Consider the following 72089-nt stretch of genomic DNA (forward strand, 5'->3'; position numbering starts at 1 on the left):
TAGAGATTTGGCAGGCCCAAATGGTGAGGGGTTGTAGAAAGATTAATTTCTCCCCTGAATCTCAGGCAAGATAATTTAAAAGGGCCAGTGCACCCAGGAATGGTAGGAAGAAAAAATATCCTAAAACAAAAGAATAAGTACAACATACAACCTGCCCAAATTAAGAGAAGAGGAAATAAAATCTCTAAATAAACTTATTTTAGAGAAAGAAATTAAACAAATCATAAATGAGCTTCCTAAGAAAAATTTTCAAAACTAGTTGGATTGACAAGTGAATTTCCCAAACATCTAAAGATCAAATAATTCCAATATTGAATAAATTATTTTGTATAATTGATAAAGAAGTGTTAAACTGAAAAAACACAGAACTATTAAAATAGGTGGAAAACCACTTTTTAATTCAGGAAAAGGGGTGCATACATTAAAAGGCCTTCCACTCAGAGCTGTGCACCTCAAACCCTCACAGAGTTCCTCTCCCCTCCCACCTGACTCTGCTTGCTCTGGTCATGGAACCCTGGGAGAGCCAACCACATGAGATTGACAACTCTGAGGAATAAAAGAATTTGAGGGACCTATATACCATATGGGGGACCCAGGGGCAGGGAAAGATGATGGACATGACCATAACTACAAGGAAATGGGAGTGCTCAAACTATACTGACAGAATGCAATCAAGCTTGGGAAAGGAAACCTAGCCAGAGGCTAGGGAGTAAGGGAAGGGGCTACCTACAATGAATACTAAAAGGATGGTCCCTGCCAAGGTGGGGGTCTTCTTGGGAAAGAGTCTCTGATACATAGGGGAGACTACTTAAGAAAAAAAAAAGAATACTTAACATTTGCTTAGCCCCACCTAGCTGGGATTGTCATTTATCTTAGGGTAAATTATTCATTCTCATGGGAACAGGGAATAAGGATGAGATTTGGGGTCTTCAATTTACAAGCTAATCCTAAAACTTGAAATTCATCAGATCTTACTAGGCTATAAGTTTCAGGGTTTCTAGATTCCATGTAGACAAAACCTAAGTTTTGTCTACCTAAGTAACCTCAGAGGTCCCTTTTATATTTGAGTGTGATGCTAAGATCTTGTCCAAAGAGTAAGGAAAAAAATAGAAGAGGTGAGGTGGGGGCACAGAGTTTCCTAGAGTCCCCCAAACAAATAGATGGATCCCAAACCATAAAAAGCACATGAATCCTCTGAGCTTAGGATCTCAGGAATGTGGCCTGGTCAGAGAAGACCCTCCCTGATGGCCACTTATAATGGGATGAAGATGGTGTTAGTGTTCACTACTTTTGAGATGTGCATATCTCATTAATAGACAATATCCCCCCCCAACTTCAGTCACCTGCCCATGAATGCCACAATGTAAAACTCAGATCCCCCCAAATATCACCTGCCCTTGATGTCACATGCCAACCCTAGATTCATTCCCGAAGTCATTGAAGTCATGTGCCCTCCCCTTTGTTTTCTATCACATACTCATCCAGGGAAACCAATAAAACTACACTTTTTGTTACTTTAGGGAGGCAGACCTTCACTTGGAAGCTGTATCCCAACCATCAGTCTTATTATATAATCTTGTTAATAAATCTCTTTAACTGTATTGGGGAGCTTGTAGTTCTTTAAGTGGGAAATCCTTGCAAATTGGGACAGCTCTCCCCTTATCAGGGGGATTTTGTGAGCATTTTACATACTATGAGAGGTCTTCAGAATAAATTACATTGAATCTTCAGTATGAGATCTGGTTTACTTTGTGCCTGGTGCAGGGAAGTGGGGAAATATCAAGGCCATCAGTTAGGCTATCGAGGAACTTGCCATCATTGAAGGGTGTTTTTTTTTTATCTTTTCATCAGAAGAGGGATTTTTTTCATTAGGCATCATCTTTGAAGGTCATTTACTGAATGTAGGACACAGAGAACTCTTTCCTAGAAGGGCACTTCTGTGCTATAGCGTCTGTTGGGAACCAGTGAAAGATGCAAAACATATGTGCACATGTTTTTCCCTTGAATGCAGAAACTCAGCTGGAAATGCCCCAGACAATCTGGTCCCCAAAGTTCTTCAGGGACCAAGACTTCTCTGAGGAATCTGGAGTAGGAGGAGTGATATCTAATAATAAAGTGCTGTGAGGAAGAGTTTATCTGGGGAAACTATATAAAATCCATTCATCTTGCATCATTAATGTCCCATTGTGTTTTCTCAGCTGTGGCAGGCAATCGAGAACCTGGGAAAATTATAGGACAAGTCAATTTCTAATGCTGAACAGTTCCTCGTCTCTATAATTAAGGCAACTGACTGTATTCCAGTCTGAGTGCCAAGTTGGTTTCCCCAGGCTTGGAACTTTGGGAAATTGCCAGGGAAATGTTGCCTTATATTCAGAAAAATAATTCTCAACTATTTTCTCCTTTAGTTATATCTCTGATGCTGCAGCTTCCAGGTTATGGATCCAGGACAGAGAAGCCCCATTGCTTCTACCAGTTTAACCCCATTGTCTCCCAAAATGGGGACCTGCAGATTGGGATCTTTTTAAATTTATTGTCAGTTGAAGTGAACAGGTTAACAGGAGCACAATTGTTTAAAAGTCTTCCTAACAAAGCTTGTAAACCTTATCAGTAAGTGCATCTCTGTGTGGATTCCTTTTCACTGTGATGATTTAAAAAGATTTATTTATAGAAAAAGAAGGACAAGCCAATGTAGCCCAAGACAAAAGGTGCTCTCCCCCTCCTCTTGCACCTGAATTATTTTTTTCTTGTCCATTTTCACAATGTCTGGTTGACTTGGAAAATTGAACAGATATAATCTCTCTTCTTCTTACCCACTTCACTCCAAAAGACCCAGTTGTTGATGTTATCATTTTACATCCCCTTTTCTAAATTTATGTTTATACTTAAGCAGTGGAGCTAATGAAAATCCTTAAACCCCAGGATCCCTGAAATTAGGTTAAGACTTTTAAGACACAGAACTTATTGAGATTTGTGCCATTTTGCCACTGTTGGGCAGAATTAATGCTCTCAAGTGTCAACATTTTTTGTCAAGGAGAATATCTGACACTCCAGAGATCACCTTTCTATATGGGATAGGATATGAGGAGCTAAAATGTGCTGTGCTTCATTCCCAAACCAGTGTGAGACTGTATCATCTTTTCAACCTTGAAATTACCTTCTTCCTAAATACCCTTATATCAAAATCATCCTCACATTCGGTGGGCCATGATACCCTCCATGAAGCCTTCCCTTATTTTTTCTAGGGGGATAAGTAGCCTTTATGCTCATCTTTCTTCAGTCTCAGTGCCATTCATCTTTAATATATCCCCTGCCACCTTGAATTTCAGTTATTGGTGTATTTATGATACCACTGGTCTTATATCCAGATCATCCAGATCCTCTAAAGAATCTAGTACATAATGGAAGCTTAATATCTATTTGGGGAATGAATGAGTGACTCAGTAGGCAGAGTCACATAATAAATTAGTCATAGTCTTCTTCATCTCAGGAATCATAATGAGGTAAGAATATAAAAAACAAGTCACATGTGGGAAGCTATTTTTAATACAAATCAAATGAGCTGATTGGAGTTCTTAGTTTTTACTCATGTGGCTGGAGAATTCTTCATTCCAGAAAGTATTCTTTTTGAAGGTTTTGTTAATGTTCTATGACACTTGCCCCCCACAGGTGGCTGCATAAAAACTACCAACAGGTCCTTGCTGTAATGTTTGCTGTAGAGGAGATTAACAAAGATCCCAATCTGTTACCCAACATTTCCCTGGGATTCCACCTCTACAATACCTACCACAGTGATGAGAAAACATTGGAGAGCTCTCTTCAATGGCTCTCTGGGCAGGGCCAACTCATCCCTAACTACAGCTGCAGGGAACAGGGAAAATCTGTGGCTGTAATTGGTGGAGCCACATCAGCTCTGTCTCTCCAGATGGGGACTCTGCTTGATCTCTACAGGTTTCCACAGGTGAGTGATATTGAATTTGACATATTCTATGCCTTTATCAAACAAAACAATACAACTAGTAATAGAATAGAAACAGCTTTTTTCATCATTATCCTTTTAGCACAAGATATCATGTCCTTGGATGTACCTTTGAATCATTGTCTTGATTATAATAACTAATCATTTACAATTAATCATCATTACATTTTTGTTACCTTTTATAATGTTTTTTTGGTTCTGCTCACTTCACTTTGTATCAATTTCCATGTGTTCCCAAGTTTTTCTGAACTTATCCTGCTCATCATTAAATATAGCACAATAGTATTCCATCATGATCATAAACCATAATTCATTTAGCCATTCCCCCATGAATTTGCATCCCCTTGATTTCCAGTTTTCTGCAACTACAAGAAAATCTGCTATAAATATGTTTTTGCACATATAGGTCCTTTTCATGGTTTTTTTTTTATTTCTTTGGTATACAATACAGAAATAGCAGTGGTTTTTCTGGGTTAAATATTATGCATAGTTTCATAATTCTTTAGCCATAGTTCTAAATTGCTCTCCAGAATGGTTGGACCAGTTCACAACTCTACAGGCAGTGAATTAGTGTCTCTATATTTTAATTTCCCCTATAATATTTATTATTTTCTTTTTTCATAATGGTAGACAATCTAATTGGTATAAAGGGATAACTTAAGAGTTGCTTTAATTTGTATTTATCTAATAATCTATGGCACTTTAGAAATTTTTTATATAACTATAGATTATTTTGATATCTTCTTCTGAAAATGCACTTTTCATGTCTTTTGCCCATTCATCATTTGGGAAATAGCTTTTATTATTAGAAATCTAATACTACATCATATATTAGAGATTCATTTCCATACCCTCTATCTATGCAAAATCCTACTCACTGCTCTAATAAAAATAAAGTGTTTAGAAATTACTTATTTAATCTTCCCATATAGAAATGTTAACAGTTTAACCTTATTGGTTTCCTAATGATTCCTCTTTCGTGTTTATCTTGTTATGCTTCACTTGAGTCTAATAGTGGAAAGTCATATTTTCTATTCAGCTATAGTATTTTCATTAGGAATACTTGAAATAGTATTCTATTTAATTAAATATTTATTTTTCACTTGAAGGATTACAGTAATTTTTGCTGCACAGATTATTCTTTGTTGTTATCCTATCTTTTTGTTTTGTTTTGTTTTCTTGAATATCATAGTTCAAGTCACCTGATGAATCTCATATGATACTGCTTTGGCACCACAATACTTGTATGGTTTCTTTCCTACTGCTTATAATGTATAGGAAATGAGGGAATTTGGGGAGTGATTAATGGATTCTTTCAATTTCTAGTTTCCACGTTGGTTCTAGGATCTAAGAGTTATTCTCCAATCATAATTTCTTGAAAAATAATATCCAGGTCCTTCTTTTGATTGTGGATTTCATACAGTCCAATAATTCTATCACCTTTCATCAACTTAATTTTCCAGGACACTTGTTTTTCTGATAAGATATTTCACTTTTATTCTATTTTTTTTACTTTATTTTCTTCACTTGGTATCATTCATTTACCTAATTTTCCCTTTAATACTTTATTTGATTTTGGTGAGAATTTTATTTTAGTTTTTCCATGAGATCATTGAGATGTATTTCAATTCACAATTTTTTTCTTTTGAGTCTTTGCTTTTAGCATTTTGATTTAATTATCTTTTTCTGAGTTTATTCTTTAATCTTCCATGTTATTATAGTAGATTTTTATGAGTTTTTTGTAAGAGATGGAACTGTTAACAAGAAAGGCAAATGCCCCAAGGAATGATGATGTCTGTTTTCAGTATATAAAAGTTCTGTCATATGAAGGAGCATGTTCTGTGTGATCTTGGAAAATAGAATTAATATAAATTGTTGCTTGTTATCCCCCCCCAAAGACAATTTCTAGTAAATGAAAGATTTTTTGTTTTTGTCTTCTAACAATAATAGCCATATCAATTGTGAGTGAATAATAGTCAGACTTTACAGTAAGGTCATTTCTATTGGAAGTCTTAAATCATAGATTGGATACCTATTACTCCTCTAAATTATACTGGGAATTCCTTTGTTTATTTAGTGATTTAGATTTTACTAAGATCTTTTTCACTTTCAGATCCTATTTTTAAACAGCAAAAAATCCATATTCCAGAATCAAGAAGAAAATAATTGGATTTTAAAATCTGAAATACAGAAAAATAAAAACACACACCATATTATCCATGTATTTTTAAATTTTTATTTAATAAAGAAAAGCATTGTCCCATCCTCAATTAAAGGTGATAGATTTTATCTGAAAATTTACTATAAAGCAAACTGATCCATGTTTCTTTTTCATTCAGATAAGCTATGGTCCCTTTGATCCAATTCTTAATGACAAGGACCAGTTCCCTTTCCTTTATCAGATGGCCCCCAAAGACACTTCTCTGTACCAAGGTGTTATTCACTTACTGGTATATTTTGAATGGAACTGGATAGGTCTGGTTGCAACAGATGATATGAGAGGTGAGGAATTCCTCTGGAAAATGAGAGGGGAAATGGTAAAGAATGGTGTTTGTGCATCCTTCACAGAAAAGATCCCAGTCAGTGAGAGACGACATATGGAATCACATGAGATTTTCATGCCCAGGATCATGACATCATCAACAAAAGTGATTGTCATCCATGGTGACACAGATTCATTAATGATTCTGAGATACTCACAAGTTCCTTTATTCCCAGTACCAAAGGTATGGATTGCCACGTCTCACTGGGATATAACCATGAGACCTCTCTATGGTGATGGTGCTCCTTTCCATGGGGCTCTCACATTTTCATATTTGATGAGTGAAATTCGTGGGTTCAAAACTTTTCTTAAGGAAGTTGTGCCTTCTAAATACCCAGATGACGTTTTGCTTAGGGAATTCTGGCTCTCAGCTTTTAGTTGCCCACATCAATCAGAAAACCCAAAGCAAGAGATATGTTCACTAAATGCCTCCTTGGAGAGTTTGCCTCTGTGCTCCTTTGATATGACCATGTCTGGATTGAGTTACACTATCTATAATACTATCTATGCTGTGGCTTGGGGTCTACATGAATTTTTTATGAGAAAATCAGAGAAAGGATCCATGGAAGATAAAAGATATTTTTTTCATTCTTGGCAGGTAATATTGAATGAATAACCACTTTTTAGTTATGGTGTCATGATGTATTTTGGGGATGTGAGACAAGATGAATAATTAAGTGCCTTCCAGTTCTCAAAATTTCTGATCATATGTTCCCTTAAGATTATATTGTTAATATGGAAGTATGTTTTGCATGATAACACATGAATAACCTATATCAAATTGTTTTTCATCTCCAGGAAGGGAAAGGGAAGGAATGAAGATAATATGAATCTTACAATCTAAAACATATATTGAAAATTATTATTCATATAATTGGGAAAATAAAATATCTTAATAAATAATAATAATAATAATAAAGATTATATTATTACTTGCAAATACACATTAGTCTGCATGTAAACCCACAATAACTCTTTCTTTAACAGAATTTTGGAGTTGAAAAAATCATCAGTCTAATAGTCATACATCTAATTGGACAGGAACTCCATTTGAAACAACTTTCCTAGTATACTTGCTGGCATTTTCCTAAAATATCTATCATGTATGTGGTAACTTATTACATCCCAAAGCATCTTTTTCCATTTTGTGGCAGATGTTGATTTTGAAAAATGATTCCTCACTATCCTATTGCATGAGATAAAATACTTTCATCTCAAGGTACAGAGTAATATCAAATCTAATGAACTGGAGTCCCCTGATCTCTGTGAGATCTGTGAGATGAGCCTGCAACATCTGCCACAGAGGGAGGAGCTAGTGGGGTTTATAAGGCAATTGCAGGAAAGAGAGATGACTTGAATAGATTGACTCCCTGGGCTGATGCTTGGCAAGCAGCAGCCAACATGGAGGGGACCACACTAAAACCTTAAATTAGTAAGGCTGAAACTTCTCTCTCTCTCTCTCTCTCTCTCTCTCTCTCTCTCCTCTCTCTCTCTCTCTCTCTCTCTCTCTCTCTCTCTCTCTCTCTCTCTCTCTCTCTCTCTCTCTCTCTCTCTCTCCCTCTCTCTCATATATTTTCATTAATAAACACATAACTCTGGTCAAAACCCCCTTTTATTTGTAACAATATATAGGTCTAGATATGTTATAAAATATCCTTGCTGGTTGAGAATAAAGCCATTGACCAATCTTTATAACTTCTCTACCAGTTAGAAAGTAATTTCCTCATTAATTTTCATTCTGAGTCCTAAAATAATCAGTTTTGTTATATTTTCTCATAAATTTTTAGTGATGAACATTAATAATTAATAACAATGGACCTCATCCCAGTTTTCAAATGAACTGAAGGCATTCCTTTCCCTCTGAGATTTTAATGCTAACACTTTCTTTTTTATTTATTTATTTGAAAATTTTTATTTAATTGATTGATTTAGAATATTTTTTTCATGGTTACATTATTCCTGTTCTTTGCCTCCCCTCCTCCCACCTGCCTCTCATATCCAATAAGCAATTCCCCTGGGTTTTACATGTGTCATTCATCAAGACCTATTTCCATATTAATAATATTTACACTAGAGTGATCCCTTGGAGTCTACATCCCCAATCATATCCCCATCAATCCATGTGATCAAACAGTTGTTTTTCTTCTGTGTTTCTACTACTACATTTCTTTCTTTGGATGATGAAAGGGAGAAATAAATACATTTGGAGAAGGTGTAAATTGGTAAAGGAAAGATGCAGGAGTTTGCTGACTTGCAAAGGATTAGAATGTGCATGAGAGACTGTGGGAATTCTGAGAGAGTTCTGGAGCAGTTAACTGGCAGCCAGTGAGAGAGCAGTGAGACTGATACAGAGATGGGACTTAGCTCTCTCTAATCCAGATCTCAAACTTCCTACTTTGGTCCTGTTGTTCCTGGAAGCTTCAGCCAGCATTTCCTTCATCTCAGAGACATCTTTGAACTCCTATGATTGTACTTATCATCTTAACCACTTCAGTCTGTTACTTTACCTCTGTTAATAGCAACCTCGAACAACTTGATGTTCCTCCTTCAATAGAGGAAGTCCAAAAAGCCATTAAACAAATGAGTACAGGCAAGGCACTTGGTAAAGACGGGATCCCAACCGAGGTGTACAAGGCCTTAAATGGAAAGGTGCTTCAGGCATTCCATATAGTACTGACCAGCATATGGGAAGAGGAAGACATGCCCCCAGAACTCAGAGATGCCTCCATCAAAGCCCTGTACAAGAACAAAGGCTCATGAGCAGTCTGTGACAACTACAGAGGCATCTCACTACTCTCCACTGCTGGAAAGATCCTCACCCGTGTTATACTCAACAGACTCCTGTCATCTCTCTCAGAGCAGAACCTGCCTGAATCACAATGTGGCTTCCAACTAGATCGCAGCACCATCAACATGGTCTTCATGGTGAGGCAAATGCAGGAAAAATGCCTTGAGCAGAACCCGAGTCTCTACATTGTCTTCATAGACCTGACGAAGGCATTCGACACAGTGAACAGGGATGCATTGTGGGTGATCCTTAGCAAGCTCAGCAAAATTTTGCCCAGCAAAATTCATCAAACTGATCCAGCTCTTTCATGTCAATATGACAGGGGAAGTCCTATCTGGTGAAGAGACTTCCTATCGCTTCAACATCTCCAATGGCGTGAAACAAGGCTGCGTCCTTGCTCCGGTGCTATTCAACCTATTTTTCACCCAAGTATTATGACATGCTGTGATGGATCTAGACCTAGGCGACTACATCAAATACCGACTGGATGGCTCACTATTCGACCTTCGCCACCTGACCGCAAAAACAAAGACAACAGAGAGACTCATCCTGGAAGCTCTCTTCACAGATGACTGTACTCTCATGGCCCACCAAGAAAATCATCTTCAAACCATTGTGGACGGGTTCTCTACTGAAACAAAATTGTTTGGCCTGACTATCAGCCTCAGCAAAACAGAGGTGCTGTTTCAACCTACACCAGGGAGGCCAACTAACCAGCCGTGCATTACAATCGATGGCACGCAGCTTTCCAATGTCAACACTTTCAAGTACCTGGGCAGCACTATCACCTACGATGGGTCCCTAGACCATGAGATCAATGCCAGGATTCAAAAGGTCAGCCAGGAACTCAGGCAGCTGTGCTCCAAAGTCCTCCAGCACAGCAGTATACGCATTGCAATGAAGCTCAAAGTGTATAATGCAGTGGTCCTCAGCTTGCTCCTATATGGTTGGGAGACATGGACACTGTATCGGAAGCACATGAAGCAGCTGGAGCAATTCCACCAATGCTCCCTCCGGTCAATCATGAGGATCCAGTGGCAGGACAGGAAGTCCTGGACAGAGCCAACTCTACCAGCATCGAAGTCATGGTCCTCCAAACTTAGCTACGATGGTCTGGACACGTCATCCGCATGGACCCACAGCAAATACCAAGACAGGTATTCTATGGTGAACTGTCAGCTGGACTCAGGAAACAAGGCCAACCAAAGAAAAGATACAAGGATCAGCTAAAGTCAAACTTGAAGTGGGCAGGCATTACACCAAAGCAACTAGAACTTGCTGCCTCTGTCAGAAGCAGCTGGCATACCCACATTAACCATGCCGCCACCTCCTTTGAAGATAAGCAACGTCGATGTCTTGCCACTGCGTGTGAACGCCAACACCAAGCCACAACTGCACCTCCCGTAACAACTGGCATTCCATGCCCCATGTGCCACAAACTTTGCGCCTCAGTCTTTGGACTTCAAAGCCATCTGAGGGTATACCGTAGATGAAAACGCACAAAGACAATTGTCATTCTCGGTCACCGGGAGACTACTACTAAATCTTTGGTGACCTAATCAGTCTGGTCACTAGTTTTTCTTATACAACTACTAGATTTATCCTTCATCAAAGACTTCTTATTGGTGGGTACAGACTAGGCATTTATATAGGACTGGTGGAAAAGAGAGAGAGAAAGAGATAGCATAGCTCCAGCTCTGCTAGAAACTGAATAACCCCTCATAGGTCAGAGGGATCTGAGACAGATAGATTTTAAAAGGTTAGGGAAAATACTAGCCCACCATCCTTACCCAAAATCCTAGTTATCAACTTTTATAAACAAATTGTTGTTAAGAGGAGTCAGATCAAATTTGTGAGAGCCCTAGGCCTGAGGGTAGTCACCTTGCCCTTAGGCCAGGGAGAAGCAGATACAACAAGCTGCTACTTTACAAACCTTTTATAAGGGTAAAAAACACCATATTACAATGTGGATAGTGTTCTTTCTCATAAGCCATTCAGAATTGTATTGGAGCATTACATTGCTGCTAGTAGAGAAATTCATTACATTCTATTGTACTACAACATATCAGTCTCTGTGTACAACATTCTTCTGGTTCTGCTCCTTTCACTTTGCATCAATTCCTAGAGGTTGCTCCAGTTCACATGGAATTCCTCCACTTTATTTTTCCTTTTAGCACAATCTTATTCCATCACCAACAGATACCACAATTTGTTCAATCATTCCCCAATCAAAGGGCATCCTCTCATTTTCCAATTTTTGTCACCACAAAGAGTGCAGCTATAAATATTTTGTACATGTCTTTTTCCTTTGGGGTATAATCCCAGCAGTTGTATTGCTGGATCAAAGAGCAGGCAGCCTTTTAGCACCCTTTGGGCATAGTTCCAAATTGCCATCCAGAAGGGTTGGATCAATTCACAACTCCACCAGCAATGTATTAATGTCCCAATTTTGCCACATCCCCTCCAATATTTATTACTTTCCTTTGCTGTCATGTTAGCTAATTTGCTAGGTGTGAGGTAGTACCTCAGAGTTCTTTTGATTTGCATTTCTCTGATTATAAGAGATTTAGAATACTTTTTCATGTGCTTATTGATAGTTTTGATTTCTTTATTCAAAAATTTCCTATTCATGTCCATTCCTAACTCTAATTTTTTCAAGATTTAATTCACATCTCTTACCTCTTTTTCATTTTTCTTTAGTTTGATTTATCTATATCTGATAGAGGAAGGTTCAGGTCTCCCACTAGTATAGTTTTACTATCTATTTTCTCCTCAAGCTCCAATAGTTTCTCTGTTAAAAATTTGAATGCTATACCATTTGGTGCATACATGTTGAGCAGTGATATTTCCTCATTGTCTATACTGCTTTTTATCAGGATATAATTACCTTCCCTATCTCTTTTAATCAGATCTATTTTTACCTTGCTTTTGTCAGATATCATGATTGTAGCCCCTGCCTTCTTTTTCTCAGTTGATGCCCAATAGATTTTGCTCCAGTCTTTTATCTTTACCCTATGTTTTCTACCTGCCTCATGTGTTTTTCTTTTTTTAAACCCTTACCATCTGTCTTAGAATCAATACTGTGTATTGGTTTTAAGGCAGATGAGTGGGAAGGACTAGGCAATGGGGGTCTAGTGACTTTTCCAGGGTCACACAGCTAGGAAGTGTCTGAGGCCACATTTGAAGCCAGCATCTCCCATCTCTGGGCCTGGATCTCAATCCACTGAGCCACCCAGTTGTCCCCCGTATGTGTGTTTCTTCTTGTAGACAACATATGGTAGGATTTTAGTATCTAATCCACTCTGCTATTTTCTTCCAGTTTATGGGTGACTTCATCCCATTCACATTCAGAGTTATGACCGCCACCTGTGTATTCCCCAACATTTTGATTTCATCTCTTAGTCCTGCCCTTTCTCCTTTCACTATTTCCTTCTACATAAGTGTTTTGCTTTTCATCAGTCCCCCTAATCCTTATCCTTATTTTACTTCCCTTTCTCCCCCTCCCTTCTTATTCCCCTCTTATTTTTCATTAGGGTCCTTTTAAACTTCCTCCCACACTCTCCCTTCCTTGTATTGTTTCTCTCCCCAGCAGTATATTTGTTACCCTTCAACTTCTCTATAGGGCAAAAATCAATTCTCTGCTCCAATGAATCTGACTTTTCTTCTCTCTTTGAGTCAATTTCAAGGTACATAAGAATTAAGTATTTCTTGTTTCCAGCTGCTTTCACCCTTCCATTGTATTGGTCTTCTCCCCCACTAAGTCCATGCACTTCTTTATGAAATATAAGTTTACCCAATTTTGTCTCTTTTCCAATTTCTCGTAGTATTATCCTCTCTTTTACCTCTAGTTTTATATATATATATATATATATATATATATTTATTTATACATACATATATATTTTTGACATTTCATCCTATACAGTTTGTCATTGTTGCCTCTACATATTCTTCTTCTAGATACCCTGATGATAATAACAATTTTTAAGATTTACAAAAAACATCTTTCCTTATAGGAATACAAATCATTTGGACTTATTTAGTCCCTTAAAAAGTTTTGGTTTTTCTCTCCTTTTTCTTAATTACCTTTTGGTGATTCTCTTGAGTCCAGTTTGGGCATCAAATTTTCTGTTTAAGTCCAGTCTTTTCTTTATGAATGCTTGGAAGTCTTCTATTTTATTAAATTACCATACTTTCCCCTGCAAGAATATTGTCAGTTTTGCTGGATAGTTTATTCTTGGTTGTAGATACAGTTCCCTTGGTTTCCAGAATATCATATTCAATGCATTTTGGTCCTTCAGTGTAGATGCAGCCAGATCCTGTGTTATCCTAACTGTAGTTCCATGGTATCTGAATGACTTCTTCTTAGCAGCATGTAATATTCTTTCCTTGGTGTGGTAGTTCTTGAATTTGGCTATAATGTTCTGGGATGCTGACAGTTGGAAATTAAATGCAGGAGGTTATCTGTGGATTCTTTCACTCTAGTTTTCCTTCTTGCTCGAGAATGTCAGGGAAGTTTTCTTGGATAGTTTACTGTAGAATGATTTCCAGCCTTTTTCTTTTGTCAGGATCTTCTGGTAGTCCAATAATTCTTAAATTATCTCTCCTTGATCTGTTTTCATAGTCTGTAGTTTTGTCAATGACGTGTTTCATATTTTCCCCAATTTTTTCATTCTTCTGATTTTGTTTTATAGATTCATGTTGCCTTATGAAGTCATTTACTTCTAGTTGTTGGATTCTAGTTTTTAAAGACTGAACTTCATCCCTGGCTTTTTGGTCATCCTTCTCCCTTCTCCTTCTGGTCTGATTTTCTTTGTAGGTCATCTTTCACCTTCTTTGACTGGCTAATTTTGGCTTTCAAACACTATTTTCTTGTTTTAGTTCATGTGCCTCTGTTTCCAGATAAATTATTTTGCTTTTTAAGTTCTTTTTCCAGTTGTCTTCAGTATCTCTTAATAATTTTTTGAATTGTAGTTTTAGTTCTTCCAACACCTGTGTCCAATTCACTGAAGTTTCTGTGTTTTTCCTTGGTATTCCTTGGTCCTCCTCTGTTCCATTTGCTCTTTGTTCACTACCGGGATAGAAGCTGTCAATTGTAATTTCTTTTTTTCTTTTTTCTATTGTTTACTCATATTTTTTCCTTCTTCCCCCCCCCCACCGTAATTACCTATAATCTTGCCATTTTTATTATTTACTGGATCTGAGGGTTTGGGCAATTCTGTCCTGAAGGGGATTCTTCTCTGCTCTGCGGATTGATTAGGTTAGGCTGATGGTATTAATGAAACTTAAGGTCAGATCTTCCCCAGCTGGCAGCAGAAGCTGAAGGTGTAGGTGACTTTCACCCTGTTATCGGGGTATTCTGTAATGGTTAAAGCCTTTTCCCTGGGATCAGAGTCAGCTGGATTCTTACAGCTACTCTCAGAGCAATCTATGGGGGATGGGTATTGGAGATTTAGCTTCCCTGCCCTCTGAAGGCTTCTTATCTGCCCTATTGATAATATTAAGCCAGGGAGGAGTTGATCTGCAAAGTTGCATGTTCCCTGAGGCCAAAACCTTGAGAAGGATGGGACAAGATGGAGTGTTTTGGCTGCAACTAGGCTGCCCTCTCTGCACTTCTCCTCCAGCTGCCTCCCTGCCACCTGTGTTCAACACCCTGAGCCTGGCACAGCTGTGCCAGCAAGGCACTCCCTCTAGACTAGATAACTTGCCCATCCAGATACTGCAGCCATTGCTGGAGACTCAGCAATGTAGATGGGGAAGGGACCTTGGACCTTCCTTCTTCCTTTCCCTTGAACTAGAGAATTCAAGAATTCTGGGATTTGGGGCATAAATTTGAAGGTGAATCCAGCAGGAGGGTCCTCCAGCTCTGTTCTGTCGTTTGATTTAGTTTTCTGTCCCCTGTAATCACTTTGTTTTTATTGGTATGGAAGGGTTTTAGAGAGGTCTGGACTTTTTCTGTATCTGAGCTGCCATCTTGACTCTGCCCAGATATCTTTCATCTATATCTAGAAACATAGTTTTATACAAGCATGAATTCTATTGACTATATAATTTATTAAAAGAGTAACAAATATACAAAAACTTAGTTAAACAATATATCTGTAATGATAGAGATTCTGGAGAAAAATCTTCCTCATCCATTTATGGAAATTTGATTTTTTTCATAATTATGGGAAAATTCAAGCATTCAACTCCTTCTGAATAGAAAAGCTTCTCAAATGTTCTCCTCAAGACTTCTTCAAAGGCTGGTGTAAATTCTTTTCTCAAAATGCCCTTTAAACTTTCTCATGGCAATTATGTTACTCAGTCTCTCAGGAAATAAACTCTCAGTCTTTTCCATTCCCCACACAATCACCCTCACATAGAGAATATATTTTTCCACATGACAACTAAAATGACTCTTTCTGATGCAATTCCCTCTTACTGTACAATAATAGCTTCCTTAATCTCTATGGAGAAGTTAGTCTTTCATCTTTACAAAAATAAAACTAGATTCTCTTTTACATTTAATTTTTTTACAAAACTATTTCTTACTATAACCAGGAGTAATTACTCATAAACTTGGTCCCAATACTGACCACAATGGAACATTTATCCTAATATCTTTCTCTGATATGAGCTGTTTGCCATTAGTTAATCTAGCAACCATTTGCTCTTATGGATTACTCATACCTTTGACAGAATTTGTTCAGAAACCCTGTGTTGAGTCAGAAGCCCTGAAATTAGTAGTCCACCAACACCAGCCTCCATAAAAGCAGAAATTATAAACATGTGCCATAATGCCCAGCAGCAGTTTCTCTTTAATTTTCAGCCATTTGTCCTAGGGGGGATGAGATGGAGACAATTTCAGCTGTGGATCACAAAACAATATTCCTAGAGATGAAAGATGAATTATTTTGTTAGAGGAAAAGCAAAAAGGCCAATATTCACTGGATTAGAGGATGTAAAGGGGTCCAAAAATGTGAGAAGACTGATCAAGTAGGAATATTTTCTTTAGGGTTTTGAATGCCCCAAAGTAATTTTGTATTTCATCCTTGAGGTGATAAGGAGCCACCATATTTTGTTGAGTAGAAGTAATGGCATGTTTACATGTGTGCTTTTAGAAAATTCATATTTGCTTAATAGAGGGTGGATTATAGATTTCAGTGACTTAAGGAAAACAAATCTTCTAGCAATCTATTATAATATTACAACTGTGAGGCAATGAGGGCCAGCACCAAGGTGTTGGCTATGTTAGGGAAGAAATCTGAGAATGAAAGAGATCCAGGTAAAGAGACTTTAAGACCTTATAAGATCTGGGATAACTAGGTTTGGTTAAAAAAATGCTCAAAGTAGAGGTCTGTGTTTTTTTTTGTTGTTGTTGTTGTTCAAGAACATGGAAGATTTTTATGTGAAAGAGAGGTTCAATTTATTCTATTTTTCTTAGGCGGGGAAAAACATTAACTGAGAATGGAATATGTAAAGAAGTATATGATGTCAGGACAAACATGCATCCAATTGTATTTGTCCATAAGTATAATAACACATCAGTAATAAACTCCATATTATGGAAATTTTTCCAGTATGGTGCTTAGTATTTGATAGCTTATGTTATTTTTGTTCAGTAGTTTCTGTCATATGTGACTCTCCTTGTCACCATTTGGGGTTTTTTATTTATTTATTTAAATTAATTTATTTAGTCAATTTAGAACATTATTCCTTGGTTACAATAATCACATTATTTCCCAATTTGTCGTTGTTTTATTTTTCTTTTTCTCCTCTTTTTAAATTACCTTTTTATGATTCTCTTGAGTTCTGTGCTTGAGCATCAAATTTTCTGTTCAGGTCTGGTCTTTTCTTTACAAATGCTTAGAATTCTTCTATTTTGTTGAATGACCATACTTTCCCCTGTAGGAATACTGTCAGTTTTTCTGGGTAGTTGATTCTTGGTTGTAGACCTAGTTCCCTTGCTTTCCAGAATATCATATTCCATGCCTTTCTGTCCTTCAGTGTAAATGCAGCCAGATCCTGTGTTATCCTCACAGTGCTTCCATGGTATCTGAATGACTTCTTCTTGGCAGCTTGTAATATTTTTCCTTGGTCTGATAGTTCTTGAATTTGGCTATAACATTCCTGGGTGTCTTCAGTTGGGGATTAAGTACAGGAGGTGATCTGTGGATTCTTTAAGTCTCCACTTTTCCCTTTTGTTCTAGGATATTGGGGCAGTTTTCTTGGATAATTTCCTGTAGGATGATGTCCAGTCTTTTTCTTTTGTTATGGTTTTCTGGTATATCAATGATTCTTAAGTTGTCTCTCCTGGAACTATTTTATAAATCTTCTGTTTTCTGAATGAGATGCTTTATATTTTCCTCAATTTTTTCATTCTTTTTATTTTGTTTTATAGTGTCCTTCTGCCTTGTGAGGTCACTTAATTCTAGTTGTTGTACTCTGGTTCTTAAAGACTGGATTTCATCTCTGGCTTTTTGGTCATCCTTCTCCTTCTGGTCTGATATTCTTTGGAGGTCATCTTTCATTCTCTTTACTTTATATTTCATCTCCTTTGCCTCATTTTCAAGCTGGTTGATTTTGACTTTCAAGACACTATTTTCTGTTTCCAGATGATTTATCTTAGTTTTTATGTTCTTTTCCCAATTGTCTTCAGCCTCTCTTAATTGTGTTTTGAATTGCATTTTGAGTTCTTCCAAAGCCTGGGTCCAATTTGCTGGGTTTTCTGTTTTATTACTTGATTTTCCCTGCTCCTTCTCTGTTCTGTTTGCTCTTTGTTCATTGCCTGTATAGAAGCTGTCAATTGTACTTTCTTTATTCTTTTCCTGTTGTTTGCTCATATTTGCCCCTTCTTTACTCCCTGCAATTGTCCATGCTCTTGCACCTCTCATTTTTTTTTTGGTTTTGGAGTTTTCTGTCAGTGTCCCCTGTTGGAGCTTTGTCAGGAGATCTCTCAGTGCATTCTGTGTGGGAGGTGTGTTGGATCTTGAGCTTCACTGTCCATTGGAGGCTCTGATTGGAATAAAGTCCAGCAGTCTATGAGGGAGGGGTGTTGGAGCTTGAGCTTCCCTGACCTCTGAAGACTTTTGATGGGATTAAGTCCAGCTGGGTTGGGCTGGATGTGCCCTGAGGCCAAAACCTCCTGGAAGGTGGAGCAATATGGAGGGTCTCTGCTGCTGTGACCAGGCTGCCTTCTCTGTGATCCCTCCCCAGGTCCTTCCCCACTGCCTGTGTTCAATGCTCTGAGACTGGCACAGCCCTCCCCACAAGATACTCCCTCCAGATCAGCGCCTTTGCCCACCCAGAGGTTCCTGCCGCCACTGGAAACTTAGAGCTCTAGGTAGGGGAAGGGTCCTGGGACCTTCATTCTTCCTTCCCCTTAAACCCCAGTGTTCTGGAATTCTGGCCTTTGGGGGGGGGAATACCTTTTGAATTGAGTCCAACAGGAGGGTTCCTTGGCTCTGTCTTGTTGTTAGGTTTGATTTTCAGTCCCCTACGAGCATTTAGTTTGTAATTGGTAAGGAAGGGTTTTCAGAGATCTGAACTTTTGCTTCCTCTACACCACCATCTTGGCTGCAACCCCATTTGGGTTTTTTGTGAAGATACTGGAGTGGTTTGTCCTTTTATGTTCCAGGTTATTTAACAGATGTGGACACTGAGGCAAATAGTGTTAGGTGCTCAGCATCACAAGCTAGTAAGTGTCTGACACCAATTTTGGATTTAGTTATTATTGACTGCAGGACCAGCACTCTATTCACTGTATCACCACATAGCTGGTCTCTGTTGTATGGAGTAGGTGCTTAAAAAAGTTTGATTGATTCAGGCAGAGGTGAGTTGATAATTTTAAAAGTATTTTGCAAAAGTGGTTACTTTAGATAGGGGTTAGAAAAGGAATTCAATGAGAAAATTTTATATTTTATCCTGGAAATGACAGATTGCCACTAGAGTCCACCAAGTATGGGAGTGATAGGATTAGAATTGTTCTTTGGAAAAAGTACTTTGGTAGATGAATGGAGGATGGCCTAGAATGAAAATAGACCAGTGGTAGACTGACCCAGTGGTAGGCTGCTGCAGGAGGCAGTATAAAAGGAGATGAGAGGGGCATATGTGAAATACATTGTGTGAAGATAGGATTAACTTTCCTCTTATCTATTTTTAGCTAATCAAATCAAGAACTTAAAGTACCCCTATTTGACACAAAATAAGAGAGTTTGCAAGACACTTGCTAGAGTGGGTGACAACTACAAACGCCACTGACCTGCCCCTGGAAAGTGCTAGGAAAATTGAAAGACTACAATTGGTTCTTGTTAAGTGGGGAAGGGACAGGAAGGGACATGTAAAAAGGACTATAAAAGTCCTGAAGTTCCTGTCCAAAGGACTCTCCTTTGAACTTCTCCTCTGGAGTTCATCTTTGGAGACTGAATCAGTAAGCTGGACTGAAGGAGGAGACTCTTTCCCTGGATCCTGCATCAGCTCGCTGGGTGAGCAACTGGCCTTCCTTTCCTGGCTTCTAGAGAGATTGGAACTGGAGAGACCTTCCTTTCCTGGAGGAGGCTGCTTTGGTGGAGCCCTTGCTGAAGACACCACTGGAACTCCTGGCTTAAGAGAATACTATGACTCCATGTGGAAATCGAGACTTGAGAGCCCTTGCCAGGTGGTGAGCTGGACTTCTTTGGACAGAAATTATAGGATATCTATCTAGGCAATGCTTTCTACTTCCTACATTTCTCTCTTTTACTATATCTCCATTAAAGTAAATTGTGAATAGCAGCTAACAGACTTGTGACTTGAGTTAATTTTTTAAATCAGCAACCAAAATATTACTTTAGAACTTTCATATTAGCATAAAAACTTAAATTTAAATTCTTATAATTGCAAAGGTGAATCCAACAGACCCTGGAAGTAGATTAAATGAAGAAGGTGAGAAGTCAATGGAGAAATTGAGGCTATAAATCTGGGAAGTGTGAGCAACATTCTGAGTTGCAGAAGTTCATTTTTATTTCTTGCAGTAGAAAGCCCAGTTTAATCATACCTCCAAATAAAACTTATCCTATATTTCTTAAATAAGGAAGCTATTCCCCCAAAGACCACCAGGTAATGAGGATTCCTTTTCCCTTTCAGCTGAACTCCTGCTTGAAGAACACCCACTTTAACAATAGTGCTGGTGACCAAGTGTTTGTGGATGAGAATAGAAGTTCTGAGGCTCAATATGCCATTATGAACTATTTATTTTTTCCTAATGAGACTGAGAATCTTGTGAAGGTGGGGAAATTTGTCCCAAAGAATCCATTTGGTCAAGATTTCACAATTTGCAAGGATGTCATAGTGTGGGGCTGGTGGGATTCAATGGTAAGAGATATTTTAAAGGCTAATTTTAGCCCTCTATTCACAGGAGAAATTCTCACTCTATTTCATTTATTCTACATTGCTTATATTTATGAATAGAAAATATCTAATGGATAATTTAAAAATAAGAACATAAAACTAATTATTAATTCCCTGGATCTGTGGTTAGTCATTATACTGATAAGAGTTTCTAATTCTTTCATAGTTATTTGTTTTTATAGACTTAGTTCATCATTCATTGTCCAGTCATTCAAGTTTTCCTTTTTTCTCTGACAGTCTACTTCATCATTTCTTAAAATACAATAATATTTCCCAATACATACACCTATGTGTATACATAATATGTATATATGTACACATGCATATATTAATATTTAGTCAGTCATTCTTCAGTTTATCAGTACCATCTCAGATTCCCATTCTTTGACACTTCAAAAAGAGCTAGAAATATCTTTACATTCTTAGTTACAATTTATATTACTAAGAATTTATTGCCACTGTAGGAATTTTAATAACAATCAAAAGGGAAGAGAAAGGAAAAATAAGGTTCTTTCAGTCAAGTGAGCAGAGCGAAAAAAGACAGGCTCACCCCTGCAGCACTTTACCAAAAGCACAAGTTAAAAAAAAAAGTCCCTCAGTGTGATTCTCAGCCAAATTTATCTCCTAAGCATCCTTACATAAAATGAGGACATAACTTAAAAGGATACTGGGAATGTAGCTCAGGTGTTGCAAATTTTCCTTCTGTACATTCTCCCCATGATCCTTTTGGAGACCAGTCTCCCCAATGGATCATTTTAAACATAATTAAGGTATATATACTTTTACACAGGGAAAATACAACAACTTGGGGATAAGGAAACAAAAGGGAATCAAGAATAAAACCAATTAAGGGGCAGTCCCTTTTGATACAGCAAAGTACATATAAACAAATGTATTCAACCCCCCAAAATTCAGTTCTGCACATTCAGTTTTGCTCAGGAACTCCTGGAGCAGCACATTGTCACCACAGGCATCTCCATGGCATCTCCCACAAGGAAATCAGTCTCTGAATTCTGGGAGACAGCAAATTTCTTATACTTAAAAAAATTTTTTTCTCAAAAGGAACTTAAAACTTTTCATTACAAAATAAGAACACATTCCCCCCTCAGGAGGATATAGGAATACATATAGGAATCACACATGGATACATGGTCAAGTCATAAGGCATATGGATCAATTATCAAAAACATGAAAGAATTCAAAGAAATTTAAAAAATAACCTCTGAGTGAAATATAGAATACCAAAAATGTGAAAAAATTCTAGGAAAACAAGAAAACAATTCAGAAATTACAACAGGTTCTTGTAGTGATCCATGTCCCATCAGCCTGCAATGACAATCACTCACTAACCCAATTTAGCATTCTGAACTACAGAAAGTTGTCACATCATGAAAGAAAATAGAAAATAAAATTAGGTCTCAAAACAAATGGGAAATAGCATTCCCTGGTTTGACCCTTTTCCCACTCTCAAGGATAATGGACCCAGAGTCAGAACAATCGATGTTATATACTTGATAAAGAGTGTGCTACAAGGAAGTCCTGCATTAACACATGTTAAACTGTCTCAACCTTGAGTCTCATACAATATCAAGTCCTTGAGCTCTTTGTGCAGAATGTCATCAATCCCCATAGGCTTGATTTGGTTTTTTACCTTGTGTGCTTATGTGGCACTTTGCAGGTCAACTTCTGTGCTCTTCTGTAGTGTGTTTTTTTCCTTGATTCAGACATAGTAATTGAGCAAAAGCCTCATGATACAAGTTAGTGACAGGTTGAAAGTCCAAATCTTTTTTGGTTCATTTATATGTTAGGCAAATGGACATCTTAGCTTATTCTACTGCAAAAAGTAAAGCAGTTAAAAAATCTTTTCAATATTTGTGACATGTGCTAATATAAAATATAAGAGGAAAAACTCAAATACTGCATTGCACACACAGGAAGAAAAATAATAATGAAAAAATACAAAAATTTTATATACTTCAAAATTACAGTGGTAAAATATAGAGGCTACTTGCTGAATAATAAGATTCATTTCCTCTTAACTTGCCATGATTTCCAGTGTGCGTGCAAATGAGGTAGATAAAATAATGGAGGTATGGCAGCAATAATACATTTAGGGCAAAAAAAATTTACAGAAGGTATATAAAATGTTATAAAAGGCACCTCAGGTCAATATAGGTTACTAATATAGTTTTGTTTTGTTTTTGAGGTAATATATGTATTGTTCTATAAAAGCAATTTCTTCATTAGAAGGATTAAATATAGTGCAACAAGATAATACAGATCCAGGAATAGGGAAGTCTTATTACAATCAATAGTTAAATAAAATCAATACAGTCAATTATTTGTTGTCAACAGAAGGTACTCATTTTATATGGCTACAATGAATCCATGAGTCCCTCTCCCCAATTTTAATGGTTGTTGGTGTAGTCAATAGGATTTGGAATGGTCCATCATAATCAGGTTAAGTTGACTAAGTATGTTTGAAATTCTTTTTGTAGTTGCTATCCCTGGGATGTAAATCATGAAGTGAGAAGTCTATGGTGTCTGCTTGAACAGCAGCTATAGAGTCATAGAGTTATCACAATTTAGTTTGTAATTGTCTGATATATGTGGCAATGGTTATATCCACTCCTAACAATGATATATAGGCAGGGGTAAATGGTTGTGACTGTATAGGTAGATATCCAAATAGCATATCAACTGGTGAGATGTGTAAATCACCTCTGGGTCTGCTTCCAAGATGAAATAGGGCCAGAGATAGAATTTCAGGCCATTTTAAATGAGTCTCTGTGCACAATTTTCCAATCATAGTTTTAAGTTCTTTATTCATTTGTTCAAATTGGGCAGAGCTCTGGGGATGGTATGGTGTATGAAATTTAGGAGTTATTCATAAACATGAATAAATTTGTGATAAGACCAAATCTGTAAAATGAGTTCCTCTATCTGAATCAATTCATGCTGGTAGGCCAAAACAAAAGCAGCTGTGGCCCAAGCGGTAGGAAAGGCTTCAGGCCACCTGGTCAGCTGATCAACTATGACTAAACAAAATTTATACTGTCCAGATTTTGGCATAGAGATAAAATCAGTTTGTAAGTGTTCAAATAGTGTGTAAGCAAGAGAATGTCCACCAAATACTTTTCCTTGAAAGCCATGTTGATTAAAGGCCTGGTAGGTAATCAGAAGATTGAGGGTTTGTGTCCCTTCATGGTCACCAAAGATTGTAGGAATTTTTAATAATAATCAAAAGGGAGGAGAAAGGGGGAAAAAGATTCTTTCAGTCAAGTGAGCATAGCAAAGAGAGACAGAGACTCATACCTGCAGCACTTTACCAAAATCACAAGCTCTGAAAAAAGAGCCCCATAGCACGAGTCTCAGAAAAATTTATCTCCTAAGCATCCTTACATAAAATGAGGATGTAACTTAAAAGGATGCTGGGAATGTCACTCAGGTGTTGCAAATTTTCCATCTGCACACCCCTTTAATCTATGTCTCTAATTCTTCATTCTCATGCTTGTTATTATAGTCTTCCTTTTTCTGAGTAGTTCATATAATAATAAAGTTGCAACATCAGTCTCTCTTCACCCTCATTCATTGTTTCTAAAGATATCTTCTTGTGCCCCATGATTATGTAAAATAATGTCTCCTAATTTTCCATTCCTTTCCCCATCAAGGATATTCCTTTCCCTATCTTTCCATTATTATCTCAAGATCATCAAGACATAACAGATACATTACCTGGTAGTGTCTAATTATGAGCTTTATGATCTATGTGAGCTCTAATGATTCAGATGTGATAAATTGATAATCTCCCCACATTAGAATGTAATCTATAAATGCTGAATTGGTTTTTTATTGTTCATTTTTACACTTTCATCATTTTTACTCATGTTTTCTATACAACTCAAATCTTTTTATGACTAATATTTTGTAGTCCTCCATGTCATTACAAGTCTGTCTTTTTTAAAGTCACATTTAGTTTTACTCCATAAGTTTTTCTGTGCTATAAACTTACAGTTTTTGCCTTCTAGAATATGGAAATTCCATGCCCTCTGATCTACTTGGGTTGTATTTATTGAATTGTGTGTGATATTGACTGTGATTATTCAGGACTCGAATTTTTCTTTTTGGCCAATTGTGTACATTTTGTTTGTCCCAGGAGCTGTGGATTTCAGCTTGGACTTTTCCTTAGATTAATTTTGGGATTCCTTCTAGGAGGCAACTAGTGGATTGTTTCTATTTCCACTTTACTTTCTGGTTCTAAGAGATATAGACAGATTTCTTTTTAAACTTCTCAATATTAAGTGTCTGGACTCTCTTTTTGGTCATAGCATCTAGGCAATTGAGAGATTCTTATTTCTTCTTCAATATGTTTTCCATGTCATTTATATTTTCTTTGAGATATCTTATGTTTTCTTTCTTTTTTGCCTTTTTACTTCTTTTAATATTCTTTGTTGTCTCATGAAGTCAATGGCTTCTATTTAGTTCATTATAATTTTCATAGCCTGTTATTTGGAATAGGCTATGTACCTCTTATTCAAATCTGTTCACTCTCTTTCCAATTCTTTGATATCTATCATTCTTTTTTCAATATTCCCTTAAATATAAACATCTTGACTTCCAATTATACTTTTTAAAAATTTATTTTTATTTATTTATTTAGACTATTTTTCCATGGTTACATGATTCATGAATTTCCCCAACCCTCCCACCTCCCAGGGCTGGCATGCAATACCACTGGATTGTTCATGTATCATTGTTCAAAACCTATTTACATATTATTCATATTTATAATAGAATGATCTTTTAAAGTCAGAATTCCAGTCATATCACCATTAAACCACATGTTTGATCCTATGTTTTTCTTCTGTGTTTCTACTCCCACAGTTCTTTCTCGGATGTGGATAGCATTCTTTCTCATAAGTTCCTTGAGGTTGTGGATCATTGCATTCCTACTAATGGAAAAGTCTGTTACATTTGATTGTTCTACAATGTTTCAGTTTCTGCGTACAATGATTTTCTGGTTCTGCTCCTTTCACTCTGCATCAATTCTTGGAATTCCTCCAGTTTGTCATGTATAAGGGTTAAAATTAATGGTTAGACAATAATTATATGAAATTATATGGTTGCCAATATTTATTATATCTTGAGTCAGAAGTTTATTTACAAATATTTACAAAATGGAGAGAAAATAGTAAAGTAAAGAAATGTCAAGAGGTTAGAGAGGTTATCTATCCGATCACCCTAAACATTTTGCTTCTGGTCTGCTTAATCCAGGCAGAGATTAGCTCTCCACCAGGAAGGCTGGTAGCGAGTAACCCCCAGGCCTCCTCCAAGATGGAAGCTAGCCTTTACAGAAACTTGGAAAGAAGTCAGTCTTTCACTCACCCAACAAAGTAATCCAAGAGTCAGAGTCTAAGTAGAAGCTGTGCTCCAAACCCATGATACAAGCCACAGTCTCCAGCAAAGCTCCCTGGAAGACTCTCCCCAGTCAGAAGACTATATTCTCAAAAACAATCTTCTCTGAGGGAGTTTGGGGCTTCCTTTTATGCTGATTTCTTTTACACTCCCCTCTTCACAGGGGCCAATCACAGTTTCTAAATTATCTAGCACTTCTCAGTAGGGCAGTGCCTGTGGGAAGGTTAAATTCTCATCTAAATCTCACCTTCTGAAGGTCAATTTCCCATCAAAAAGATTCACAGCTAAGGGTGTAAACACTCCAAATCTCACCCTCTTGAGAAGTGAATACCCATCAAAAGAGTCCACAGACCACTCGATGACTGAGGTGTGAACTCTTCAAGTGGTTTGCAAGCTCCTCCACCTAGCCCAAGTTGGGGTACTTAAGTTATTGCCAACCAAAGTGTTAACTCCAACTAGGAAAAGAAAATAAAGGACCCCCTTTTTACAAGTGTAAACTCAGAATATGCAAAGAGGACCAAGAATTTCCTTTCACACATTTCTTTCAGCATAACAGTATTCCATCACCAACAGATACCAGAAATTGTCCAGCCATTCTTCAATTGATGGACACCCCCTTCATTTTCCATTTTTTTGCCACAACAAAGAGCACAGCTATAAATAGTTTTGTATCCATGTTTTTCCTTATTATTTCTTTCAGGTGTAAAACCAGCAATGGTATATTGAATCAAAGGGAAGGCAGTCTTTTAAAGTCCTTTGGGAAAAATTCCAAATTGCCTCCAGAACAGTTGGATTAATTCCCAACTCTAACAGAAATGTATTCAAGTCCCCATTTTGCCACATCTCCAACATTTGTCATTTTCCTTTGTTGCCATATGGGCCATAGCCAACTAGGTATGAGGTGCTACCTCAGAATTCTTTTGATTTGCATTTCTCTAGTCAAGAGGGATTTAGAACACTTTTTCATGTGCTTATTCATAGTTTGGGTTTCTTCATGTGGAAACTTCCTAGTCATATCTCTTGACAAATTTTTTATTGGAGAATGGCTTGATTTTTTTGTAAATTTGACTTAGTTCTTTACATATTTGGGAAATTAAACCTTTGTCAGAGAGTTTGTTATACCCCCCCACCACTCCGATTTTGTTGCTTTCCTTCTAATTTTGGTTGCATTGGTTTTGTTTTTACAAAACCTTTTTAATGTAATATAATCAAAATCATTCATTTTACATTTTGTAATGTTCTCTCTCTCTTGCTTGGTCTTAAATCCCTTCCTTTCCCACAGATCTGACAGGTATACTATTCTATCACCCAATTCATTTATGATTTCACTCTTTATATTTTATTCACTTACCCATTCTGAATTTATCTTGGTATAGAGTATGAGATACTGATCTAAACCTGGGATCTTTGGGTTTATCATATACTATCTTCCTGAGGACATTTACCCCAACTCTGTTGCATTGATTCTCCCTTCTGTCTCTTAGCCAGTACCATATTGTTTTGATGACCACTGCTTTATAGTACAGTTTTAGATCTGGTACTGCTAGGTCTCTATCCTTCACATTTTTTTTCATTATTTCCCTTGATAGTCTTGATCTTTTGTTCTTCCAGATGAACTTTGTTATAATTTTTTCTAATTTTATAAAACAGCCTTTTGGCAATTTGATAAGTATAGGTATAATTAAGTCAATTTAGGTAGGATTGTTATTTTAATTATATTAGCTCATCCCATCCATGAGCAATTAATGTTTTTCCAATTATTTAGATCTAGTTTTAATTGTGTGGAGAGTGTTTTGTAGTTCCGTTCATATAATTCTTTTTTTAAATATTTTATTTGATCATTTCCAAGCATTATGCATTAAAGACAAAGATCATTTTCTTTTCCTTCCCCCCCAACCTCCCATAGCCAATGCGTGATTCCACTGGGTGTCACATGTGTTCTTGATTCGAACCCATTTCCATGTTGTTTATATTTGCATTAGAGTTTCGTTTAGAGTCTATCCTCTGTCATGTCTCCTCAACTGCTGTAGTCAGGCAGTTGCTTTTCCTCAGTGTTTCTATTCCCATAGTTTATCCTTTGCTTATGAATAGTTTGTTTTCTCCTAGATCCCTGCAGATTGTTCAGGGACATTACACCACTACTAATGGAGAAGTCCATTATATTCGATTATACCACAATGTATTAGTCTCTGTGTACAATGTTCTCCTGGTTCTGCTCCTCTCGCTCTGCATCACTTCCTGGAGGTTGTTCCAGTCTCCATGGAATTCCTCCACTTTATTATTCCTTTTAGCACAATAGTATTCCATCACCAACATATACCACAATTTGCTCAGCCATTCCCCAATTGATGGGCATCCCCTTGTTTTCCAGTTTTGGGCCACCACAAAGAGGGCAGCTATGAATATTTTTGTACAAGTCTTTTTGTCCATTATCTCTTTGGGGTACAGACCCAGGAGAGCTATGGCTGGATCAAAGGGTAGATATTCTTTTGTCGCCCTTTGGGCATAGTTCCAAATTGCCCTCCAGAATGATTGGATCAGTTCACAACTCCACCAGCAATGAATTAATGTCCCTACTTTGCCACATCCCCTCCAGCATTCATTACTTTCCTTTGCTGTTATGTTAGCCAATCTGCTAGGTGTGCGGTGATACCTCAGAGTTGTTTTGATTTGCATCTCTCTGATTATAAGAGATTTAGAACACTTCTTCATGTGCTTATTAATAGTTTTGATTTCTTTATCTGAGAACTGCCTATCCATGTCCCTTGCCCATTTATCAATTGGAGAATGGCTTGATTTTTTGTGCAATTTATTCAGCTCTTTATAAATTTGAGTAATTAAACCTTTGTCAGAGGTTTCTATGAAGATTTTTTCCCAATTTTTTGTTTCCCTTCTGATTTTAGTTACATTGGTTTTGTTTGTACAAAAGCTTTTTAATTTGATGTAGTCAAAATTATTTATTTTACATTTTGTGATTCTTTCTATGACTTGCTTGGTTTTAAAGTCTTTCCCCTCCCAAAGGTCTGACATGTATACTATTCTGTGTTTACCCAATTTACTTATGGTTTCCTTCTTTATGTTTAAGTCATTCACCCATTTTAAATTTATCTTGGTGTAGGGTGTGAGGTGTTGATCTATTCCTAATCTCTCCCACACTGTCTTCTAATTTTCCCAGCAGTTTTTATCAAATAGTGGATTTTAGTCACCAAAACCTGGGATCTTTGGTTTTATCATAAATTGTCTTGCTGAGGTCGCTTTCCCCCAGTCTATTCCACTGATCTTCCTTTCTGTTTCTTAGCCAGTACCAAATTGTTTTGATGACTGCTGCTTTGTAATATAGTTTAAGGTCTGGAACTGTAAGGCCCCCATCATATGTATTTTTTTTCATTATTTCCCTGGATACCCTTGATATTTTCTTATTCCAAATGAATTTTGTTATGGTTTTTTCTAAATCAGTAAAGAAATATTTTGGGAGTTCAATGGGTATGGCACTAAATAGATAAATAAGTTTGGGTAGGATGGTCATTTTTATTATATTGGCTCGTCCTATCCATGAGCAGTTAATGTTTTTCCAATTGCTCAAGTCTAGTTTTAGTTGTGTGGCGAGTGTTTTGTAGTTGTGTTCATATAGTTCCTGTGTTTGTCACGGGAGATAGATTCCTAAGTATTTTATTTTGTCTAAGGTAATTTTGAATGGGATTTCTCTTTCTAGTTCTTGCTGCTGAGCTGTGTTGGAAATATATAGAAATGCTGATGACTTATGTGGATTTATTTTGTATCCTGCAACTTTGCTAAAGTTGTTGATTATTTCAATTAGCTTTTTGGTTGAATCTCTAGGATTCTTTAAGTAGACCATCATGTCATCTGCAAAGAGTGATAACATAGTCTCCTCCTTGACTATTTTGATGCCTTCAATTTCTTTTTCTTCTCTAATTGCTACTGCTAGTGTTTCTAGTACAATGTTAAATAGTAGAGGTGATAATGGGCAACCTTGTTTCACTCCTGATCTTATTGGGAATGCATCTAGTTTATTCACATTGCAGATGATGATAACTGATGGTTTTAGATATATACTGTTTATTATTTTTAGGAAAGACCCTTCTATTCCTATGCTTTCTAGTGTTTTTAATAGGAATGGGTGTTGTACTTTATCAAAGGCTTTTTCTGTGTCTATTGAGATAATGATGTGATTCTTGTTGGTTTGTTTGTTGATGTGGTCAATTATGTGGATGGTTTTCCTAATATTGAACCAGTCCTGCATCCCTGGTATAAATCCTACTTGATCATGGTAGATGACCCCTTCTGATCACTTGCTCGAGTCTTTTTGCTAGTATCCTATTTAAGATTTTTGCATCTATATTCATTAGGGAGATTGGTCTATAGTTTTCTTTCTCTGTTTTTGACCTGCCTGGTTTTGGAATCAGTACCATGTTTGTGTCATAAAAGAAGTTTGGTGGAACTCCCTCTTTGCTTATTATGTCAAATAGTTTGTATAGTATTGGGATTAACTGTCCTCTGAATGTCTGATAGAATTCACTGGTGAATCCATCAGGCCCTGAGGATTTTTTCTTAGGAAGTTCTTTGATGGCTTGTTGGATTTCATTTTCTGATATGGGATTATTTAAGAATTCTATTTCCTCTTCTGTTAGTCTAGGCAGTTTGTATTTTTGTATATATTCATCCATATCACCTAAATTGGTGTATTTATTGCCATATAATTGGGCAAAGTAATTTCTAATGATTGCCTTAATTTCCTCTTCATCGGAGGTGCTGTCCCCCTTTTCATCTTTGATGCTGTTAATTTGCTTTTCTTCCTTCCTTTTTTAAATTAGATTAACCAGTACTTTGTCTATTTTGTTTGTTTTTTCAAAGTACCAGCTTCTTGTCTTATTTATTAAATCAATAGTTCTATCACTTTCAGTTTTATTAATTTCTCCCTTAATTTTTAGGATTTCTAGTTTGGTTTTCTGCTGGGGGGTTTTAATTTGATCACTTTCAAGTTTTTTATTTGCATTTCCAATTGATTGATCTCTGCTTTCCCTAGTTTGTTGATATATGCACTCAGGGATATGAATTTACCTCTGATTGCCGCTTTGGCTGCATCACAAAAGGTTTGAAAGGATGTCTCGCCATTGTCATTTTCCTCGATAAAATTATTAATTGTTTCTATGATTTCTTCTCTAACTAAATGATTTTGGAGTATCATATTGTTTAATTTCCAATTATTTTTTATTTGGTTTTCCATGTACCTTTACTGATCATTATTTTTATTGCCTTGTGGTCTGAGAAGGCTGCATTTATTATTTCTGCTTTTCTGCATTTGTGTGCTATGTTTCTGTGACCTAATGTATGGTCAATCTTTGTGAATGTGCCATGTGGTGCTGAGAAGAAGGTGTATTCCTTTTTAATCCCTATTTATTTTTCTCCATATGTCTATTAATTCTAATTTTTCTAAGATGTCATTCACATCTTTCACCTCTTTCTTATTTATTTTTTGGTTTGATTTATCTAAATTTAATAATGGTTGGTTCAAGTCTCCCACTAGTATGGTTTTACTGTCTATTTCTTCCTTCAATTCTCCTAGTTTCTCCATTAGAAATATGGGTGCTATATTATTTGGTGCATACATGTTGATTAGTGATATTTCCTCCCTATCCCTTTTGATCAGGTCTATTTTTGCTTTGGTTTTATCAGATACCACTTCTGCCTTCTTTCTGTCAGTTGAGGCCCAGAAAGTCTTACTCCATCCTTTAATTCTAACCTTGTGGGTGTCAACCTGCCTCATGTGTGTTTCTTGAAGACAACATATGGTAGGGTTTTGGATTCTAATCCATTCTGCTATTTGTCTACATTTTCTGGGTGAGTTCACCCCATTCACATCCAAAGTTATGACTGTCATTTGTGGACTCCCTGGCATTTTGATATCCTTCCCTGATTCTAACCTTTTCTTCTTCGGCTCTACCTTTTAGTCCAGTGATTTACTTTAAATTGGTCCCCCTTGTCCCCTCCCTTGATATATTTCCCTTTTTATTCCCTCCCCTAACCCCCTCTCTTTCCCTCCCCTTTTGTTATCTCTCTCCCCTCCCCTCCCTTGGTTTTCCCTTCTCCCTACCCTTGTTGGGTAAGATAGAATTCAAGATCCCAGTGGATCTGGATGTTTTTCCCTCTCAGAGTTGATTTCCTTGAGAGTAAGGTTTAAGTAAAAACTCTCTTCCTCTCCTTCTTATAGGAGTTTTCTTCCTCTCCCCTTCCCATGTGAATCTTTGTGTGAGAAAGATTATTCTATTTGGTCTTTCTTTACCCCCTATTTACACATTGCATTTTCCCCACATGTTAGTATACATAGATTGATATAAATGTAGTACTTATAGAAGAGAGTTTGAGTAAAAGAAGAAGATAACATTTTTCTCCTTTTCCCTTTCCTTCATATTTGCTTTTTCAGGTATTCCATGCTCTTTGATTTTGGATATCGAACTTTCCACAGAGCTCTGGTCTTTTCATTGCAAAAAGTTGGAAATCTTCTATTTTGTTGAATGCCCATACTTTCCCCTTATAGTCAGTTTTGATGGATAGCTGATTCTTGGTTGAAGGCCCAGCTCTCTTGCCTTTCTGAAGATCATGTTCCATGCCTTACGATAATTTAGAGTAGAACTTGCAAGATCTTATGTGACCCTGATTGGCATTCCTTTATATCTAAATTTTCTTCTTCTGGCTTCTTGTAGGATTTTTTCTCTTGTTTGAGAGTTTTGGAATTTGGCAATTACATTCCTGGGAGTTGTCTTTTGTGGGTTTAGTGTAGAGGGTGTTCTGTGAGCTCTGTCAGTGGCTGTATTGCCCCCTTGTTCTAGAATCTCTGGGCAATTTTCTTTGATTATCTCTTGTATTATGATGTCGAGTTTGCTGTTTATTTCTGGCTTTTCTGCAAGTCCAATTATTCTTAAATTATCTCTTCTCCCTTTATTTTCCAAATCTGTCACTTTGTCAGTGAGATATTTTATGTTCTCTTCTAATTCCTTGGTCTTTTGGCTTTGCTTTATTAGTTCTTGCTTTAACGCCTGGTTTTCTTTTACAGTTTGGTCAAACTGGTTTTGTAGATGTGTGAATTTCTTTTGTATTATTTCCCACTTTTCCTCCCAGAAGGTTTCCATCTTTTTGATCATTTCAGATTCAAATTCTTCATGGGTTTGTGGAGAGTTTCCATTTCCTTTGGAAGGTTTTAGAGCATTTGCTTGTGTTTCCTCTTCTATCTAGCGGGCCAGCGCCAGCACTCTGCGGGGGGAGGGGCTGCGGCTTCCCAGAGCTCTGAGGGCTCCTGATGAGATTAGCTTTTCCTGGGTTGAATTTAGTATGCCTTGAGGCAGGGACTTTTTTCATGAGACTCCGATGGAAGGATCCAGCCAGGGGGTTACAAGCTCCCCCCTCTCTCTCTTTTTCCCTGCTGTCTCCTGCTGTTTGGATGCCCCCTTGACTGGGTCAGGTTGTTTTCAGGATGTGGCCTTCAGAATAGCCAGCTCCCGAGGCCCTTTTGCCAGCCCTGAGGGTAGCTGTTGTTCCAGAAGACCCTGCTCTCTGAGGGGGAGGGGCCGCGGCTTCCCGGAGCTCTGACAGCTCCTCCCAGGGGGTTATGAGCTCCCCCATCTCTCTCTTTTTCCCTGCTGTCTGGGTGCCCCCTAGACTGGGTCAGGTTGTTTTCAGGAAGCGGCCTTCAGAATAGCAGGCCATGGGGCTCTGAGGTTGCCTCTGCTTGGACTGCCTTGGACTCAAACTGGGCACTCTGGGTTGGGGGGGATGGGTCCTAGGACCTTCCTTCTGCCTACCCCTTAGGTCCAAGTGGTCTTGGGTTCTGGCTTTGGGGGGGGGGCATACCTTTTGATCCAGGTCCAGGTCCAGGAGGTGGATTCCCGGGGTCTATTCTGTTGATCGTTTTGAATTTCGGTGCCCTAGGAGCATTCGGTTTGAGATCGGTAAGGAAGGGTTTCCGGAGATCTGAACTTTAGCTTTCTCTAAGCCGCCATCTTGACCGGAAGTCTTCTCTGTTCATATAATTCTTGTTTGTCTTGACATATATATTGCCAAATATTTTATATTGTCTAGACTGATTTTAAATGGAGTTTCTCTTTCTAACACTTGAATAGAAATGCTGATGATTTATGTGGGTTTATTTTTTATCCAGCAACTTTGCTAAAGTTGTTGATTATTTCCAGTGCCTTTTGGTTGATTTTCTAGGATTCTTTAAGTAAACCATCATATCATCTGGAAAAGGTGAGAGTTTAGTTTCCTCATTGCCTATTTTAATCCCTTCAATTTCTTTTTCTTCTGTAATTGCTACTGCTAGAATTTCTAGAACAATATTAAATAATAGAGATTGTAATGGGCATCCTTGCTTCACTCCTGGTCTTATAAGGAAGACCTCTACTTTGTCTTCATTGCAGATGATACTTGCTGATGGTTTTAAATAAATACTATTTATTATTTTGAGGAAAGGCCCTTCTATTCCTATAATTTCTAGTGTTTTCAATAGGAATGGGTGTTGTATTTTGTCAAAAGCTCTTTCTGCATCTATTGAGATAATCATTGATTTCTGTTGGTTTGATTATTGATATCGTCAATTATGTGGATAGTTTTTCTAATGTTGAACCATCCTTGAATTCCTGGTAAAAATCCCAGCAGGTCATAGACAATAATCGTTGTGATAACTTGCTATAGTCTTTTTGCTAATATTTTATTTAAGATTTTTATAGCTATATTCATTAAGGAGATTGATATGTAGTTTTCTTTCTGTGTTTTTGTCTGCCTGGCTTTGGAATAAGTACCTTATTTGTCATAAAAAAATTCAGTAACACTCCTTCTTTGCTTATTTTGTCAAATAATTTGTATAATATTGAGATTAGTTGTTCCTTAAAGGTTTGATTGAAGTCACTTGTGAATCCATCTAGCCCTGGAGATCTTTCTTCAAAAGTCCCTGTAAAATTTATAGAGAAAATGGGTGGGATGGAAGAACAGGGAATATTTAAGGTTTTGTAACAAGGAATGGAGGAGTTGAAGGGAGAGAGGGAATATGGCTGCCAGTGAGGTAAAAGGAGAGAGATATCCCTGTTGAGAGGATGTTTTTGAAAAATGAGGTTCCTGAGAAATGGGCCACTTATGATAGCCTAAGGGGATGTCTTCTCTATGGATTGATGTTAAATATACCCCCAAGCAGGTAAGCACAGACCCTCCTGAGGGACAAGCATCCTCCACACCAAGGCCAACCTGCAGGGGGCCAATAAGGATCGTTTATAGTTGGATGGCTGTATTAAGGTTTAGTTCCTTCTGTATCCCCTGAAATGATAGTCCTCTTATCTGAATGCAGTTATTTAAATAAAGATTAATTTTAATAACAAGTTTGGATTGGGAGGTATCAAGGAAGAGGGAAGATGGATTTCACTAGATGAGGTTTGAGTCTCTCTCAGCTTTTGAGCTGAGAGACACCTCACAGGCTGGTGTAGGGTTTCTTTTATTCCTGTCTATGCTAATCTGTGCTAGTTTTATTAAGTTCAAAGTCTTAGCAGTAGACAGCAAGAAGAAGAAAAGTTCTGACCTTAAGAGCTTATTGGGCCTATCTCTTTGGGCTGACACCCCTAAAGACTGACCTTACAGTTCAAACTGCTTCCCTTAAGTCCTTCAGTCTGATGAACATGATCTCAGGGATCCAGGTAGAGCACACAGTTGGGAAATTCAGGGATCGAGGCCCTTCTATCCAGAGACAGGGAGAGAGGCTCCTTCCAGTTGGAGGACCAGGAAGCAAGAGCTTGTCACAAGACCAACTGCCACTCCCAGTTGCCCCTCTCCCCACAAATTGTCATTCTTGTCAATATCTTCTCTCTAAAATTCCAACTACTGTTTGTTCCACCTGATTGGCAGAAAGTTCAAAACTTGCTTTCGTTTTCCTTTCCATAATCATTCCCTTTTATTTGTTGTGACCTTCCCAAGGTCATTTATTTTTATTATAGTTACCAATCTACCAAATCTAATTTCTAACTACTTCCCCAAAATAATAAACTTCCCTCAATTACTCTATCACTATTCCATGCTAACTTTATCTACTCTAGGGAATTCTCACACCCTACACCAAGATAAATTCAGAATGGGTGAGTGACTTAAACATAAAGAAGGAAACCATAAGTAAGTTGGGCAAACACAGAATAGTATACATGTCAGACCTTTGGGAGGGGAAAGACTTTAAAACCAAGCAAGACATAGAAAGAATCACAAAATGTAAAATAAATAATTTTGACTACATCAAATTAAAAAGCTTTTGTACAAACAAAACCAATGTAACTAAAATCAGAAGGGAAACAAAAAATTGGGAAAAAATCTTCATAGAAACCTCTGACAAAGGTTTAATTACTCAAATTTATAAAGAGCTGAATAAATTGCACAAAAAATCAAGCCATTCTCCAATTGATAAATGGGCAAGGGACATGGATAGGCAGTTCTCAGATAAAGAAATCAAAACTATTAATAAGCACATGAAGAAGTGTTCTAAATCTCTTATAATCAGAGAGATGCAAATCAAAACAACTCTGAGGTATCACCGCACACCTAGCAGATTGGCTAACATAACAGCAAAGGAAAGTAATGAATGCTGGAGGGGATGTGGCAAAGTAGGGACATTAATTCATTGCTGGTGGAGTTGTGAACTGATCCAATCATTCTGGAGGGCAATTTGGAACTATGCCCAAAGGGCGACAAAAGAATATCTACCCTTTGATCCAGCCATAGCTCTCCTGGGTCTGTACCCCAAAGAGATAATGGACAAAAAGACTTGTACAAAAATATTCATAGCTGCCCTCTTTGTGGTGGCCCAAAACTGGAAAACAAGGGGATGCCCATCAATTGGGGAATGGCTGAGCAAATTGTGGTATATGTTGGTGATGGAATACTATTGTGCTAAAAGGAATAATAAAGTGGAGGAGTTCCATGGAGACTGGAACAACCTCCAGGAAGTGATGCAGAGCGAGAGGAGCAGAACCAGGAGAACATTCTACACAGAGACTAATACACTGTGGTATAATCAAACATAATGGACTTCTCCATTAGTGGCAGTGTAATATCCCTGAACAATTTGCAGGGATCTAGGAGAAAAAAACACCATTCATAAGCAGAGGATAAACTGTGGGAGTAGAAACACCGAGGAAAAGCAACCGCCTGAATACAGCAGTTGAGGGGACATGACAGAGGAGAGACTCTAAATGAACACTCTAATGCAAATATTATCAAAATAGCAATGGGTTCAAATCAAGAAAACATGTAATGCCCAGTGGAATCACGCATTGGCTATGGGAGGTTGGGGGGGAAGGAAAAGAAAATGATCTATGTCTTTAATGAATAATGCTTGGAAATGATCAAATAAAATATTAAAAAATAAATAAATAAAAATATGATCTAACAGGTGTGTTACTTCCTTTCACACGTTGTCTCCTTATGTATTGGAGATTTTGTTCAGTTAAATTTTCAAATCCATGCACATCTTCTGCAACTTCAATCACTCTATTGAGGAACTTAGATGGATGTTCCCCACTTTCCCGTCTCAATTTCTCAAATTGTCCCCAAATATCAGGTCTTTTTGAAAAACTTTTCATTGCCTCTAATAGATATTCTCTGGCCTTTTTTAGATAATGCAGGTTTGCATTATTAGATAACTCTAAGTCTTTTCCTTCCTCTGGTCATGATGTTAAATTTGGATTCTTTCGAGTTTCATCAATGAATTGCTGTTTTTCTCTTTTTGAAAATAATTCTGAGAGAAGAATTTCAGTGTTCTGGAAATTTGGATCATAAAGCCCAGTTGCTCTTTTAAATTCTTTCAAACATCTCACAGGTTCTGAAAACCAGGAAGGCATTCATTTTTTCCAGACTTTCAAGGTTTGCTTCTCTAAATGGCTTATGTGTTTTAATATGAATTACGCTGCTGTCTGATTATAGGCTTTTTTGATCTCTTAGTGGCAATATTAGTATTCCCCCTTCAGTTCCATCTGTTTTTCCTTGCTTAGTTATATGGTTATTTTTAGGTATGTCTTGTTGTGTGTTAATATATTTGCCACTTTGTTTCTCCTCAGTCAGTTGCTTAATCATTTGCTTTAGTTGTGTTATCTCCTCCCTCATGGCTAAAATCATCACAGCCATTTCATTGTCTTTTGCTTGTTTCCCATAAATTAGATGCACACCTTTTTTTAAGGCAGAGTATAATTGGACTGAGAAGAATAATGCCCCAGCATATGTGGGAATGTATGAAATCAAGTAATCTACACTAATCTTCAACCATTGAAAGCTTTCATTAATATTAAGCAGAAAATAAATATAATCTGGAATCTTGACAAAAAATAAGTTGTAAAACACATAAAAGAAATGTCCAATCAAGGCTAGATAACCTATGGCAAGCAATAGTTTCTTTGCCATCTCTTATCTTGAAAAGCTTTTTGCAATGGAAAAAAATGTTTTTTTAAGACTGGCCCTTTAAAGAGTTCCTCCTCTCTTCAAAAGGAGTGGTTTCTTTTGGCTGTGGTATTGCTAGGCAGATTAGTTGTACTCAACACTGCTCTCAAAATGGCTATTTTCCACATTCCTTAATGGCTTGTTTAATTTCTTTTTCTGAAATGGGATTATTTAAGTAGTCTATGTCCTCTTTCATTAATCTAGGCAATATTTTTATAAATATTCACCTAGATTGTCATATTTATTGCCATATAAGAGGGCAAAATAGTTCTTAATAATGATTTTTATTTCCTTTTCTTAAGAGGTGAAATCAGCCTTTTCATCTTTGATACTGTTAATTTGCCCCTCTTCTTTCTTTTTTTATTATTAGATTAACCAGTATTTTATTTTATTTGTTTTTTTCAAAGTACCAGTTCCTAGTCTTCTTTATTAGTTCAAGAGTTCTTTCACTTTCAATTTTATTAATTTATCCTTTGATTTTTATGATTTCCAATTGTTTTATCTAAGGATTTTTAATTTGTTCTCTTTCTAGCTTTTTAAGTTGCAATCATTGACCTCCTCTTTCCCTTTTTTGTTAATATAGGCTCTCAGGAATATATATTTTCCCCCAATTATTTCTTTGGCTATATCTCATAGTTTTTGATATGTTGTTTCCTTATTGTCATTCTCCTCAATGAAATCATTAATTTTTTTTATTATTTCTTTGACCCACCAATTTTCAAGAATTAGATTATTAAGCTTCCAATTAATTTTAAATTTGCCTCTCCATGAGCCCTTTTAATTATGATTTTTATCAAATTATGATCTGAAAATGTTGCATTTGTAATTTCTGCTTTTCTATGTTTGTTTGCAATGTTTTTATGCCCTAGTACATAGCATGGTCAATCTTTATATATGTACCATGTACTCCTTAAAAGTAGGTATATTCTTTTTTATGCCTATTCAATTTTCTCCAGATATTTATTAGCTCTAATTTTTTCCAATATTTCATTCATTTCTCTTATTCTTTCTTATGCACTTTGGTTTGATTTATCTAATTCTGATAGGTGAAGGTTGAGTTCCTCCACTAATATTGTTTTACTATCTATTTCCTCCTTAAGCTCCCTTAGTTTCTCCTTTAAAAATTTGGATGCTATAACATTTGGATCATATATGTTAAGTAGTGATATTTCTTAATTATACTGCCTTTTATCAAGATGTAATTTCCTTCCTCATCCCCTTTAATCAAACCTATTTTTACTTTAGCTTTGTCTTAGATCATGATTACAACTCCTGACTTCTTTGTCTCAGTTTCAGCTGAATAGATTCTGCTCTAGCTTCTTACCTTTACCCCATGTATATCTACCTGCCTCATGTATGTTTCTTGTAGACTACATACAGTAGGATTCTTGTTTTTAATCTATTCTGCTATCTGCTTCTCTTTTATGGATGAGTTAATCCCATTCACATTCACAGTTATGATCAGCATTTGTGTATCCCCCTCCATTTTGGCTTCTTCCTTTAATGCTAACCTTTCTCCTTTCCCTCTTATACTCCCCTCCATTATTTTGCTTTTAGTCAGTCTTCCCCCTTTCCCCTCCCTTATATTACTCCCCTTCTCACCACCTCCCATCTTATTCTCCCTCTACTACAGGTATTTTTAACACCCCCCACTTCTCCCTCCCTTGTATTACTCCCCTCCCACCACCCCATTTCTTATTTCCCTTCTACTTCTCTATAAGGCAAGAGATAGTTTGTACCTCAATGGATCTGATTGTTCTTCCCTCTCTGAGTCAATTCCAATGACAGTAAGGTTTAAACATTATCTGTCACCAACCTCTTTCTCCCTTCAATTGTCTTTATTTTCTCCACACCCACACTCACTCTGAGCTTCTTTATGTAATATATAGGAATATAATCAATTTGACCTTATTGAAGCCCTTAAAAAATTTCCCCCTCTCTTTGTTGTTTACCTTTTTACAGTTCTCTTGAATTTTGTTTTTGGACATCAAACTTTCAATTTAGTTCTGGTCTTTTCTTTAGGAATGCTTGGAAATCTTCTATTTTATTAAATGACCATACTTTCCCATGGAAGTTAGTTATGATGGGTAGGTGATTCTTGGTTGTAGACCTAGTTCCCTCGGCTTCTGGAATACCATATTCCATACCTTTTGATCCTTCAGTGTGGATGCTGCCAGGTCCTGTGTAATCCTAATTGGTGCTCCATGATATCTGAATTGTCTCTTTCTAGCAGTTTACAGTATCTTTTCCTTGGCCTGGGAGTTCTTGAGTTTGGCTATGACATTCCTAGAAGTTGTGAATTAGGGATTTAATTCTGGAGGTAATATGTGGATTCTGTCAGTCTCTATTTTTCCCTCATGTTCAAGGATTTTGGGGCAGTTTTCTTGAATAATTTCTTGTAGTATGATGATGTCTAGGCTTTTTTTAGTAATAATTTTCAGGTAGTCCAATGATTCTTAAATTGTCTCTCCTGCATTTATTTTCCAGGTCAGTTATTTCCTCAATGAGGTATCATATCATCGTGAATTTTTTCATTCTTTTGATTTTGTTTTATTGTGTCTTGCTGTCTCATGAGGTTCTGATTTTTAAAGACTGAATTTCTTCCGCGGCTTTTTGATTCTGCCTTTCCTTTTAGTCTATTCTTCCTTCCTCAAGTCATTCTTCTCTTCTTTTGATTTTTTTTATGTCATTTTCCAGCAGTTTAATTCTGGCTTCAATGCCTGTGCCTCTGTTTCCAGATGACCTATTTTGCTTTTCAGGCTACTATTTTCCTTTTACCATGTTTCTTCAACTAGTCTCATTTGGTTTTTAAATTCCTGTTTGAGCTCCTCCATGACCTACATCAAATTCACTGGTTTTTCTGAGGCTTTGCTTGATGTTTCCTGGATCTCTTTCTCATCCATTGGATCTACTCTTTGGTTCTTTCTCCCACAGAAGCTTTAAATTTTAGCTTTTTCATCTCTTGTTTACTCATTTTATTTACTTTTTTTCTCCCTTCTTATGTACTATATAGACTTGACCCTCTGTTGATTTACTGAACCATAGTGTTTGAGTTGTTCTTCCTTGAGGCCAAGTCTTCTCTTTTCTCCACCCTTTACTGGTAAACTAGATTCAACAGGTTGGGGTAACCTGCTGAGGTGGCCTGCTCTGGGGAAAATTTTTTACTGTAGCTAGAAGACCAAGGGTGTCCTGCAAGATGCCCTCCCCCCTTCCATTTGTCCCTTCTAGTCATTGTTATACCCCTGGACCATGTGTGGTATGTTGGAAGTGAACCTTAGGGTTGCCTTCACTGCACAGGGCCTGACACAGTCAGCAAGATCTTATCACAGGTCTCATTGTGCTGAGTAATGGAGAGTGCCTCTTCCTTTTTCCATGAAAAATAGATGGACTGTGCCTACCTTTCAAATTGTTTTCAGTAGGAAAGGCTTGTGACTTCTTGGATTTCTTTTTTCTTTGAAGTGAAAAGAAAACAGAAATCCAAACCTAATAAGAAACCTCAGTAATTAGAACATAGACTTATATTATTATGATGTTAAATGGTTGGCTTGAATTCCCAGAGATATCATTCTGTCATTTTTGAGATGATACTACATTATTACTTTCCTCAAATTTCTATTTACTATGAGAGCTACTCCATTTTTTCCAAAGAATTCTTCCCCAAACTTGAATTAAATTCACTCATTCCCTGCCATTTAATACAAATGGGAGATGGGGGTGGAGTCAAGATGGTGGCTTAAGAGCCTCTAAAGTCACAACCAGTCGAACAATCCTTCCAAACCAAAAGTGGTTTGGTTTGGAAGGATTGTTGGACTTTACAAATAGATGAGGAGAAAAGGAAAATGAAAGGCAAATGAGAAAGGGAAAGACATCCAAATAAATTCATAACTCTGGAGAAAAGCAAAGAGACATAAGGTTTTCTTAAATAAGCAATCAAAAATATAAAAGAAAACAATAAAATGGGAAATAAAAATTCTCTGCAAACTCTAGATGATACTGGATTTGAACTTAGTTCTTCTAGCCTCCAAGTTCTGCATTCTACATACACTATCACTTAGCTGTTTGTAGAAGTGGCTGTCAAATCAGGGGTAACATAGAAAATAATTTTTTTCTGACCAAGAACAAGTTAAAAATGTTTATTCTACTGCCAATGACTTAGGTTCCCTGTGGAGTATGCAGTGATAGCTGTGTTCCTGGATTCAGGAAGACCCCCTTGGAAGGGCAACCTGCCTGCTGCTTTGAATGCTCCGTATGCCCAGAAGGAGAAATATCCAGTCAGAAGGGTGATTTATTTATATTTTTTTGTTGATAACTCCCTTTTCATGTTCATTGTTAGAAAAACATCAAACTGATTCATCTTATATATAGTGACTTACAACTCCATTGAACAACACTGTCTACTACCAGGGAAAAAATATATCTTAAAATAAATACTCATAGCATGCTGCCTTTATTCCTACTATATGACAAGAGTTACAATGTTCAGTATTTACTGTCTTATTTCTTTGATTAATTATAATCCCTTATTTTTGTTCAGGCTGGTGTCAAGAGGGTATCAAGAGGTATCACACCTTTTTGATGTGAAAGGCATGATATTCTTGATACTTATTTTAGTATATTCCTCTTTGTGTTCCTTGGTAGCATATATTGTCTCATACAGTGATGTTCCTTGAGATTTTAGGTGATGGTATAAGAATAACCTAGTATATGTGAGTACATATATGTACACCATACCATCTAAACAATGTTTACAACTTTATCCACTATATATACACGACTTTAATTCTATCTCAGTATAGTAGACAAAAACCCCAAATCAATGATCCCACTGATACCTCTGAAAATGTAAGGGTTTGAGGTTATAGGTGGGTCAGGGAAGTATTTAATTACTGTTGATATAATGGAAAATGATTCATACCTTTTTCTACTTTTATGTAACTGACGGGGCTGGTTTCAGAGGAACATCTCTTCATAGCCTAATAGTGCTGCAGCATAACATCTTTTTCACATGTTTTATTTCACCTATAAAATCTAGAGCCATTACATGACTCTTTGAGATTCCCTATAGGCTAAGCAAAGGCTGGTACTCATATACTCCCAAAATCCAATTTTCTTTATGACTCACTGGTTAACTTGTATGTGAAGACTAATCCACAGAATGATACAGAAGAGTTACACTTGCTAGGGAATTCTTTTTTGTCTTTTATTTTTTAAAAGGTATTTTATTTTCTCAGTTATATGTAATAACAATTTTCCACATATATTTTCTGAAATTTTAAGATCCAAATTGTCTCCCTCCTTCTGTTCTCTTCCCCCTCTCAGAGATGGTAAGTAACTTGATCTAGGTTATACATGTATTATTACACAAAACATACTTTAACCTTTCTTACAGCACAATAGAATTCCATTGCCATCATACACCACAATTTTTCAACCATTCTCCAATTGATGGACATCCCCTCAACTTCCAATTCTTTGCCACCACAAAAAGAGCAGATATAAATATTTTTGTATGAGTAGGTTCTTTCTCCATTTTTATCTCTTTGAGATATAGTCTTAGTAATGATAGTAGATGATCAAATTGTCTGCACAGTTTTTATAGTCCTTTGGGCATAGTTCCAAATAGATCTCCAGAATGGTTTCATAAGTTTACAACTCTACCAGTAATGCTTTAGGGTCACAGTTTTCCTACAACTCCTCCAACATTTATCATTTCCTTTACTTTCCTATTTGGACAATCTGACAGGTATGAAAGGATGCCTTTGAGTTATTTAAATTTGCATTTCTTTAATGAAGCGGGAACTAGAACCTTTTTTTTCACATAACTATGGAGAGCTTTGATTTCTTCATCTGAAAATTGCTTCTTCATATCTTTTGACGATTTATCAATTAGGGAATGACTTGTATTCTTATAAATTTGACATAATTCTCTATATTTGAGAAATGAGACTTTATCTCATCTGTTATGAATTTTCCCTATTTTTTTGTTTTCCTTCTAATCTTGGTTAAGTTGGTTTTGTTTGTACAAAACCTTTTAAATTAAATATAATCAAAATTATTCATTTTGCAATGTTCTCTATCTCTTGTTTGGTCATAAATTCTTCCCTTCTCCCTAGATTTGCCAGTTAAATTATTCTAAGTTCTCTATTTTATGTTGTCTAAATTGTATGTCCATTTTGAAATTTTCTTGGTAAAGGGTGTGAGATATGGGTCTCTACCTAGTTCATATCACACTGTTTTCCAGTTTTCCCAGCAGTTTTTGTCGAATAATGTTTTTAAACCAAAAGCTAAGATCATTGGATTTATCAAGCACTAGGTTTTTGAGGTCATTTTCCCCTGTATATTTTGCATCTAGTCTATACCATTGATCCACCATTGTATTTTGTAGCCAGTACCAGATTATTTTGATAATTACTCTTTTATAGTTGAATAGTATATAGAATAATAAGCACATAGTTAAATAAATTAACTATTTAAGCTAAGGGAAAGAAGGGAAGGGAGTTGGGAAGATCTGATCTTAACCTACAAAGTCAGAGTACTAAATCCCACTAACTACTTTCTATAACTATTCTAATTAACTCCTTAATTACTACTTAAGATCAGGGAGGGCTTGTAGGTACAGGAACAAAGGCCAAACGAAGTCTCACAAACTGATGTCCGCTTGGGTCTGGCAGAAGCCCCAGTAGTAGCATCACACAGGATCAGGAAGGGAAGAAATGGTTTCATTCACACAGTCCACATGTGACTCTCTACCACTTCCAGAAGATGAAAACTTGCTTTAAAGAAAGTCCTAGTCTCCTGGCAGTTTCAAAGTCTCCTTCTCCAGAGAGCAATTCCACCAATTGTCCTCCAGAGAGTCAGTCTCTTCAGAGTTCCAGAATTTTCTCTCTCTGCCTTAGTGCTTCCTGCTTCCAGCTTACTCCTGCTAAAATCCCTTATAACATTGTACAGTTTGATAACTGATACTGCTAGGCCATGTTTGTTCACATTTCTTCAATAATTCCTTTGATATTCTTGATTTTTTTCTAGAGAATTCTAAAAGCAATGGACCTTTTATTTTTGGACTTTTTAACCTACCTAAATTACGGTTGTGACAGGGCTAGTCATGGACTAGATTCATGATTTTACTTGGAAAGGAAACTCATAATAGGGATTGCCTCTACCATTTCAGATCAGCATCTTATCTGAACCTTATTTTTTGAGATTCCTAGAGCATTTAGGGGTTGAATGACTTTCACAGGTTTACAAGAGCATACTTATCTGAGGCAAGATTGAATCCAGTTCTTTCTGGCTTTCCAATAAGCTGTCAACTACACCAGACTGCACATAAAGCAATATTAGCAAAAAATAAATGCAGGAGATTAAGAAATAGGATAAAACTAGAATGCATAAACATACACTTGGATCATATTAATTGTAGAGTCAAAAATATCAGATTTTGGGAGAATGGATGTTCCAATGACTCATGCAATGACATTACAATTGAGTCTTGTCTTAGATTGTTTTCAAGAAAAGATTTTAGGGAAAAGAGGAAAGTAGAGAAAAGGCTAATTCTTTGAGAAGTTCCTAGATTTATGTCATACCTTAATTTATATCACAATCTAATCTCTCCTACCTCCTTGGAGTGGAAACACATGGCCTCTTCCTTCCAATGAGAATAGTATTTTGGTTTGGTGATGATGATGATGATGATGATGATGATGATGCTGATAGTGAGAATAATTACAATAATCAACATTTATAGAAGGGTCAAATTTGGAACTTTATGCAATCTCATATGAACCCACATTAACAGTGTGAGGTAGGCGATATTGTTATCACTATTTCACTGATATGGTAGCTATGACAGGTGAAAGTGAAAAAGGTTACTAAGTCAGTATGTGTGCAAGGCAATATTTGAACTCAAGCATTCCCAGGTCCAAATCCTGTATTCATGTTGCCACCTCATTGTTTTAAGAATATAATAAAATTATAAGTTATCTATAGGGATTTATGTGATCAAATAAAGACAAACCTATGGATTTTCACCTCTGATATCACAAAGGAAATTCAAAGGTTTGTATGGTACCTGAAAGATTCAAGTTAGAAAAGGTCACTGAAAAGGAAGGGAGAAACAACGAGGAAAAAAGGGAATATCCAGGGAAGTGAAAGTCTGCTGACAGAAACAATGGCTGTATGGTGTCAGAGCGGTTGCTTAAATGTAATTTCCATGATAAATTTCAAGGAGATCTCATGGATCTGAATTAGAAGTTTAAATTTTGGACAATATTTTTTCTGAGAATAAGTGAAAATTTTCAATCTAAAATCTGATGAAAATTTGGTTTTATGTTATCTAATTAAACCTAATTAAATCTAATTAAAATGTTATTGAATACAATGACTATATAATGAAATGGAATCAATTTTCTGAGAATTAAGAGAGTTTTTTTGTAAAATTTGCCAGTTATTTAGTGAACCTATCTGTGAAAGAAGAGCCATTTAGTATGTGACAGTCTTGGTGATAAATGGTGCAGATACAAAGACAAAAAAGGGAAATAATTCGTGTATTTAGGAAGCTTCATTTCCAGAGGAGATAGAAAATATACAGTATAGGCATCATCAAAAATGTGTAAAATACACATTAATTTGTTGGGGTGAGAGGTGCACTGAAAGCTTGGTAAAATGTGAACATTTGAAGAGTCAATCTACATCTAGAGTTGTAGCACAACACAATGGATAGAAAAGTGATCATTGTTCTTCATATTAAAGGACTCTAGTTTCTTCTAATATAACAATAGTTTAAAAGGAATAGTTGTCATCAGTTAAGTGGAATATTTAGAATATATGTGAACTAAGCCCAACCAATAACAAATGACATGAACAAAGTGGACCTAGCCTTTGGTGCCATATATATTAGCGATGGGGACTTTAAAGAGGAGGAACCAATGTTCAGCTATTTGGGGATTGAATACTAGATGACCCTTCCTCCCCCCTTTCCCCAAGCTGAGCTGTTACCAATGGAGTCAGTCAGTCTAGACTAAAAGGTAAGTCAGATTTTCCCTCACCCTCCTTCTTATAATGATGAATTTTGAAGCTCCTTCCTAACACATAGACTCTGATTCAAGTTCTATTATAAATCAATATAACTAATTTATTTGGATATAAACTTGTTGAAAGGGTAATGGAAAAGGTCAGGAGGAAGAGGAATTCCCTAAGTAAGATATTGTCCCTATATGGTTTTGAGGGTTTGACTTAGGTAATCTTCTTCAGAAATATGCTTTTTCCCTAAGAGAAAAGGAGTCTTTATTCCAAAGATTGTCTTCATTTGAGAATTTAGATCTTCTTTCTTTTGCTCAGATAACAGGATTGAGAGATTTGTGTATTTTACTAGCCAAGGTAGTTCTTCCTCCTAGCTCCCAGAGTCCAAGTCAAGAAGAAGCTTGGTTTTTCTCCTCCAACTGCTGTTGAGCCTGGATGGACTTCCATCCCATCCCCCGAGGTCTTGAGGTTACATGTACTCCTCCTCTGAGCATCTCTTCAAACTTCAACTTATCTCTCTTTGCTTCTGGTCATTCCCTTGTTCATACATGTTACTTAAAACTGGTATTGTCTCTCAACAAAGAGGAAACAGGATTCATGAATATTTCATACATTTGGGCATGAAGATAATTCTTTGGATACAAAATTTGATTACTTGTTTTCTCTTGCAGATGCAGAGCATTGTACAAAGTGCCCAGAAGATGAATATCCAAATATGCAGAAAGATTTCTGCCTCCCAAAGGTTCTGACCTTCCTGAGTATGAAAGAACCTTTGGGGATGACTTTGGCCTTCATAGCTGTCTCCTTCTCTTTGCTAACAGCTCTAGTTCTGGGGGTCTTTGTCAAATTCCAAGACACTCCCATAGTCAAAGCCAATAACAGAACTCTCAGCTATACTCTTCTCATCTCCCTTATCTTCTGTTTCCTCTGCTCCTTGCTCTTCATTGGCCATCCAAACAGTATCACCTGTCTCCTCCAACAAACAGTATTTGCATTTGTGTTTACAGTGGCTGTTTCATCCATTTTGGCCAAAACCATAATCGTGATTCTGGCTTTCAAAGGTATAAGACCAGGGAGCAGAATTCGCATGTTCATACATCCTAGAGTGTCCAACTATGTTGTTCTCATCTGCTCAGGGATTCAAGTGATTTTCTGTGGCATCTGGTTGGGCACCTATCCCCCCTTTCCAGAAGCTGACACACACTCTGAATATGGGCAAATAATCATAAGATGTAATGAGGGTTCTACATCTGCATTTTACTGTGTCCTAGGCTACATGGGCTTTTTAGCCCTGGGGAGCTTTACTGTTGCTTTCCTGGTCAGGAACTTGCCTGATACCTTCAATGAAGCCAAGTTCATCACCTTCAGCATGCTGGTGTTTTGCAGTGTCTGGGCCTCTTTTTTGCCCACATATCAGAGCAGCAAAGGGAAGGCCATGGTGATTGTGGAAATCTTCTCCATCTTGGCCTCCAGTGCTGGGCTACTGGGCTGCATTTTTATTCCCAAATGTTACGTGATCCTCCTGAATCGAGAGAAAAACACACAGGGTCGAATAAAAAATAAACGGGATTCTGGAAGAAAGATTTTTTCTTGAGCTTTATACCTCTAATTCTGAGAGTAATCATCTCAAAGAATAAACTATATTAATCTAGCATAAGTATATTTTTAAATTATGATGTTTGAACTCTAATTAGTTTTTATGTAGCATTCACTTTGTCTGCTTTGTTAAATTCTATTCACATGGAAGGACTGGATCCCCATAGTGCTAATTAATTTTGCTGTTTTGCGCTTATTTCTACTCATTTTGGTGGATACTGCTACCATTGCAATGGGTAAAATCTTGGGAACTCGAGATTTTCAGAATCTCTGCTTTATCTCTTATCTAGTGGGGAAATGAGATACCAAGAATTTTGAGGAAACTCTCCCATATTCCATATTTAGAATCAATTCTCACTAAAGATTCATTCACTACTGGATTCAACCACTTAAACAGTTGAACTCTTGGAACTTCAATGTAATGGTCATAGCTCTATATAGTATGACTTATTTTGCTCAGCCAATCTCAAAGTATCTTCTTTCCCCCCATATTTTATTGATTTTTTAAAATATCTTTTCTATATTTACGTGATTTATTTTCTTTCCCTCCCTTTTTCCCTCCACCCTCCCAGAGACAACAAATAATTCCACTGGATTGTATAAATGTTATCACTTGATATCTGTTTCCATATTATTCATTTTAAGATTTTTGTGTGTTCCTACTCCCATAGTTCTTTCTCTCAATGTGGATAGCATTCTTTCTCATAAGTTCTTCAGAGATGTCCTGAATTATTGTATTGCTACTAGCAGTAAAGTCTATTACATTGGATAGTTTCACAGTGTTTCACTTTTGGTCTACAATATTCTCTTGGTTCTGCTCATTTCACTCTTTGTCAGTTCTTGGAGGTCATTCTAGTTCATATAGAAATCCTTCAGTACATCATTCCTTTCAGCACAATAGTATTCCATCATCATCAGATACCATAAATTGTTCAGTCTTTCCCAAAGTGAGGGTCACCCTCTCCTTTTCTAATTTATTTGCTACTGCAAAGAGCACAAGCTATAAGTATAGTTGCACATTTTTCTTTATTAATCTCTTTAAGATACAAACCCTATAGTGGTATTGCTGGATCATAAGGCAGGCATTCTTTTAATGTCCTTTGTGCATAATTCAAAATTGCTTTCCAGAATGGCTGAATTAATTCGCAACTCTACCAGCAATGCATTAGTGTCCCAACTTTGTCATGACCCCTCCAACATTTATCATTTTCCTTTACTGTTATATTGGCCAATCTGCTAGGTGTAAAGTGGTTCCTCAGGGTTGTTTTGTTGTGCATTTCTCTAATTATGAGAAATTTAGAACAATTTTTAATGTGCCTCTTGATAGTTTTGATTCTTTATCTGAGAATTGCCTATTCATGTTCCTTGACCATTTCTTAGGAGGGGAATGGCTTGATATTTTGTACAATTGACTTAGCTCCTTGTATATTTGAGAAATTAGATCTTTGTCAGAAGTTTTTGTTATAAAGCTGCCAGGCCCTATGTGATCATGACTGGGGCTCCTTGATATCTAAATTGTTTCTTTCTTGCCATTTGCAATATTTTTTCCTTGGCTTGGAAGCTCTTGAATTTGGTTATAACATTCCAGTGTGTTGTCTTTTGGTGATTTAACATAGGATGTGACATATAGATTCTTTCATTGTCTATTTTGCCCTCTTGTTCAAAAGTACCGAGGCAATTTTCTTAGATAATTTCTTCTCATAATATGATATCTAGGCTTCCCCTCAAGCTTTCTGGTAGTCCAATTATTCTCAAATTGCCTCTCCTGGATATGTTTTCCAGTTTAGTTGTCTTTTCAATGTGATATTTCATGTTTCCTTCTATTTTGTCATTCTTTTGATTTTGCTTTATTAGTTCTTGCTGTCTCGTGACATTAGCTCTACTTGCCTAATTCTAGTCTATAAAGACTTATTTTCAGCTATGATTTTGTTATTTTATTTTTTGGTTTGGTCTGTCTTCCTTTTCATGGCTTCCAGCTGGTCAATTCTTGTCTCCAATTTGCTTATTACTTAATTTGATTTCTGTGTCTCTTTTTCCATTGGGGCAATTTTGTCTTTTAAGCTGTTGTTTTCTTTTTTATTACTATCATTTATTTTTCCCACTTTTCTTCCTATTTTTCTTCTATCTTTCTTACTTGGTTCTTGAAGTCCTTTTTTGGTTCCTCCAGAGCTTATGACCAACTTTCATTCTTTTTGGGAAGTTTGGATGTGTTTATTTGTTTCTCACTCTCTTCTGTCACTTCTATATTTTGTTCTTTTTCTCCATAGAAATTTTCCAGGGTCAAGAGCTTTTTTCCCTGGTGTTTATTCCTTTTGCTGCTGGAGAATTGGAATTCCTATATGTTGGTGGCCATTGCTTTCGTAACTTCTGTCTCTCAGGGCTTTGCCTTATGACTAACTTCTCTTCTTTATCAGAGGCCTGAGTGAGAGCACAGAGATCTGTGCTTTTTGTATAGGGTGATTCAAAGTATTTTGCCCTGAGACTAATTTCCTCAATTGCTGCTGCTTGGGTTTTTAAGGGTGGGTCTGTGGTATAGTGTGTTTCAAAGCATGTTGACCTGAGGCTGCTGCTGCTTGGATGTTCAACTGCACCCTGCATTTTTCCCTGAGACTACCATCTTCCCTGCCACTTCTGTCTTGATTGTGACTGGCCTGTGGTTTCCCCCCACTGCAAGGACCAACCTCCACTGTGCTCTGTGTTTTTAGCCTCAAGTCTCACTGCCAGGGCCTGGCACAACCCTTAGAGTTAAGTCTGTGATGATTTCATCAAGTCCCCAAGTATTTGGAGGATGCCCTGGCCCTGCCTCCAATCCATGTGGTAGGTAGTGTTGGGGAGGAGTGGTCAGTTTGTACTTTGACTCCTGGGATTTCACCCCTCTCCAGCATTGGAATCCCCACTCACTTCCTACCTCTTATGGTATGGAGAATTTTCTTACTTGTCTGATTTTGATTTATCTTTTTGAGACACTTTTTAGTGATTGGTTGTAAGGAGATTCAGAATTGTTCTTCTACTACTCCCCTATCTTGACTCCACTCCCAATGGAATCTGTCTCAAAGTATCTTCTTTATGAATCATTTGCTTTTATTCAATAACCTCAAAAATCCAATAATGCTATAAAATTCATTAATTGAATTATTAATACTAGATCACATTCAATTAAATAATGTATTCAGATATAATATCTTAGCATTTTATAATTAATTTGAGGGTTGGGGCAAATATCTTATCCTTTCACATAGATTTCACCTTCTTAAATAATCCTCATCTGATGTCAAAGAAATTTGCTATTTTTATTCTCATATTTTGTCCTGGTTATTCTACACACTCAAATCACCATTGAATTCTTTGTATTCTACTGATTTTGCCTCAGTTGGAATATACATTTTGTCATATAAATAAAGAACTTAAACTAAACCAAGTGTATACTATGTTCTATGTATTGTGCTAAGTGTTAAGGATATATCCAAAAATGAAATATGGTCCTTGATCTTAAGGAATTTATATTTTAATTAAAGAAGTTTATAAATATGGAAAAGGGTAAGTTCAGTGGAACTGTTTTGATTTTAAAAGAACCAAGGATAGTGAGAGAATAACATCAAGCTATTGATGGACTCATCCTTCTGTGGAATGGTAATGTTCCCCAAACAAAAGCTATGAAGTAAAGTGTGGGGTTAGAGGGGGTGGATCATAGCATGCTTAGTTTCAGTATAATGTGTTCCTTTACTAAATATGGACAGGAGCTATATACTCTAGGACAGAAAGTGGATGGCTAAGTTCAATTCAGAGGAGAAATTAAGCAGGCACAACATAAATTTTATCAAAGATCAGTGAAGTGGTTCTGCATCTGGATTAGATACACTTATTTAAGCAATACCTTCACCAAAAACTCATCATGTCTTACTTGAACTATAGAAACACTTTCCTTCTACTCTGACTGATACATCTGCAAGATAACTTAATGGCCCATTTCCTTACCCTCCACATACTATTCCAAATTCTGAACCTGATTTCAAGCCAACATCCAGACGCTGTGACCCTGTTTAAGCCAACAGAAATGCTACCCAACACACATCCCATAAAGTTCCAACTAAGCCTTCAGTAAGTCCCAGAATCCAATGCTGAGCAGTCTACTCTCTTCAGATCTATGCAAGCCCAGATCAAGGACAGGAACCCCAGCTTAAACTTTTAGTTATAACCTGAATTGTAACTTGAGACAGTCTGCGTCTCACTCCAGGTCTGGGTAGACCCAGAGCTAGTTCCATCTCCCTGATCCCCAGCAAAGACAGTTCCCAAGATGTTGACCTGTGGGAGCCCAGACCTCTCTAACCCTTACCAAAGCTCAAGGCAGTCCCAGGGCAAGGCAGTCCATAGTGTACCTGACCTTATCAAGCCTAGAGTGAAACCAAAAGCTCCCTATCCAAGCCTGAGGCTAGACTTTGAGCCCCAGCATAAAGTAGCTCACAAGGCTCTGAACTCTATAAGACATCAGCAGAATCAAGGGATTGAATAAGCAAGAGGAGGTAGCATTCAGAGCTCCCAGCCCATAGGCCATCACACAACCTTGGAAGAACTGAAATTCGCATAAACACAGAAACAAGACTAAAGGTAGGATCAGGGAAGAACTGAAGTTTAAGAGAGTGCTCTCCCTTCCCTGAGATGTGAAGGTGAAATTCCCACCCACCTCTTCCATAATTCTATAATACTTCTTTAAAATATATTCTGTTTTAAAATGTTGGCCTTGGGATTTGACCTTGACATTAGAATGACTAGCTGTATATTCTTCTCCTGTTTTGGGTATGTGCCCACAACCCACACTGAGATGCACTGGGTCCAGTACATCTGTTAAAGCTTTTGTAATTGCTTTCAATAACTGCTGGTCCAAAAACCCCTGCAAGTTCCACAAAACCCTCTGTGAACTCAGTACTGCATAAGGAATATACATGCGGAATACTTACTATTGGTCAAAAGAGTGATAATGATCAAGGTAATTCTGTCTACTCCCATTATACTTATGACCTCATGTCTGTAAAAATTGTGCTATAAAAGTAGGCTGCTCTCAAGCCTTGAGGTCTTTGGTTGTCAACCAGAGTCCAGCTTTATTGTGAGACTGGCCCTCTCTCAATAAACCTATTTCTTTTTTACTTGGAGAGTTGGTTTTTGCTTTTTGTGTCTCAGCTAATAAATCTTCCCCACAGAGAAAAGCTTTAAAAATAGTGAAAGTCAAGAAAAATACTGAAGAAAGTAGCAAACACATAAACATTTAACCAGAGAAAATTTTTATGGAGACAAAGAGCAAGATACAGATATATAAGGGGACACTAAAAACAAAGCAAACATGTGCAAAGTTTCAAAGAAAGAAATGAATTAGGTCAGAGGGAAAATGGGGAAGAAATGAAAGCAATGCAAGAAGAAATGGGCTGAATGAAAAAGGAGGCTCAAAAGCTCACAAAAGAAAATCATTCATTAAAAATTAGAATTGGGTGACTAGAAGCTACTGACTTCATGAGACATCAAGAAACAATAAAACAAAAGCAAAAGAATGAAAGTATAGAAGCAAACATGCCTTTAAAAGCCATGGGGGGAAAGTCTGGGCATCATAATACAAAAAAATTATCAAGGAAAACTGCCTTGATATTCTTGAAGAAAGTAAAATAGACAGAATCCACAGATCCACAGATCACCTTGGGAAATACATTCACAAATGAAAACGCTCAAGATTATAGCTAAATTCAAGAGTACCCAAGTCAAGGAAAAAATACTGCAAGCAGCCAGAAAGAAACAATTCAAATACATGGAGCTACAGTTAGGATTATATAAGACTTAACAGTCGCCATGCTAAAGAATAGGAAGGCACAAAATATGATATTCCTTAAGGTGAAAGATCTAGGTTTACAATCGAGAATCACCTATCTAGCAAAACTGATTATATTGTAGAGGAAAAAAGGTAATTTAATAAAATAGAAGAGTTCAAATATTCCTGATGAAATGACCAGGCCTAAATAGAAATTTTGGTGTTCAAACACAAGATCCAAGAGAAGTGTAAAAAGGTAAATAAGAAAGAAAACAATTTAAGGGAATCAATGAGGTCAAAGTGTATATATTTCTCCATGGAAAGAGCATATTTATAATTCCTAGAAAATTATATCAGTATTAGAGCATTTAGAAAGAGTATATACAGAAAGTGTTGGAAGTAAGTTCTTTAGGATAACATGATCACTTAAACCCACCTCCTCATTAAATACCCACCAATTAGAGGGTTTTTTTCTTGTTTTTATTGTTGTTTAGGGAAGGGCTGAATAATGAACTATCACAGAGACAGTAGGTACATTAAGATGAACCAGGACAGTGCATATTTGTGCTTTGTTTACTGATAGGATTATGGACCATTAAATTTATTCATTATTGAAAGTCATTAAATTGATATTTTTTCTTTTTCAATTTCATGTAGAAACATTTTGACAATTTTCTGACATTATGCAATTCAGATTTCTCCCTTTCTTTCCACCCCTCCAATCAACGAGGCCTTAGTCTGATTTAGGTTATATGAGTTTTTCATGCTAAACATTTTTTTCCATATTCCTCATGCCATTAAACAAAGATGTATATCACAAACACTATAAAAATCTCATGAAGGAAATGAAGTTAAAGATGATACACTTTGATCTCCAATCAGATTTTTTTTTTGCCTTTTTTTTTAATTTTATAGCATTCCACTTGTCCACCTCCATGCATTTTTCATTAAAGACAAAGATCATTTTCTTCTCCTCCCTCCCACCCCCCGTGGCTGACGCGTGATTCCACTGGTATCATATGTGTTCTTGACTTGAACCCATTGCCATGTTGTTAGTATTTGCATCAGAGTGTTTGCTCCGAGTCTTTCCTCTGTCATGTCCCCTCAGCCATTGTAGTCAGGCAGTTGCTTTTCCTCGGAGTTTCTATTCCCTCAGTTTGTCCTCTGCTTTTGGATAGTGTTTTTTTCTCCTTGATCCCTGCAGATTGTGCAGGGACATTACACCCCCACTAATGGAGAAGTCCATTATATTCGATTATACCACAGTGTGTTTGTCTCTGTGTACAATGTTCTCCTGGTTCTGCTCCTCTCGCTCTGCATCACTTCTTGGAGGTTGTTCCAGTTCACATGGAAATCCTCCACTTTATTATTCCTTTGAGCACAATAGTATTCCATCACCAACATATACCACAATTTGTTCAGCCATTCCCCAATTGATGGGCATCCCCTCATTTTCCAATTTTTGGCCACCACAAAGAGCGCAGCTATGAATATTTTTGTACAAGTCTTTTTGTCCATTATCTCTTTGGGGTACAAACCCAGCAGTGCTATGGCTGGATCAAAGGGTAGACATTCTTTTATCGCCCTTTGTGCATAGTTCCAAATTGCCCTCCAGAATGGCTGGATCAGTTCACAACTCCACCAGCAATGAATTAATGTCCCTACTTTGCCACATCCCCTCCAGCATTCATTACTTTCCATAACTGTCATGTTAGCCAATCTGCTAGGTGTGAGGTGATACCTCAGAGTTGTTTTGATTTGCATCTCTCTGATTATAAGAGATGTGGAGCACTTCTTCATGTGCTTATTAATAGTTTTGATTTCTTTATCTGAAAACTGTCTATCCATGTCCCTTGCCCATTTATCAATTGGGGAATGGCTTGATTTTTTGTACAATTGATTTAGCTCTTTATAAATTTGAGTAATTAAACCTTTGTCAGAGGTTTTTATGAAGATTTTTTCCCAACTTGTTGTTTTCCTTCTGATTTTAGTTACATTGCTTTTGTTTGTACAAAAGCCTTTTAATTTGATGTAGTCGAAATTATTTATTTTACATTTTGTGATTCTCTCTATGTCTTGCTTGGTTTTAAAGTCTTTCCCTTCCCAAAGGTCTGACATGTATACTATTCTGTGTTTACCCAATTTACTTATGGTTTCCTTCTTTATGTTTAAGTCACTCACCCATTTTGAATTTATCTTGGTGTATGGTGTGAGGTGTTGATCAATTCCTAATCTCTCCCACACTGTCTTCCAATTTTCCCAGCAGTTCTTATCAAATAGTGAATTTTTGTCCCAAGACCTGGGATCTTTGGGTTTATCGTATACTATCTGGCTGAGGTCGCTTTCCCCCAGTCTATTCCACTGATCCTCCTTTCTGTCTCTTAGCCAGTACCAAATTATTTTGATGACTGCTGCTTTGTAATATAGTTTGAGGTCTGGGACTGCTAGGCCCCCCTCATTAGTGTTTTTTTTTTCATTATTTCCCTGGATATCCTTGATCTTTTGTTATTCCAAATGAACTTTGTTATGCTTTTTTCCAAATCAGTAAAGAAATTTTTTGGAAGTTCCATGGGTATGGCACTAAATAGATAAATAAGTTTGGGCAGGATAGTCATTTTTATTATGTTGGCTCGTCCTACCCATGAGCAGTTAATGTTTTTCCAATTGCTCAAGTCTAGTTTTAGTTGTGTGGCGAGTGTTTTGTAGTTGTGTTCATATAGTTCCTGTGTTTGTCTTGGGAGGTAGATTCCTAGGTATTTTATTTTGTCTAAGGTGATTTTGAATGGGATTTCTCTTTCTAGTTTTTGCTGCTGAGCTGTGTTGGAGATATATAGAAAAGCTGATGACTTATGTGGGTTTATTTTGTATCCTGCAACTTTGCTAAAGTTGTTGATTATTTCAATTAGCTTTTTGGTTGAATCTCTAGGATTCTTTAAGTAGACCATCATGTCATCTGCAAAAAGTGATAACTTGGTCTCCTCCTTGCCTATTTTGATGCCTTCAATTTCTTTTTCTTCTCTAATTGCTACTGCTAGTGTTTCTAGTACGATGTCAAATAATAGAGGTGATAATGGGCATCCTTGTTTCACTCCTGATCTTATTGGGAATGCATCTAGTTTATCCCCATTGCAAATGATATTAGCTGATGGTTTTAGATATATACTGTTTATTATTTTTAGGAATGACCCTTCTATTCCTATGCTTTCTAGTGTTTTTAATAGGAATGGGTGTTGTATTTTATCAAAGGCTTTTTCTGCATCTATTGAGATAATCATGTGGTTCTTGTTGGTTTGCTTGTTAATGTGGTCAATTATGTGGATGGTTTTCCTAATATTGAACCAGCCCTGCATCCCTGGTATAAATCCTACTTGATCATGGTGGATGACCCTTCTGATCACTTGCTGAAGTCTTTTTGCTAGTATCCTATTTAAGATTTTTGCATATATATTCATTAGGGAGATTGGTCTATAGTTTTCTTTCTCTGTTTTTGACCTGCCTGGTTTTGGAATCAGTACCATGTTTGTGTCATAAAAGGAGTTTGGTAGAACTCCCTCTTTGCTTATTATGTCAAATAGTTTGTATAGTATTAGGATTAACTGTTCTCTGAATGTTTGATAGAATTCACTGGTGAATCCATCAGGCCCTGGGGATTTTTTCTTAGGAAGTTCTTTGATGGCTTGTTGGATTTCATTTTCTGATATGGGATTATTTAAGAATTCTATTTCCTCTTCTGTTAGTCTAGGCAGTTTGTATTTTTGTATATATTCATCCATATCACTTAAATTGGTATATTTATTGCCATATAATTGGGCAAAGTAATTTCTAATGATTGCCTTAATTTCCTCTTCCTCAGAGGTGATGTCCCCCTTTTCATCTTTGATGCTGTTAATTTGCTTTTCTTCCTTCCTTTTTTTAATTAGATTGACCAGTACTTTGTCTATTTTGTTTGTTTTTTCAAAGTACCAGCTTCTTGTCTTATTTATTAAATCAATGGTTCTATCACTTTCAATTTTATTAATTTCTCCCTTAATTTTTAGGATTTCTAGTTTGGTTTTCTGCTGGGGGTTTTTAATTTGGTCACTTTCGAGTTTTTTTATTTGCATTTCCAATTGATTGATCTCTGCTCTCCCTAGTTTGTTAATATATGCACTCAGGGATATGAATTTACCTCTGATTACTGCTTTGGCTGCATCCCAAAAGGTTTGAAAGGATGTCTCGCCATTGTCATTTTCCTCAATGAAATTATTAATTGTTTCTATGATTTCTTCTCTAACTAAACGATTTTGGAGTATCATATTGTTTAGTTTCCAATTAGTTTTTGATTTGGTTTTCCATGTACCATTACTGATCATTATTTTTATTGCCTTGTGGTCTGAAAAGGCTGCATTTATTATTTCTGCTTTTCTGCATTTGTGTGCCATGTTTCTGTGACCTAATGTATGGTCAATCTTTGTGAATGTGCCATGTGGTGCTGAGAAGAACGTGTATTCCTTTTTATCCCTATTTATTTTTCTCCATATGTCTATTAATTCTAATTTTTCTAAGATTTCGTTCACTTCTTTTACCTCTTTCTTATTTATTTTTTGATTTGATTTATCTAAATTTGATAATGGTTGGTTCAAGTCTCCCACTAATATGGTTTTACTGTCTATTTCTTCCTTCAATTCTCCTAGTTTCTCCATTAGAAATTTGGGTGCTATATTATTTGGTGCATATATGTTGATTAGTGATATTTCCTCATTATCTAAAGTCCCTTTTAACAAAATATAATAACCTTCCCTATCCCTTTTGATCAGGTCTATTTTTGCTTTGGCTTTATCAGATATCATGATTGCCACTCCTGCCTTCTTTCTGTCACTTGAGGCCCAGAAGATCTTACTCCATCCTTTAATTCTGACCTTGTGGGTGTCTACCCGCCTCATGTGTGTTTCTTGGAGACAACATATGGTAGGGTTTTGGATTCTAATCCATTCTTCTATTTGTTTACGTTTTATGGGTGAGTTCATCCCATTCACGTTCAATGTTATGACTGTCACTTGTGGACTCCCTGGCATTTTGATATCCTTCCCTAATTCTAACCTTTCTTCTTCAGCTCTACCTTTTAGTCCAGTGATTTACTTTAAATCAGTCCCCCTTGTATTTCCCTTTCTACCCCCCTCCCTTCTAATTCCCTCCCTTATTTTCCCCTGTAGTCTTTTTTAAAAATTCCCCCCCCACCCTCTCCCTCCCTTGTACTGCTTCCCTCCCCACCAGTCTGATTTTTACCCTTCTACTCCTCTATAGTGCGCAAATCTATTCTCTTCCCCAATGGATTGGATTGTTCTTCCCTCTTTGGGTCAGTTTCAAAGTACATAAGAGTTGAATATTTCCTATCTCCGACCTCTTTACCCTTCCAGTGTATCGATGTTCTCCCCCCTCCCGCCATGAGCTTCTTTGTGACATATAAATTTACCCCCATTTGTTTCTTTTCCCATTTCTTTTAGTCATAACCTCTTTTCTTTTTTAGCTTTAGTCATGTATATATATACATACACATGTATATGTATTTATGCATGCATATCTCTATATACCTATTTATGTCTTGTCCTTTCATCCTATACAGTTTGTCACTGTTCCCTCTGAGTGTAGTTCTTCTAGCTGCTTAGGTGATAGCAACAGTTTTTAAGAGTTGCCAATGACCTCTTTTCTTATAGGGATACATATCATTTTAACTTATTGAGTCTCTTAAAAAAAACCTTTGTTGTTGTTGTTGTTTTTCCCCTCTTTTTTAATTACCTTTTGATGATTCTCTTGAATTCTGTGGTTGGACTTCGGATTTTCTGTTCAGGTCTGGTCTTTTATTTATGAATGCTTGGAATTCCTCTGTTGTGTTAAATGACCATACTTTCCCCTGTAAGAATATAGTCAGTTTTGATGGGTATTTTATTCTTGGCTGTAGGCCTAGTTCCCTTGCTTTCCGGAATATCATATTCCATGCCTTTCGGTCCTTCAGTGTGGATGCAGACAGATCCTGTGTTATCCTCACCATGTTTCCATGGTATCTGAATGGTTTCTTTTTGGCAGCTTGTAATACCTGTTCTTTTATCTGATTGTTTTTGAATTTGGCTATAACATTTCTTGGTGTTGTCAGTTGGGGATTAAAAACAGGGGGTGATCTGTGGATTCTTTCAATCTCCACTTTCCCCTCTTGTTCTAGGATTTCGGGACAGTTTTCCTGGATAATTTCCTCTAGTATTATGTCCAGGCTTTTTCTTTTGTCGTGGTCTTCTGGTAGTCCAATTATTCTTAAATTGTCTCTTCTTGAACGATTTTCTAAATCGTCTGTTTTGTGAATGAGATGCTTCACATTTTCCTCAATTTTTTCATTCTTTTTGTTTTGTCTTATAGTGTCCTGCTGCCTTGTGAGGTTACTTGATTCTAGTTGTTTTACTCGGGTTCTTAAAGATTGGATTTCATCTTTGGCTTTTTGGTCGTCTTTTTCCTTCTGGTCTGAGTTTCTTTGAAGACTGTCTTTCATCCTCTTTATCTCGTCTTTCATCTCCTTTGCTTCATCTTTCATCTCCTTTGCCTCATTTTCCAGCTGGATGATTTTGGCTTTCAGGACACTATTTTCTTGTTTTAGTTCAAGTGCCTCTGTTTCCAGATGACTTATCTTAATTTTTAAGTTCTTTTCCCAATTGTCTTCAGCCTCTCTTAGCTGTGTTTTGAGTTCTTCCACAGCCTGTATCCAATTCGCTGGGGTTTCTGGTTTATCGTTTGCTGATCTCTCCCCCTCTGTTCCATTTGGTGAGTAGTAGTTGTCTATTGTAGTTTCTTTCTTCTGTTTCTGTTGTTTGTTCAAATTCACCCCTTCTTTCCTCCCTGTATTTGTCTGTGCTCTTGTTCCTCTCATTTTTTTGTTTTTTAGGGACTTCTATCAGTCTCCCCTCTTGGAGCTTTAACAGAGGATCTCTTGGTGTAATCTCTGAGGGAGGGTTGTTGGGGGTTTGAGCTTTCCTGTCCTCTGGAGGCTTTTGATTGGCTTAAAGTTCAGCAGTCAGTGAGGATGGATGGGGAGCCTGGGCTTCCCTATGTTCTGGAGACTTTTGATGGGATTGAGTTCAGCTTATTTGGGATGGGTTTATTCTGAGTTTTAAACTTCCTGGACGGCTGGAGCAGATATGGAGGATCTCTAAAGCTCTGGCCAGGCTGCCAGGTCTATGCTCCTTCTAGGCTGCCATCTTGACTTCGCCTCTAGGTTTCTGTTTTTTCAGAAGACCCAGCTCTCTAAGGGGGGAGGGGTTGTGGCTTGCCTGGACTCTGAGGGCTCCTGATGAGATTAGGTTCAGGTGGTGTGGGCCGAAAGATCCCAGAGCCAAAAAAGGGAAGGGAAAAAAAAACAAAGCAGCCACCTCCTCTTCCACAGTCTGTGTTGAGTGCCCAGAGACTGGCCGAGTTACTTTCAAGGAAAGCTCTTTGGAGCAACCCCTTTGCCAGCCCTGAGTTTTCTGTCCTTTCAGTAGCTCTGAGGGCTCCTGATGGGATTAGGTTCAGCTGGTTCTTTCAGAAGACCCTGCTCTCTAAGGGGGGAGGGGTCGTGGCTTGCCTGGACTCTAATGGCTCCTGATGGGATTAGGTTCAGGTAGTGTGGGCCAAATGATCCCGGAGCCAAAAAAAAAGAAGAAAGAGAAAAGCAGCAACCTCCTCTTCCACAGTCTGTGTTGAATGCCCGGAAACTGGCCCGGGTTACTTTCAAGGCAAGCTCCCCAGAGCACCCCCCTTGCCAGCCCTGAGTTCTTCGTCCTCTCAGCAGCTCTAAGGGCTCCTGATGGGATTAGGTTCAACTGGTTCTTTCAGAAGACCCTGCTCTCTAAGGGGGGAGGGGTAGTGGCTTGCCTGGACTCTGATGGCTCCTGATGGGATTAGGTTCAGGTAGTGTGGGCCGAATGATCCCGGAGCCAAAAAAAGGAAGAAAGAGAAAAGCAGCAACCTCCTCTTCCTCAGTCTGTGTTGAGTGCCCAGAAACTGGCCCGGGTTACTTTCAAGGTAGGCTCTTCGGAGCCACCCCTTTGCCAGCCCTGAGCCCTCTGTCTTTTCAGTAGCTCTGAGGGCTCCCGATGGGATTGGGCTCAGCTGGTGCCCCGAAGCTGGGTCCTCCCCCGAGACCCAGATGGAAGAACCCAGCCAGGGGGCCACAGGCTTCCCCCTTCTCTCTATGCTTCCCTGCCCTCTGTGTTGGGCGCTCCGGAGACTGGCTCGGGTTGCTTTCAAGGTGAGTCCTCAGAGCCCTGAGGTTCCCGCTGCTGCCTTGGGCTCAGCACTCTGGGTTGGGGGGGATGGGTCCTGGGACCTTCTTTCTTTCTACCCCTTAGATCTGAGTGATCTAGGGTTCTGGCTTTTGGGGTGCGGTACCTTTTGATCCAGGTCCAGGAGGAGGTTTCCCCAGGTCTATCCTGTTGTTCAGCTTGAATTTCGGTGGCCTAGGAGCACTTTGTTTGTGATCGGTAGGGAAGGGTTTCGGAGGTCTGAACTTTCGCTGCTTCTACACCGCCATCTTGACCGGAAGTCCTCTCTCCAATCAGATTACAAGAGCTTCTTCTTTGATTTTCAATAGAATTTTTCATAACAAGTCCCTTGGAGTTATCTCGCAACCTTGCTTTGCTCATAATAGTTTAGTACTTTATGCTACAATGTTTCTGTAACTGTATACAGGGTTCTCTTAATTTTGCTTACTTCACTTTGAATCAGTTTATATGTCTGTTTAGGTTTTTATAAATTTATTCTACTTATTATTTCTCATGGCACAATAGTATTCCATTACAGTCATATATCACAACTTGTTCAACCAGTCTGCAAGTGATGGACATCCCTGAATTTCCAATTCTTTGCCACTACAAAAGAGAGTTGCTAATATTAATATGTTTTGCATGTGCAGACAGGTCCTTTCCACTTATTTCTGATCTCTTTGAGATACAGATCCAATTAGTGGCCCTGATGGGTCAAAAAGTATGCATAATTTCATGGCTCGTTGAAAATGGTTCAATATCTTTCCCCAAATGGTTGTACCAATCACAGTTACAGCATTAGTGTCCAATTTTCCCACATTCCTTCCAACATTTGTCATTTTCCTTTTTGGTCATATTATCCAATTTGATATATGTGATATAATATCTCAGAGTTGTTTGAATTTGAATTTTTCTAATCAATATTGATTTGGAATATTTTTTCATATGAGTATAGTTTAATGCTATAACTTCCTGTTCATACGCTTTGATCATTTATCAAGTGGGGAATGCTTTCTATTCTTGAAATTTTAAATCAGTTCTCTACATATTTGAGAAATAAAACCTTTTTAGAAGACACTTGGTATATTTTTTTCTTCCAGTATGTTCTTTCCTATCTAATCTTGATTGCATTGGTTTTGTTTGCGCAAGAAAATTAATGTAACATAATCAAAATTGTCCATTTAACTTTTGTAATGTTCTCTTATTTAGTCATAAGTTCTCTTATCTATAAGTCCAACAGGTAAACTCTTCTTTGCTCTCCTAATATGTTTATGGTATCACCCTTTATTAATCAATCAAATATCCCTTTTGACTTTTTCTTGGTTTTTGGTGTGAGATATTAGTCTTTCCCTAGTTTCTTCCATACTTCTTTTCAATTTCCCTAGCAGGTTTTGTCAAATTGTGCCATTCCCCCAAAAGCTTTGATTATTGTATTTATAGAACACTAGGTTACTATGGTCATTAACTACTGTGTGTTGATTACCTAACCAATTCCATTAGAACACTAATGTATTGCTTAGACAGTACCAGATTGTTTTGATGATTACTGCTTTATAATATAATTTAAGATATCACACAGCTAGGCTTCTACATATTTTTTCATTATTTCTCTTAATATTCACGACATTTTGTTCTCCCAGATGAATTTTATTATATTTTTCTAGCTGTATGTCCAAAATTTTGATGATTAATGGATGTTAGTAACCCTGTAATTTTATATTTATATTTATAATTATAAATTATATATTTATATATATAATATATATATTTACATATATATATAATATATATAAATATATAAATTTATAGGAAATAAGATTAGAAAGCATAATCTCTTCCTATAAAGCTATATGTTGTCAAACACTACTTGCTTCTCTAGATATTTGTAATTTTTAATAACATCAAACTTGTATTTATTGATTTGTATGTTCTTTGTTGTCCTGATGATTTCAAATATTCCTTTAAGTGAAAAAGATGCTGACAGGTCAGACCTTTGAGTCAAATTGAAATAGGTACATTTTGACAGTGATAAAGTCAAATTCTTGGTTTGGAGTTTAAAATATCAACTTCACAAGTGTATGCTGATGGAGGCATAACAGTCAACATTTTCTTCTGAAAGATATCTTGGGATTTGGATGTACTTTAAACTGGATACAAATTAGAAATTTGTTGCCATGGCCATTAAATTAATGTAATAGCAGACTTCAGGAAAATGACCAAAACGATGTAACATTCCCCCACAATAATGGGTTGTTTTGGGGGGTTTTGCTCCTTTTCACAAACTCGTTCAGTCCTTGAGAACAATAGGCTCAAAATTCGTAGTTGTTACAAAGCATTTGCATTGCCAAATTCAGCTCTGTGTGTGGCATGTGGAGGGGACAATTTGCTCGCTTGCCTCAGGTGCTAGAGTCAATTAATTGTTGAAATGGATCAAGTGAATCTGTTCTCAGGGCAGTCTCCTCATCGGACTTGATTATTAATGTTAAGGGGCCTATGAATGTTCCTTTGACCACTCAAAATTCACAAAGTCATAACTTTGTTGAATATGCTTTCTTTCGTCAGTCATCTGAGATCAGTACATAATAAAAATTGAGACAAAACAAAACAAAAGGGTGATGCCATGACCACATGACCATGGGGTAAGGCATATAAGGCTGCTTTTTATTCTCTGTAGAGAGACCTGTAGTGGTTCTTATCTCACTAAACACTCAGAGAGGGAGAGAATTCATCTGTTTGAAAATTTCTCATTAACATTCAATTCTGGTTCAATAGCCCCTAAAAGGCATGCATCACTATGAAGGAAGCTCATGAAAAACTGTCAGACATCTTTTCTTTGAAGCATGAAAAGAAAATGTGACTTCATTTCCCACCACCATGTGTTGGCAAAAGGCAAATGACACTGTACATGTTCCAAGGACTGGGTTGACCAATGCCTCCTTTACTTACAGATCTAAACATGTCCCACAACTACTTTAATGTAGTTCATGTTCCATAATTTGCTTCACTTTATCTCTTCTTTTTGCAATGTCACTCTAGGAAGCCTTTCATGGATTCTGCCAGTCATGATCCCTTACTATCAGTTTGCCCCTATTTTTGATGATTTCCCTATTTTTTCCAGTGAGTTGTGTCTTTATTAGACTGGAAATCTATTGAGAGATGATCTCATCTTTTCTAATCTTTGTTTCTGGGTATTCTTAAAGCTCTAAGCGTTGGTCTTTCCACCCATAAAGTACCTAAAATGTTTGTTGACATGAACTAAGTTAATAGAGATGAATCCTCTAAATATCTGGTTTTCCAATAAATCTTTTGGCAGGGAAGGAGAGATAGCATAAGATCATCTGGCTTTAAAGTATAAAGTGGCTCTCCTTTCAAGACTAATTTGATCTCTCTTGATCCCATCCCTTTCTGTTTCTTCCAGGACTTGTTCTACTACTTATCAATGTATCAGCAAGTGTAAGAGTTAAAAATTAAGATTGGACTAAACATATGAGTGTGGTCACCAAAAATATATTACTCGAGTCTGAATGACTTTTTATGGTAGTTTATTTACAAAAAGAGAAAGAGTGAAAGTAAGGTATAATAAGAGAGAGTAGAGTAGATATTTATTCCATCCTGGTTCAACCAAGCAAGGCTTCAGAGGCCCCAGCAAAGGAGGGGCGCAGAAGCAAACTAAGCAAGGGTTCCAAGTATGTGACCTCCTCCTCCAAGATGAGGAAGGAGGCCCCTCCAGAGGCTTGTCTCTCCAGAAAGTCAGGAAAGAAGCCAGCCTTTCCATTGACCCACGTGGTAGTTCAAAGGGAGAATCCAGGAGCTCCTCCAAGCTGAGTTCGAATGAGAAAGACCTCATAACAGAAAGTTGCAGCAACTTTTAAAGACCTTCCTTTGCATCACTTCCTGTGCCTTCCTTCCACTTTATGTAGACCAATCACCATTTTAGAATTTTCATAAGACTGCCCAGGAGGCAGTAAGTCATTTTTTACTTGTCACCCACTTTAGCACATGTGAGTCACAGACCTCCACTTAAGGATAAAATGAAGTGTATACACTTCTGGTGATTGAATCTAAAAAATAGGCAGGGGAGAGTTAACCCCATCTTCACACAAGTCAACAAAAAAATTTTAAGTATTTACTATGTTCCCAGTATTGCATTAAATTTGGGAGGTATAAATACAGATCGGAAGAATATGCCTGTCACAAAGGAGATAGAATTCTAATGGAGAAAGATAACACGTAAAGGAGATGAAAAACCGATTAGGACAAGGGGAAGAAATACTTGAAAAGGGGCATGGTGGCTAATTCTAAAAAATGTCTTTGCCAAAATTAAAGTCCCAGAAAGAACTAATGAGTGGAAGAATTGGGTTATGGGAAGAAAGTCGTGAGGTAGCTGAGGCACAGTGGGGTAGTCCTGAAAATGAGGAATGGCTGGTTTGATGTATGTAGGGGAAAAAAGAAACTCCTCAAAACTTTTATTTGGAGTTAAGATACTGAATTCCAGATCCAGTCTTGGATAGTTAGTTGTCATGTCATCTTGAATAATGACATCTACCTTCCTTAAATTTAGGTTCCTTCAATTTACAATGGGAAGAACAAGCATAAACTCTCCTCCAGCTCTACATCAATGACTGAGATCCTTTGGTGATTTCTAAATTATCTTCTGTCTCTGATATTCTATGGTTCTATTTTCTCTCTTTCTTGTATGTCAATGATACCTTCTGTCCTGGACCTTCCCCAATCCAAGTTCATGTGACCTTTAAAATAAAATAATGGCTCAGCATTCTCCTGGATATGAGTTCTCCTTCAAGAAGTAACACTCCTTTGTGACTTTTTGGGTTGTTATAACTTTACAATAATTTTTCCCTTACCTGTGAAGAAAACAGGCCTCTATGCCACTTCTGACAGTCTTCTCCCCTTTTCTGCTATTCATCACCCCTTTATTTGTTATATTCTCCCATTATAATATGAATGAAGGGGCAAATACTGTCTAGTTTGTTTATATTTGTGTCTCCAGCACAGATGTTGATGCATAGTAAGAACTTAATAAAAGCTCTATCTATTGTATAATTAGAAAATCTTGAACCCTTGGACTTCATCTCCCAGAATTCTTTTCCCTTCTTTCACATTAGCGTCCTTACATTATTGTTTTTAAGTTGTAACTCCTCCCTCACTCCTTTCCCATGTGCATGGCAGGGTGAGCTCTCTCTTTTTTTTTTCTCTGGCCTTTTTTATTTTCCTTTTTGCTTCAAGTTACTATTAATAAAGTTTATTAAATATAATACTTGGAGTATTGTGTATATTAATTTTTAATCTTACATTATCTATCTATCTATCTATCTATCTGTATGTATGTATGTCTACCTACTCACCTATTTAACTATCTGTTATCCCTCATTCTCTTTTAGGCAGTAAAAAGATTTCCATTCCTGCAAATCACACCAGATATAGTTAAATCTTTGCATGAAATACTAGACTATAGACTCCTGTTGGTGAATCTATGGTATGCATGCCAGCATGTTCCGTGAGGCTGCTCCCTTCCCCCTCTCCATGCATGCCTGAGATATTTCTCACATCACCCACCCCTCTGCACAGCAGCCCAATGGGAGCACTTCCTCCCTCCGCTATCTAGGGTAAGTCAAGGGGCTAGTATGCAAAGTGAAGATTGCAGTTTGAGCACTCAGTCTTTAAAAGGTTCACCATCATTGCCATAAGCTGCAACCATTAATTCAAATACACAGGTTTCAGAGACACTAGCATGTTTACCATACATGATGAATATATTCTGCCTGTGAATTTTCTTAAAGAGGGTAAAGGCTTCTCTATTACTTTGGTTCAACTGTGCTTGACCAGGGAAAACTTCCTGCTTCACTTATTGGTCTCCTCAAAAGTCAAATGTCAGAGGGGGCAGCTAGGTAGCTCAGTAGATTGAGAGTCAGGCCTAGAGATGGGAGGTCCTGGGTTCAAATCTGATCTCAGACACCTCCCAGCTGTGTGACCCTGGGAAAGTCACTTAACCACCATTGCCCACTCTTCTGCCTTGAAACCAATACACAGTATTGATTCCAAGATGGGAGGTGAGGGTTCATATAAAAAAAGTCAAGTGTCAGAGTACTCAATCATTTCACAGGTTAAATCCCACCATGCAGACCTGCCCTCCTAACTCACCCACTGTGTTTAGGCTCATTGCCAGGAATTCTTCCTTTTATTTACTAGTCATTCTAGCTTACTTTCCAGTTCTGAAACTATAACCAAACCAATTACATCATTTCTTCTCAATGCATACATCAATGATTCTAGTTGGTCTTGATAATAAGAGTCTGTGGTGAGGGAAGGCATTCTCCTTCTGTCCTCCCTAATTCTAATTGAATGCAAGATTGAATGAGAAAGGAAAAAAATGGACATTAGACCTTAAATTCTCAGAACCTAGCAAGTAACTTCTCAAGCTAGAATTGAAACTTCTGTGGATGCTAGGATATTAATTGAGGTAGCCAGGACTTGAGAATCTGGAATAATTATCTTCTGCTTCCTGTTAAACATGCTGAAATTGTCTGAAATATGATAACTGCTGGAGAAATCTTACTAGGCTAGATTTTTTTTAATTGCCAATACTAACAGAAGCATTTGTCCTTTGTACCTGACTTCCTGATTAAAGGCCTGGTTCTAAGTCACAATCTTTGGAATGACTTTGGTTTTCTACTCTTCTCAATCCTTACATAAGAAGGGAAGAGAAGAAAAGAGGGAGGGAATATTGATTCAGGACTTTACATCGGAAATATCCAACAGCACCTGAGTAAGATTTGGGGGCTCAAATATGCTGTATTTCCTCTTTCCATATCTGTGTGAAATTATTTGCAACATTCTATCTCCTTGAATGACCTCTTTCACAAATACCCATATATCAAATCACCTTTATATTTCATGTGCCAAGATGCCTTCTATGAAACCTGACCTTATTTCTTCAGGGTAATAAATATTCTCTATTCTCAGCTTTCTTAGATCTCAGTACCATTCACATTTTTATAGCCTTACCTTCCATCTTAGAATCAATGCTGTGTTTTGGTTCCAAGGCAGAAGAGCAGTAAGGGCTAGACAATGACAGTTCAGTGATTTGCCCAGGGTCACACAGCTAGGAAGTGTCTGAGGTCAGATTTGAACCCAGCACTGTAGGCCTGGCTCTCTATCCACTGAGTCCCTTATCATTCACCTTTAGCATATCCCTTGCTACTTTTTATTAGTTATTGGTGTATCTATTCACTTTCCCACTGTATCATAGGCCTTTTGAAGTCAAGAACTGACTAATTTCTCTATGGATTCTTGTACATAATGGATGCTCAATATTTATTTGTCGAATGAGTGAGTGAATAAAGCAGGAAGAATCACATAAGACCTTAAAGACAGTAGTTTTCCCCATCTCAAGAATGATAAGAATGGAAGAGTATAAGAACAAAGCATATGAGGGACATGCTTTTAATCTAAACAAAGAGAACTGAGAAACTGTTGAAGTCTGAGCTTTGACTCACATGCCTGGGGGATCTTTCCTTCTTAAAGGCATTCTTTTTGGAGACTTTATTAGCATTTTATGTTTCTAACCTCATAGGTGGTTGCACAAAAATTACCAGCAGGCCTTAGCTCTGGCGTTTGCAATAGAGGAGATTATCATAGATCCCAATCTGTTGCCCAACATTTCCCTTTACAACACCTACCACAGTGATGTGAAAACATTGGAGAGTTCCCTGAGGTGGTTGCCTGGGCGGCTCATCCCTAATTATAGCTGTAGGGAGCAGGAATTCTGTGGCTGTTATAGGAGGAGTCCCATCAATTCTGTCTGTCTAGGTGGGGACCCTACTCTACAAGTTTCCACCAGTGAGTGATATTGAAATCAGCAAATTCTATGGCTTTATCTAACAAAATAATAATGAGTAATGATTTAATATCTCCAACAATAACTAGCATTTTTGTAGTGCTTTAAGGTTTTCCAAGTGCTCTCCATGTTTATTCCTTTGGCAAACAGATTGGTTTAGATTCCACAATTCTTTTTTCACTTTCAGATTCCTGTTTTCAAATAGCCAGCAATCCATATTCCAGTTTCAAGAAAATAATTAGATGTTCTTACTTGCAATAAAACACTTAAACTTTGTAACACATGTATATGTGAGTTATATTTTATCCAAAGCAAAATACATACACAATATCATTAGTGTATCCATATTCTTTGAAAAAGAAAACAGTTGCTCCACCCTCAATTATAGATAACAGTTTTAATTTTGAAATCTACTGTAGAGCAACAATAAAACAAAGAAGTAATAATATAAGATGGCTCTTCTGGACATAGCATAGGAAAGCTAACCTAAACATCACATAGGCTAGAGTAGAAGTAACAATAGACTCATAACTCTGTCTTCACTAAATCGTTGTCTAAATCACATCCAAAATTGAGTTTCAAATCCCCCCTCTCTTTTTTCATCCCCTCCCCATCCATGGAAGGTAAGCAGTTTCATAGAGGTCATACATGTGTCATTAGACAAAACTTATTTAGTATTATTTCCACATTGATCGTGTTGTAAAAGAAAACCCAAACAAACAAACAAAAAACAGAAAAACATAGAAAGTAAAAACGTAAGTGTGATCTCTATTTAGACTCAATCATTTCTTTCTCTGGAGATAGCATTGTTCATCATGATTTCTTTTTTTATTTTTTTTTATTTTTTTAAACCCTTACCTTCCGTCTTGGAGTCAATACTGTGTATTGGCTCCAAGGCAGAAGAGTGGTAAGGGCTAGGCAATGGGGGTCAAGTGACTTGCCCAGGGTCACACAGCTAGGAAGTGGCTGAGGCCAGATTTGAACCTAGGACCTCCCGTCTCTA

General features: G+C 37.1%; 1 protein-coding gene across 1 annotated transcript; it reads left to right on the forward strand.

The window, feature by feature from the left end:
- The first annotated feature begins 2416 nt into the window (after positions 1-2416).
- On the forward strand, positions 2417-49174 carry VN2R543 (vomeronasal 2 receptor 543). Its single transcript, NM_001099558.1, has 6 exons — positions 2417-2607; positions 3667-3958; positions 6316-7116; positions 20413-20640; positions 42722-42845; positions 48252-49174. Exons 1-6 carry the CDS (start codon positions 2417-2419, stop codon positions 49172-49174), a joined length of 2559 nt encoding a protein of 852 aa, NP_001093028.1.
- Positions 49175-72089: the final 22915 nt, after the last annotated feature.

This window comes from Monodelphis domestica, chromosome 3 (genome assembly GCF_027887165.1).
Source record: "Monodelphis domestica isolate mMonDom1 chromosome 3, mMonDom1.pri, whole genome shotgun sequence".
NCBI lineage: Eukaryota > Metazoa > Chordata > Mammalia > Didelphimorphia > Didelphidae > Monodelphis > Monodelphis domestica.

Excerpts from the sequence above, each read along its gene's own strand:
- VN2R543 (NM_001099558.1), top strand. The coding sequence starts at position 2,417 with ATGCTGCAGCTTCCAGGTTATGGATCCAGGACAGAGAAGCCCCATTGC. Across the intron at positions 7,117-20,412 it reads ATTTTTTTCATTCTTGGCAG|CTGAACTCCTGCTTGAAGAA; the intron begins GTAATATTGAAT and ends TTTCCCTTTCAG. Across the intron at positions 20,641-42,721 it reads GGGGCTGGTGGGATTCAATG|GTTCCCTGTGGAGTATGCAG; the intron begins GTAAGAGATATT and ends CCAATGACTTAG.